At 38.4% G+C, this 71,209-nt stretch overlaps 2 protein-coding genes across 6 annotated transcripts; both read left to right on the top strand.

Moving 5' to 3' along the window:
* Positions 1 to 10,960: 10,960 nt before the first annotated feature.
* LOC127801036 (ubiquitin domain-containing protein DSK2a-like) lies at positions 10,961 to 50,417 on the top strand. 3 transcript variants are annotated; one of them, XM_052335830.1, is made up of 8 exons: positions 10,961 to 11,518; positions 38,743 to 39,513; positions 40,526 to 40,734; positions 40,832 to 40,945; positions 42,234 to 42,292; positions 49,510 to 49,538; positions 49,639 to 49,728; positions 49,813 to 50,417. In XM_052335830.1, exons 1-8 carry the CDS (start codon positions 11,284 to 11,286, stop codon positions 49,959 to 49,961), a joined length of 1,656 nt encoding a protein of 551 aa, XP_052191790.1. In that variant the 5' UTR covers positions 10,961 to 11,283; the 3' UTR covers positions 49,962 to 50,417. The 3 variants fall into 3 exon arrangements, with proteins under 3 accessions (XP_052191790.1, XP_052191789.1, XP_052191788.1); XM_052335829.1 differs by having other exon boundaries at positions 38,743 to 39,522; positions 40,529 to 40,734; XM_052335828.1 differs by having other exon boundaries at positions 10,963 to 11,518; positions 38,743 to 39,522.
* Positions 50,418 to 51,423: 1,006 nt separating this feature from the next.
* On the top strand, positions 51,424 to 70,039 carry LOC127802640 (uncharacterized). Of its 3 annotated transcripts, XR_008023319.1 has the most exons (5): positions 51,424 to 51,645; positions 57,729 to 58,443; positions 58,549 to 58,632; positions 68,694 to 68,792; positions 69,606 to 70,039. XR_008023319.1 is itself a non-coding variant. In XM_052338574.1 (4 exons), the coding sequence occupies exons 2-4, from the start codon at positions 57,729 to 57,731 to the stop codon at positions 69,707 to 69,709; spliced, it is 903 nt and encodes a 300-aa protein (XP_052194534.1). In that variant the 5' UTR covers positions 51,425 to 51,649; the 3' UTR covers positions 69,710 to 70,039. The 3 variants fall into 3 exon arrangements, 2 of the variants coding, with proteins under 2 accessions (XP_052194534.1, XP_052194533.1); XM_052338574.1 differs by lacking the exon at positions 68,694 to 68,792 and having other exon boundaries at positions 51,425 to 51,649; XM_052338573.1 differs by lacking the exon at positions 68,694 to 68,792 and having other exon boundaries at positions 51,427 to 51,645.
* The last annotated feature ends 1,170 nt before the right edge of the window (positions 70,040 to 71,209 follow it).

Genomic DNA, 71,209 nt, shown 5'->3' with positions numbered 1-71,209 from the left:
GCGATCTCAGGATATGCTGACCTGAAATGATGTAAAACAACATGAGTCGCGAGACTCAGCAAGCTCTAGAAAGAAAGGTTACGGGTTTAGGATAGGACTCTTCCCATGACACCCCATGCAATTCATGTCAATGAAATCACGCCATGTCATGAGCTATACGTACCTTACTTCTACATGCATAACATAAAATAAACTGCACATAAGGAACCAGGGGCCCACATAAGTCAAACATTGGCACCCGGGTCCCACATACAAACCTGTTGTAGCCTAACATAGGCTACCATATCATCATTCTCTTAGACCAGCCTTTTCCTGACATGGTCGGCTTTTCCTGACATTCAACTTTTGTCTTTTCCTGATACTTGTTACATACTTTTCCTGATTCCCATCATATTCTCATGTGTTCATCATGTCATACATCACATAATCATATACTTCCGCGATCTTGGTCTTCCCTCGGGCCAACCCCGAGCTAATATCTAAGCCGAGCCGAAGCTCACATGAGTCGGTACTCCCGATACCTGGCACGGTACTCCCGTCCAGAATAACAGTAACATTAGAACCATGCAATGCAACACATAAGAAATGCAAGGGCTTCCGCAGCATAAACGTGATGACAAGGCCCCCATAAACCAAGCATCAGGCCCCGCTACGCCCACACTTAAGAATTCACACATGCGACATGCTCTAAATGCATATGCTCATCTAGGGTACCCAAATTGGCTCTTGGACCAACCGGGTCATGCAAATGTTCACACATCCCGTCACACACAAAGCATGTCCCCACGTGAATGCAACTCAGCCCCTTGTAGCACACACATCATGAAATGCACAAACAAAGGCGGGAATCTGGAGTACCAGCTCTTCTGGCCGTCTGGCGCTTATCGTAACAATCGATTACTAGCGCCCATACATCCAGCCATCAACTGCCACGACCCACGGTCAACAGTCAGTGGCTTTGTACCCATACCCTTAGACACACTTATTGACCCTATTAACTTTAGATTCTCTAAACTTAACATTACACAACATTTCTCCATAACTTTTCGTGTACATAATCACATAGCATCATGATATCATTCTCATTCTTCCTCATTCATAGAAAACCATCTCCACATACATAATAGACTCTTTAACACATTTTCCTAATTCTGACCATAACCAATTTCTCTAAGAACCTAACCCCAACGGGTTCGGCATCATTCCCAAGGAAAGCGGAGCGATACGAAGCTCCGTAATGGTTGAAATAAAAGACGCCATGACATCCTTACTTAGCTTATCCCATTAACAATAAACTTATTAATAAAATAAAAGTCGTAAAATGGTTACTACGCGGATTATTATTATTTATGCGTAAAACCGAGTCAAGGTGAGGGAGGGTTTAGAGTACAAGAAACCTCAAAGACTTTCACGGGAAATAAATAGCGTGAGAAGAGGTTTAAGAGCTTGCCTGAAAATGGTTGCTTTCAGTCTCTCTTGTGCTCCCGATGCGAATTAAATCACTTCCTAACAAATAACACATCCGAAACGTAAATTAATTATTTCTAATCGCGCAAAATTTATAATTTACACATATCATGCTTCTACAAATTTTTACCCACGTACCTGATCACTTCCTATGCCAAAAAATTCCAAAATCCTTTTCTTTCCTCTCTTTTCTTTTCTTTCTTTCCTTCCTTTTCTTCTTCTTCCTTTCTTCTCCTCCTCCCCGCGCCCGCTGCTCCCTGCTCGCGCTGCTTCTTCCTCCTTCTTTCCTTCTCCTCCTCCCTTTCTTCTTTCCTTTCTTCTTCTTCCTCTTCCTCTTCTTCTTCTTCTTCTTCTTCTTCTTCTTTCTTCCCCGCGCACTGCTCTTCCCACTTTGCTGCCCAAGCTTATCTCATTACACTCAACTCAATGGCATTAAAACCATAAAAAGACATGGCCAAAACAAGGCCACGCCATGCATACACACATATAAATATATATATATATATTAAGTAATTAATTTAATTTAAGTTAATTTGATTTACTTTCTTATTATTACTATTATTATTATTGTTATTACTATATTTTATTTTATTATTTTCATAACTACTTTCAATTAATTTAATTAATCACCTTAATTTCCTATTTCTTTAAAATATCATAAATAAATATTTCTCAAAAATTCCTAAATATTCTAAGATATTCACAACATCCAAATTAATTATTTTTACTTGTCTCCAAATTTTTGAGATGCTACAGAAAGGGAAATCACAAGGGCCTATTTTTTAAATATTTTGAGTGTAAAAGATGAAATTTCTCACCTTAAAGGTTTCACACATTGTTCCACGCCAACGAGAGATTTTTTATTTTTTTCGAGGACAAGGAAAACAGCTATGGGGCTGTTTGGCCCCTTCAATTTGGGAAGGGACTGTTTGGTCCCTCTTTTCTCCTTCAAACGTCCTAGCACACTAGCTGGCCGCCTAGCCCGCCGCTCGCCGGCTGGGTTATATTATAATATTATATATTTTCCGTCAGTATATCCAACTTTTCATTCTTCCTCCCTCCTTCCCACTCATTATATGTAACTTAATTTCTTCTTCTCTGCCACCAATATTTATATCTTCACATCTAACCAATTATTTAGGGTAATTGTGCTACACTTCAACTTTATAAATTTTAAATTTGCATTAATTTTATAAATAAATATTTAATGCTTAAAGTTTTTATATCTCTCACTAAATTTTTTTTTTTTTATTATCAATTGAATTTATCTCAATTTTTTTCATAACCTTTCATCATAAAATAATTTTCAAAATGATTAGCCACAAAATCACTTTTTCCCATTTCAATTCCAATCTAAAAAATTTGGAGCTATTTTCTCTCGACCTAAATATTCTTTAAATTTATTTAATTACTTAAAAAAGAAAAAGATAAATGACAAGTAGAATATCTACGTTGTTAATTTCATTTATAATGTTAAGGACTAAAAAATGGTTACACGTTAGGCTTGACTGAGTTTTAATTTTATGAAAAAGTAAAAAAATACAAGTAGTTCAATTTTGAATTTAAATGGTTGATATTTTAATTTGATAAATCTAGTACTTTAAAAATTATATAAATAGTGGCACAAAATCATAATAACGATTAATAAATTATAAATAAGTTGTATCCCATTCACAATGCTACATTATTTTACCAAAAAATTAGATATGTCAAACATGTCAGGCTCCAACCTTGTCCCGTACAGAGTCGGCTTAAGGCATAGGCCCGTAGGCCCCTCTTCCAATAAATTTTTTTTTCTAAGTTTAATGGTAAAAATATTTAAATATTTTAATATCCAAAAGGGCCTCAATAAATTTCTAATGATAAATATTTTAATATTAAAAATGAGTCCTAATAAAATTTTTATATTTTTTATTACTTTTTAAAAGAATTTTAAATTTTAAATGGCCTAAGGCCTCCAACTCCCATGGACTAGTCGTAGTCCTATAATGAGCCAATCTTGCCTTGATATATTACTATAGTGAGTAGAGTCATCTCGACTCACCAGTTATATAAGGCTGGGTTGAGTCTAATATTTTCGAACCCATGTCACAACTTGGCCAGCTCAAATGAATTTTAATTTTATGAAAAATAAAATTACAAATAATTCAAGTTTTAATTTGAATTGATGATATGTTAGTGTAATAATTTTAATATTTAAAAAATTATATAAATGATATCGAAAATTCACAAGGACAATCAATAAGTTTCAAATAACTTATAATTTTTAAATTTTTATAAAATTTAATACTACTTTAAAAGTGAAATGGTAAACTATTACAAATTTCAAATTTTGAACTTTTTACTTGTGCATTCCAAATTTTTATTTTACAAGTATAATTTGTATTTTAAAAAATATTTTATATTTTAAATATTAATTAAATAAATATATTTTAAATTATTATGCTAAAGACGATCAGTTTGACAAGCTTTTGCTAAGATGCGGCCTCAGCTCAACTCAGGAGAACGCGGGGCTGACCCGGCTTGACTTGCTTTAGGTAGGCCCACGGGCTGAATTGACCCGGCGGGGGGAAGAATGTGACCTGCAGCCGGCCATCGTAATCGTAATTAGACGATATGAAATTGATTTTTCAAATTTTATGAGGTTCTCTTTGAGCATCCACATTTGTGCAATAATCCACTCCATCCCATATATTGTAATCCATTGAACTAACTACAGTACACACTATTTGACCTTATTCGTTTCACTTCACTTAAATAATATGAAATGATTAATTACAACCAAAATATAGAGAAATTATGACCAAATTACGACCAAAAATTATAAATGATTAACATCGCAATTTCATTCATTTATAATGTTAACACTTTCTGCTGCTACAGTTGGGTCATTTTCATCGATCAATTTTCTGTTGCATTTCATCGTTGCTATGTTTTCTCTAATTTAATTTTCTATGTACTTTTTCTCAAAATTCTGGCTTTTTTTTATATCTTCTTTCGTTTATGGTCAAAAAAATTTTGTTGAAAGTACCGACATTTTTCCTCTAATGTCATCTCTTGGCATCGTAAGATGGTGGTTTGATCTAACTCATAATTGTTTATTTGAAATACTGACTCAAAGTGGTTTACTTGAATTGTCCGTTGTGTCTTTGTTAAACTTTTTCAAAAAAAAAAAAAATTAGCTTGTTATTTTTTTATTTGGCTATTAGTAATGAAATCTAATTGTACCATAATATTCTTGGTTGTACCTATTTTGATACTTACCGATCAATTTGTTGAGATCCAAACTTGTTTGGATTCAAGTTTGTTCAAAGTAAGTTATCCAACCAACTTCTTATTAGAAAATATGATCAGATCATATGTAGGAGAAATAAAAATCTAATTTTGTAAGTACCGCGTTTTTCAAATTTTATGGTTTAAATCGAAAACATAAGCGAAATATACTTTTGAAATGAAATCTGATTTCGTTGTCGATAACTCGTCGTATATCTCTCACGTGTGAGATGCCAAGTCGGTCCATCCAAAATCGCAAAGACTCTAAGAAACTTTAGGAGAAAAGAACATAGAATTTTTTTCTAAAATTTTCGTCTAATTTGGATTCAACCAAAATTGAGATCTCTAAGGATTCAAGGTTTAATGGTCTATTTATCGGCAAAACCTAAAAATCCTAAGTGTTGTTGGACCGGGCTTTATGCGCTAGCAAAAATCTCAATCCAACTTGATAATTAAATAAATAATCATATTAATTATTTAATTATTATTATTTATCTAATAAATAATTACACTTATAATTAATAATTTCATAATTACTAATTTGTTTTTTCTCTCTTTAAAACAATTTCTCATTGGGTGAGACTTTATAGGTTCACAATTAAATTGACAATGAGAATTAATTAATTATTAATTTTCGTAAATCATGAGTGACATTTAGCAATATGCTATGATTATCCAATTTAATGGGAAGCGAGAATGTGAACCTTACACTACAGTGTCATACAATACAGTCCTTCTATCATTTTATATCCCGACGAGATATGAGATCATAGTCAGCAAGTCAAATAACCAAATTCAATAATCCTGCTTGACTAATATGAAACAACCTTTATGGAATACACATTCCATAATCATATTAGTTCGACCAGGGATTTATCGTCAAGTGATTATTAGATCGCGTATGATATCCTTTTTTAATATCTCGAGGTGATAGATTATATGTCTGATGCACACATACCTCATGTGTCACTGAACTAGGGACATATATACGTATGGTCATCCCTGATTAGAATAACCATATAATATCGCTAATATCCATGTCATCTTAGATATAAGGACTAGTTACAAATTCGTAGTTAACATTGAATTATTAATCGTGAGATAAAACCCATGTGATTCAATATTAATAGTCTCGTTCATTAAACTCATTCTTATAATGAGCACTCACTCATATTCCTTCTATATCTCATACAGAATGGCACGAGACCCATCAATCTTATCTTTCGGTATCTAATTTCGAACAAGGAGGAAGTCGATGTGCTGGCTTTTGTGAGTTGCTAATTATCTAGGTTAGGAACTCTATGGCCAGAAACATATTTATAGTATAACATACTATGGATTATACGTCTCGATTATTCTTAACAATTAAGAATCGTATTAACTCCTTATTATACTAAATGATATTTGTATGTTCAATTCAAACCAAACTTATCATTAAATATAATTTAAAGAATTACAAGATCAAACCTTATTGTGTCACTAGAACTGCTCTTATGAGCTTGTATCTCTTAAGAGCTTGTATATAACACTTGTCCGTATATTACAACCACTTTGGCCTTGAATAACCTTTGTTCTGTTTGTTGATTTCTGTTGAATAGATTCACAAGTTCATTGTAACCACGACTACAATGCCTACTATTGGGTTCAACCCTATTTCATTTTGTTTGTTCTAGTTTTGAGTTCAAAGTCAACTCTATTACTTAGAGAAATTGACTTATTATTTAGAATTTTTAACCAGTTTCACGTAAGCCTAATTCCTCATGAGTTCTCGCTTAGCTCTTCTAGGTTCCTCTCGAGTCTTGCTAATTTGTCAAATTATAGCTAAACCCCATTTCTAGATCTAATTTTAATTAATTTAAAAAATAATTATTAAATATTCAAATTTTTTAAATTTTTGGATATTGCATCTAAGATCCTTTAAAGAAATATCGCTATCTAAATTTTCTTAGACTTTACTTTTGGTGATTTTTTCAAAAATAATCTAGAGCATTAATAAATGGGCCAAGCCCACAATTCGGGCCCACAGGCTTGAGCCAAGCCAAGCACTTTGACGGGCCAGGCATAGTTGGGCCACAGGCCAAAAAATGTTGGGCTTGACAACCTTATATAATTGGTAATTGAATTAAGCTCAACTTGCTATAATAATGAGTTAGGCTTAGGGTTGGGTTAAATAGGTCCATGACTGCCCGATTTGTTTGACATCTTTAATTATACAAACAACACGAGACTAAAGTTTCAACTTTAACCTTCGACACATGGCTTCGCGCGAAATGACCCTATACTTACCTTAGTATTAAATTTGCCTTTCTATTTTAAAAGGACCTTCAAAATCCTTATTTTAAAATTTAAATTGAAGGCCACGCTATGCTTTTTGTTTATTTGGTATAAATGGCATTTAAACGCACTCCAACACCATTTAGGCATGTTAACTAAGGTAGAGTTAAACCATGAGTTGAGTGCTAGAAGGGCTCTTCTACTTTGGCCTAATGTCAAAATTTTGACCTTTCTACTTTTAAAAAGGTCATGCAATGTCTCCTACAAGGCGTCTAAACATTATATATGCTAAACAAACAAAAGGGATAATGTGGTTCTTAGTTTGAAAGTAGGAGGATTTCATCAGTCCTTTTAAAAGTATAAGGATAAATTTGTCCCCTAAGGTGAAGTGTATGGGCATTCTGACACTTTGCCCAAAAAGTTTATATTTGCTTACTTTGTAGTTAGGGTTTAAATTTTGTGTATATTTATTTATTTGCAAAATAATGTATATATATAAGTGATTTATGAACTATTATACCTAATTAATTTATTTATTTCATGTATGGTTGAAAATAGTGGCCCTAATTTTTGGTCAACAACCAAAGTAGTAAAACATCAAATTTAAATTTATCATTTGGATTATTTAATAATACTAAACATATATACTTAAATGTACAAAATATGGTAGGGTCACGTTTAGTTAAACGAATGATTTTGAAGGGAATGGGAATGGTTTCGATTTCATTCCATCGATATGCTTGGTATACTAGAATTTTAATGGAATGAAATAAAAAAAAAATAGTGAAATAATAAAAATGCTAATACAACATAAATTATTTTTAATACTTTTGATATTACTTAATTAAAATTTTCATGTAATTATTGAATATAGATTAGAAAAAAATTGTTTTTGTTCAGAAGAGTTATAAAAGCACATATAATTTTATATAATTGAATAAAAATTTGTTTAATGGCAAATTCATAAATAAAATTAATGTAACATTACAAATATAGTTAATGTTATTTAATTCATAATATTCATGTAGTGACAGAGGCAGATTGGTGTAGCAATTATGGTTTAGATTCACGATGGCAGAGCAACTAGAAAAGAAAAAGATCAAAAAAGGGAAAGAAGAAAATATATGGGTCGTGGGTTGTGATGACGGTTAGGGTTTTGATTAGCAGTGATAGAGTAATATAGAAAAAAATGATGAAATAGAAAGGGGAATAAGTAAAAAATGGGGGTGGCTTTTGGTAAAAAAGGTAGACCAAAGACAATATTTAGGGTTTTAAATTAGGGTTGTAATTGAGTGGACACAACCCGAGCTTCGCTAAGCTCGGCTCAGCTTGACAAACCTCAGCTCAGGCTCTAACTCAAGCTCGATTAACATGAATCGAGCCCAGGTTTAGCTCGTCAATTCTGTTGACGAGTCGAGTTCAGGCTCGCCACTACTAAAAGATGAGACTATGTAGCGACGACAACAAAGATAAGGATGTGTAGCAGTAATAAGAGGCAATGGAGATGGAGGATGCAATAGCACAAGACAGCGGCAAGAGGAAGGCATCAAAGGTAAGCGGAACAAACAAATGTAGATTGTTGGAAAAGAAACGGAATAGGCGGCGAAGGGAAGGGAAAAGAGATGAGAGAGAAGTACAAACAAAAAATAGGTTTTTTGGAGAGAGATATCGCCCCACTAAATCTAATAAATTATATAATGATGATATATATGTATATGTGCATATATTATCTAATCATAAAATAATATATTTATAAACGAGCCTATTTTCACAAGCTAATCGCGAACTTCTAATTGGACCTATTTGCGAACCTCTAATCGAGCCAAATTACGAGCTAACAAGCCAAGTTTTACTAAGTTTAAGTTTGACTTGTTTATAAATTGGGTTTTAAAATTAAGTTTAAATTCGGCTCGTTTACCTTAACAAACAAATTTGAATTAGTTTTTATCGAGTAGAACACCGAGCCACTCACGAACGACTTGATTCATTTGCGGCTTTAGTTTAAGTCAACAATAGCAAAGCAAAAGAAGAAGAAAGTAAAAAAAAAAAAAAAATGAAGATGAAGACTTACTTTATGGTTAACTCGTGACTTACAACCTTGGACAATGACAATGGAAAATGAGTTGCTATTGAATTGGGTAGATGAAAAGTTGGTAATGATTTTAGGTTAACCTATTTATATATCACAATATGTAACTTTAACCCTTATTATTTTCATCCAATTTGTGAAGGACTGGTCATTCCCTTTATGTTACATTTGGTTCAATGGGATGATTTTGAATGTATTGTTGTCTTCAATTTATTTTGTTGGGAGAATAGTTTTCGGGAGATTGCAAAACATAAAATAGTTAGGGGCGTGGAATGTCTTTTGCTTAAATCATTTGATACTTAAATTAGTCACAACTGAAAAATAAAGAAGTGTTTAGTTAATTTGTGTAAGATTTTTGTATGTATTTGGAGACGAGGGATAATCCCCTACTTATAAAGGTGATAGTTAACGGATGACAAAATTTTTATTTCTTTTGGGGTTGAAATTGTTCTCGTCAATTTCGACATTTAAGGCAAAGACTTTGAATGTTAGTTAATATGCCTTAGCAGAGACTTCATTCAGAAGGTTTTTGGAAGACTGATTAGTCTCTTCGAGAGTCCACCATTGGGCGTGCATGAGACTTATCAAAAGCTTTTCAAAAGACCTCGCCAATAGAGTCTCTTAAACCTTTATAATTTCATTTTTTTTTATTTTTGAGTTTCTCCTATTCTTTTTTTTAGACTTGTTGTTTATTGAACTTGGTATTTTGTAAGTGAGGCATGATATATGTTACATGAGAATGAAATGAAAATGGGTGAGACTTGAAATTGATCATTTCATTTCATTTTAATATTTGATTCAATTAATAATAAAAATGATTGCTCTATTCTATTATTACATTTGATATATAAAAATTTGATGAAATTAAATTAAAAAAGTAACCATACAAGGAAACTGCCCTTACACTATAAAAATAATAAAATCTTATTTTATTTTATTAGGTATTAATAAAATAAATTTTTAAATATTATTTAATTCAAAAAATTACATAATTATTAAATATAACTGACAAAATGAATTTTATTATTTTCGTTTTGAAGAACTAGAAAATAAATACGATAAATTGAATAAAAATTCATGAACGATGAAGAAGTGTAAGCGATAATATTATTTGTATAAATAATAATAAATAATCATACATTGTGTCTATAAATAAAAAAAAACTCATGTAAATCACGTAATACAATAAATAAACGCGTACTTAGATCCGTCAGGATTTTAAACCATAAGAGAATTTGTCAGTTGATGATAAAACACCCGAAATCTGATTTTTTCCCCTTTAACCTCAACCTTAATAATGGATATAAAATATAATTATAATTGTTATTCTGTATTAAGTAGGGAGATGATTAAATTCCTATTTATAATAATAAAAATAGTCTTTTATCAAGACTCTTTAGGGGTTATCTACATCTTCTAAATCAAATAAAATTTTAAAGTAATTAATTATCTTATTAAATATTTTAATTAACTCATAAGATTAATATTATTATATCTGATATTTAATTTAATTATTTTATCAAATAAGATTAACACTATTATATCTAATATTTAATTTAATTATTTTATCAAACAAATGTTATCATATTTAATAAAATAATTATTTTATAAAATATTAGCTAATTATTTCTGATTATTATATAAGCTACAAGATCATTCAGGAATATAGTTTTATAAGGGGAGGAGGAGGAGGATTAAAATTTCCATTGCCGAATTGACATATATGTCCCCACCATTTACACGTGGTAGAATGCCATTAGGGGGGTAGGAGAAATGGCTAGTCCCATTGGAATATGCGAGGCGATCCCCATTTTATTTTCTTTTGGTCGCTCGGACAAATCAATTCAAATCATGCGTTGGAGAGGAAATAGAAATACACGCGCAATTACGCAAATTCCATTCCGCCCTTGTTCTTCTCCTTTTTGACCTTTTTCTCGGAATTCTTTATAATATTCTTCCTCTCATTATTTGTTTAATTTGCTTCTCTCTCTCTCTCTCTCTCTCTCTCTCTCTCTCGCTTTACGTTTTCTCTGTATTGAATAATATATATATATATATATTTGTAGAATTTTGTTGTTCTTGTCGTACTGGGGAGGACCTCTGATCTTCTCTAGGTTTAGGGTTTTTGTGGCCCTTTTTGATCGATCTGTTCTTTTTCGTTTCCCGAGTTGATCTCTGGAATGGGTGCGGAAGGTGAGGCAGCCGAATCAAGCTTGGGCGTTGGCGGTGGCAAAGAAGTGGCTCTTAATATTCGATGCTCTAACGGATCGAAATTCTCAGTGCGGACCAGCCTTGATGCGACGATTGAGGGGTTTAAAGCTGTTATTGCGCAGAACTGTGACGTCCCGGCTGATCAGCAGAGGTTGATTTACAAGGGTCGGATCTTGAAGGACAACCAAACCCTAGCTAGCTACGGTGCGTTTTGACTATCTTCTTTATTTTGTTTTTGTTGGATTTTATTGCTTTTGCGATTGTTTGTAGAATGATATTTTCTTGCCGTTCACACGCGGTTGTGATTTTGACCTTAAGTTTTATCATCGGTTAAAATCCCGAGCTCAATAATCACTGGTAAATGGGGATTGACGTGGGGAGATTTGACCATTAAAACATTTTTCTTGTATTTATCGGATATTACGTGCTAGTGTTGTTCCAAACATACTGCATTGGATGGATGGAATCATGGAATCATATGTTCGTAAGAATGTTTGAGGATTTCTTTCTTTCTCTGTTTTTCTTGCTACGAAAATCTTTGAGGATTTCACGTAAATGTAATTCGTGCCATCGCTATCAAATAACTTGGAGACATGAAATTATGGAATTTTAAGCACCTGCTTTTTTGTCCCAACATAAATTCACTGGAAAGTCATATTTTATCCTAATCACAGAAATTTACACTGCATGTTGATTTGAAGGCCAGTATGTGAATATATATATGTTTATATAAATAGAATAAAGTTTGTTAGAATCTCGGGGAGGCTATCAAAGACATGGAATGAACATGTGCATGGGGACACAAATTATGAACTGAATGTGTTGTACCTGTGTTTTATCCAGTGATTACGTATCATTCAATTTTTACTTTCTGTTACTGATGTACTACATACAATGCAAATATGGAGGAGGTAAGAGGGAATGTATAGCTTAAATATCTTTCTTATGAATCTCCAATGAGTTCACAAGGAATTTTGGAACTGAGTTATGGTGTTACGTCATCATGTATATGGCCATGGAACTTGGAAGTTTTTCCTTTTGATTTTGTTTGAACTCTATTGCTTTCTTTGTGGAAGTGATGAATTGTGATGGTTGTGAATTATTAGTGCTACCTTGTGTGCATAGAATTTGTTGGAGGGCTTGATGCAAGGAAGTTTGTTGGATAATTTTGTTAGATCCCAGATCTGACAGAGAATTCTCAACTATTTAGAAGAGAATTTGGTGGGGAAAATGAGAGGGAGAAGGAAGAGAATTTGAGAATTGGGGAAGGAAGGATCGAGAGAGAGAGAGATCACATCACTTCAGTTGTATTGGATGATTTGAAAATAGGTTGGGTCAGATCTTATATATTGATCCATAGCAAGGAATGGGCGCCAAAAACGGTTACCCAATTCCAAGTACAACTTGTAATGCATACACAAGGTACAACTCCCTTATAGCTATAACTACCCTCAATGTAATAACCCACGGTCTAGGTACATGACAACTTCTTCCCCCCCCTAAAATATTTATTGTCTTTAAAAAATGCTAACTAAATTGGCAGAGCTGGGAAATTGTTTGAAAAGATCAAGTAAGTATTCCCAGGTATTGTTGTTAGGGTGTAAAGAGGACTACTTGACCAACACTTGGGTTATGGGAGCTCCGTGCTTGTAGATGATCTGTTTATCCAAAATGGCCGCTGGTGCTACTGCTTCTATTTCTTCATTGAAGTGAGGAGCAAGTGCCTGACTTGCCACATTGGCCTTGATAGACTTATTAAGTAGGGAGACATGGAATTGTCATGTACTACTACTGCCTAAAAATTGAATTTGTAATTTGGGGAAATAAGGGGGGAAAGGGTGTAACCAAATTGCACATGCTTCATGCAAGTTGGTGTGAGTTAGTTAGGCTGTTATGTTTTGGCCGGAACACTCCCATTTGATTGTGGGGAGATCAGTATAAATAAGGACTGATCTCACCCGATGAAAGGCATGAATGAGAATAGTTTCCTTCTGGAATTCTCTCCCTTTAACTCTCTCTCTCTCTCTTATCTTGTTATCATATTTTTTTTAATTCTCAGAATTCTTAAGGAATTATTGAGAATCCATTGTCAGATTTCTAAGCTTTGACAATTTGGTATCAAAGCCGATCCTAGCCAACTTCAATCGTGGTGAATTCAGGCAAATGGTGGAGGGGACGCGTATGAAGAACATGGAGATGCAGCTGCAACAATTTGGCTCTATAGTGGTGGATCTGCAGGCGAGGATGGATCAATTGGAGCTCGGATCCAATCGTAACCATGAGGCAATCATTTCCATCGATCGGAAGCTCGATGGAGTGATCACTCACATTCGAGAGGAGGTCACTTAGATCTGTGAAGAGGTGGGAATTCAGATCAGGGAGCAACTGCAAGGATTTATGGTCATGTTTGCACGACAACATTCGGTAAGGCTATCCCCTAATTTTCTTCCTAGAGAAAGGTTTGATTTGATTCTCCCTGGACAAGGGATGAGTCAGAAGAGGTCGGGAACCTCCGAAATTGGAGATGATCCGGTGGAAGTGGGAGAAAATGTAGTAGGAAGAAGGTAGGATGCATAACCACCCAGGGATTCCTATGCCAAAATTGGATATCCCCATGTTTGATGGAAACACCCCCAGATGGTAGATTAGAAGGTGTGAAAGAATGTTTGATTGGTATAGGGTTTCAGAGCAACATAGGGTGGTCCTGGTTGCGACCTACCATGCAGGAGATGATTGGTACTGGGGATGGTCCAAGGTGAAGGAGGGATGCTAGTGGGTTGAATTTGTAGAAGAATTGTGTGAGAGATTCAGGGACAGGGGAATGACTGATGTGGTGGAGGAATTCAGCAAGATCTGACAAGGGGGATTTGTGTTGGAATACCAATGTAGGTTTAAAGAGGTAAAAACACTGATGCTCAACCATAACTCGTATCTCACTGAGACTTATTTTGTCTCTAGTTTCATAAGTAGGTTGAATGAGGAGTTAAGGCCCATGGTGAAAGTACTGTAACCCAAAACTCTCAAGCATGTAACAAAGAATGCTAGGTTACATGAGTTGATAGTGGAAGCATTAATGAGGAAGCAAAGACTGATGAATAGGGGTGGAACACACAATGTGTTGACCCTTGTGGGGAATAACTAGGGAAGGGAAGCTATTAGAGGGGTGCAGGGAGTTAGGAGCTTACCTCTACTGACTCCTAAAACACAAGGGGATAGACTAATGGAGTAGAGGAGGTAGGTTGGACTATGCTGCAAGTGTGGGGATAGATATTTTCCCGGGCACCAGTGCAAGAAGCAATTGCTTCTATTGGAAGGGGAGGAGGAAAATGTTGAAGAGGAGGAGATGTTTGAGATTCTTGAAGAAGGGGAGGAAGATAATGGAGAAATCTTGTATCACACCCTTAGAGATGAGTTAGGGTATGAAAGGAAGATCGAGAATATTAAGAGAAGAACTTGGGGGAGAGATTAGTTGGGAGGGAGAGAACAACAAGAAGATGAGGGAGGAGATCACCGAGAGAGAGAGAGAGAGAGAGAGAGAGAGAGAGAGAGATAATATTCAATTCATGCTCATCTTGCCTTCTTCCTATAGCTGAGGCAATGTATATATAGCCTCACTTTAGCTACTAGACAAGGCTCTCTAACCACCTAAGCTACAAGACAAAAAGGGAAAAAATATCCCAACAAACTATTGCAATCCTATTTCAATGATGCTCTTCTATTGCTCCTAGAGTCATCACAATTCCCTCTGCCTTAAAACATTTCTTGTCCCCAAGAAATGTCAAACCTCCATAGCTTCCTATCTGCTTTTTTCCTTCTTTTTCACAGCTTGGATGGAGAAATTTTGAAAATTCTCTGTATGCGTAGCAAATTTGCAGTAGTTCTCATGTACACCTTGATTGGAACCCAACCAAAATCAATCACTCTTTGTTGGTCAAAGTGAACAACTGAAATTTTGCTGATTGTTGTCCTTAACGAATTTTTCCCACCACAGTTTCTTCAATGTGGGTTAGTGCATCATGTACAGAAGGTTGGCTAACTGTGACCCCAACTTCCTTTATATTGTTTGAATTTTCAGTCATAACCTCTTGATTCCATACAAATAATTCAGCAACTCTTTTTTCCTTGTATTTGTTGGAATATCCCTCTACATGAACTTCTTTTACATGAACTTCTTTTGCAAAAAGATCAAATGGTTTCTTTACATCTGCTACCCCAACAACCTCACTAGAGCTCATGTTCCTCCCACTATTGCCCCCACCGACTATGTTTCCCATTGAACCTATAATTTGAGATCCTGCATTTCCAAGAATTGGAGATACTCCCATTCTTGAAATAGCACCCCGGTTACCAATTGTAGCATAGGTTGGAAGACTCCCAGGAATAGAACCACCAACTCCATTTGTGCGACCAAGGCTTCCAACAACACTCATTCCACCTTTGTTTGTCACCTCTAAATGACCATGTGAGTTGCCGCGAGATATTTGAGAAAGGGTAATAGGGAGATTGTTTGAGGCAAAACGACCACTGGAGTCTTAGTCGCGAGCCAATCCCCTGCTTCTCCTTTAGATTCAAGCCAACACTCCATTCCTTGTGTGTCAGAATCAATTATGAGATTCAATGGCTGTGGATCATAGGCTCAGTTCAGCCTCTAAAGAAATGGTTCCAAATCTGCTGAATCTACTTCAGCGTTTGGAAGAGCTAGTCGTAATGGATTCTACGGCTGAAAATCTTTTGGTCCGATTCGACTGTAATTTCCGACCAACTTGAAGGAATCGATTCCTTACTCACTGCAATCTTAACGATTGGTCGAGGACCATCGATAGATGGTAGCTCCTTGAATTGGCCTGGGTTGCCGAAAATCGTGGCCTAGATTGTTGGAACTCAAATCACATAGGGATCGTCGATAGTTGTCGGACATTAGCATCCAAGGAACAGCTACCGCCCAATCACCGTCCAATAGCTTTGGAACCACCGGAATTAGCTTCTCTCTCCCTTAGGCCTGAATTCACCAACCCTGCTCGTTGAATAGTTAATAGGATTTGATGGAATTCTAGTGCTTTGCTTGGATCGTTTTTGGAAGTTGGCTTGTTCAATTGTTAGAACTCCTGATTTCGTTGAATTCACCAGGCCACTGGAATTGTCTGGGCTGAGTCGCCTTTTATGTAGTGACTTGGATCAAGCCTCTAGGGAACAACCGCCACAATTTGCCCTGATATGCTATGTGACTCTGTCTCGTTGGAATTAATAGAATCGCCTTTAGCCTCCTCGATCTAGGCCTTAATCACCGAAATTAATTTCATTGGTCTTCAACTCGAATCAAAACCACAACCAAGGATGGACTGCTTTGATACCAACTGCCACACCCTTAGAGATGAGCTAGGGTATGAAAGGAAGATTGAGAATATTAAGAGAAGAATTTGGGGGAGAGATCAGTTGGGAGCAGTGTTCTAAAACGCGCTAGGCGTTAGTCGGGCGCTAGGCTGAGGCCTAGCGCCTAGGTCGCCTAGGCAGGGCCTAGAAAAACTACTATTTTTTAAATTAAAATTCATATTATTCTAAATGTACATATAAATTAAAATTCATATTCTTCCAAATACACATATAAATTAAACAAAGATTATGAAATATTAATATAGATTATTAAATTTAGAGTTTAGACTTTGTGAAACACAATTTATAGGCATTAAAAATAATAGAATCAAATAAAGACATAATAACAAAATACAACAATAACAAAATATAACACTTGGTGGAGGAAGAACAACTCAACAAAATACAAGCAACAAATTACAACCAACAACAACAGCAAGCAGCTGCAACAAAAACACTCGGCGAAGGAAGAAGATCAAGAACCAGCAACGCAAGAGATGGTGGCGGCGTGCGAGCACGAGAGAGGCAACAGCAAGCAGCAACAACGCTGCTGCTGTTGCTGCTTACTACTTACCAGAGGAGGCGTAGGGTGAGTGAGGAAGATGCGCGAGCAAGCATGAGAGAGGCGACAGCATGCGAGCACGAGACGGCGGCGACAACAACTCTACAATTGCAAGAGATGGTGGCTGCGTGCGAGCACGAGAGAGGCGACGATGACGGTGACTCGCAACAGATTGTCGGTGGCGGTGCGCGCGAGAGAGAATGAGAAATCGACGAGAGAGAAGGGGTAACGGGTAAGGGGAAACAAAACCCTAAGGTGGCCGATTTGGCCATAATCGGCCAAGCGGTTACGCGGCTAGGCGTCCGCTTTAGCCGTCTAGGCGTTGCCTGGTACTGATTAGCCGGGCTGGCGCCTAAGGTGGCCGATTTGGCCATAATCGCGGCGGCCAACGGCCGCCTAGCGCCTTGGCTTCGCCTAGGCCGCGTTTTAGTTCACTAGTTGGGAGGGAGAGAACAACAAGAAGATGAGGGAGGAGATCACCGAGCGAGAGAGAGAGAGAGAGAGAGAGAGAGAGAGAGAGAGAGAGAATATTCAATTCATTCTCATCCTACCTTCTTCCTACAACTGAGGCAATATATATATATATAGCCTCACTTTAGCTACCAGACAAGGCTCTCTAACCACCTAAGCTACAAGACAAAAAAGGAAAAAAATATCCTAACAAACTATTGCAACCCTATTACAATGATGCCCTTCTATTGCTCCTAGGGTCATAACATCTCCTTTCCTGCTTTGAGGGGGTTGGCCAATAATAAAATCATTAAGGTGTCATGGACCACTCCTAAATTCCCTAACTACCCTTAATTTCCTGTTGTATAAGCTAGTTTAGGATAGTAACTAACCGCACATGTAGCAGTAGTTATAGGGCAGGAGTAATAAAGAGTGGGAAGCTCATTTCATATTCAAATTGTAAGTGATCAGTATAAAAGGTTGATCGCTCACGGCAAACCCATGAATAGATTGATTCCAAATTCAAACACTCTCGTTCTCTCTAAAGTTCTCTTTCCCTCCCTCAAAATTCTCTCTCTCCCCCTCTTCGTCAATTCTCTCCCGCGTGAATTCTCTAAGAACTGAGAAGTTCACCGCTACCAGGCTGCTCCTGACAATTTGGTATCAGAGCGATCCAGGCCAATTTAGCTGCGGACTGATTTGGATATGGCAGACGGCACAAGGATGAAGAACATGGAGGCGCAATTACACCAATTCGGATCCACGGTCTCGGACTTGCAGGCACGAGTAGATCAACTCGAATTAGGATCAAATCGTAACCACGAGGCGATCGTTTCCATTGACTGCAAACTGGATGGGGCGGTCAATCAGATCAGGGAAGAGGTAGGAACATAAATCCGTGAGCAGCTTCAAGGATTCATGGTAATGTTTGCACGACAACAATCGGTAAGTCTCTCTCTAGATTTTCCTTCTCGGGATAGGGTGGATTCGATTCTTCCTATCTACGGAATGAGCCAGAGGAGGCCGGTAGCCTTGAAGGTTGGGGAGGAGCCAGGGGATATAGGAGATTACGCGATCGGCCGGAGGGTAGTAGGAACTGGTACCCTTGGGCATTCGGGAATACCAATGCCAAAATTGAATATCCCCATGTTTGATGGGAATACACCGCGTTGGTGGATTAGGCGATGTGAGAGAGCCTTCGAGTGGTTTGGGATTCCGAAGGACCAGAAGGTAACCATGGCTGCGGCCTACCTAAACGATGCCGGGGATGATTGGTACCAAGGATGGGCGAAGACAAAGGAAGAGTGTCACTGGGCAGAGTTTGCAACAGAACTCTGCGAGCGGTTTGGAGAAAGGGGAATGACTGACGTGGTTCGAATTTAACAAGATTAGGCAAAGTGGATCGGTGGTCGAGTACCAAAGGAGGTTTGAAGAGTTGAAGGCATTGATGCTTAACCATAATCCTTACCTCATGGAGGCTTATTTTGTCTCTAGTTTTATCAGCGGTCTAAATGAAGAATTGAAGCCTATGGTTAAGGTGCAACAGCCCCAGACTCTTAAGCATGCTATTGATAGTGCCCAATTGCATGAGTTTGCAGTGGAGGCGCTTATGAAGAAGCAACGGTTGGCGAGTAGGGGAGGAACACACAATGTGTTAACTCCCATTGGAAGTGCTCCGATCAGAGACAATTGGAAGGGAATACAAGGAATGCGAAATTCACTTCCACCCAGCCCCCATAGCTCAAGGGGAGAAACTGATAGAGCAGAGGAGACAAGCCAACCTCTGCTATAAGTGCGGGGATAGGTACTTTCCAGGCCATCAATGTCGGAAACAACTGCTGTTGTTGGAAGGAGAGGAGGAGTGCTTGGAAGAAGAAGAAGAAGTACTGGAGGCTCAGGAAGAAGGAGAGGAAGACAGTGGTGAGATTTCGCTGCATGCCCTGAGGGGTTTAGCTAATAACAAGATTATTAAAGTGGAAGGAAGAGTGGGGGATTGCAAGCTTATGATTCTCATAGACAGTGGAAGCACCCACAACTTTATAAATGAAGGAACAACTAAGAGACTAAAGTGTTCATTAATTAACACTCAGCCGTTTGCAGTAACTGCAGCTAATGGAAGTAAAGTGGTTAGCCAATCAGCTTGTGCAGGTTTTTGCTGGACTATACAAGGGAAAGCTTTGAGACAGATCTTAGGCTGCTCAAATTGGGAGGCTGTGATATAGTCTTGAGAGTGAACTGGATGAAGCATGTGAGTCCTATATGTTTCGATTTTAATAAGATGGAAGTCACTTTTGAGAAGGATGGGAGAAGATTGACGCTAGTGGGAAGCAAGGAGGTGGGCATGTGTAAAATGATCATAGACAAATTATTCAAATGCAGAATGGGCAGGGTGACTCAGCTTTTTTCTATCCAAGTGGTAGAAGGAGGAGAAGAGGAGCCCAAAGAGCAAGGTGATCTGATGGTGGTGGTAAGCAGCCCGCATCCAACTACTTAGGAGGTAAGGCAACTTGACTCATTAGATTTACTGTTGGTTGAATATGAGAATCTGTTTAAGGAGCCCACCACCCTACCTCCATCCCGAAACCATGACCACACCATTAACCTTAAACCCTAATCCGAACCTTGCAATTCTCGAGCCTATCGTTGCCCCCCAGCCCAGAAAACAAAAATAGAGAAAATGATCAAAGAAATGCTACAAAATTCTCTAGTCCAGCCTAGCCATAGCCCCTTCACGTCCTTGGTGGTGTTGGTTAAAAAAAAAGATGGTTCGTGGTGTTTTTGTGTGGATTATTGACAACTAAACGCCATGATTGTCAAAGACAAATTTCCCATTCCACTTATTGAGGATCTTTTGGATGAATTGAAGGGGGCCACTATTTTTTCTAAACTAGACCTTCGAGCTGGCTATCATCAGATTAGAATGAAGCCCAAACGATACCCATAAAACTGCCTTTCGTACCCATCAAGGCCATTACAAATTTTTGGTAATGTCCTCTGGCCTCACCAATGCACCAGCTACATTCCAATCCTTAATGAACCAAATCTTAGAACCGCACCTTCGCACCTTTATGCTTGTGTTTTTTGATGATATATTGGTATATAGCCGAGACTTTAACCAACACATTACACACCTAAGGGCTACTTTTGAGATCCTTAGAGTCAACCAATTGTATATTAAAAAGTCGAAGTGTTCATTTGCACAAAAACAAGTAGAATATCTGGGGTATGTTATTTCTGGAGATGGGGTCGACACTGATCCCAACAAAGTGGCAGCTATGCAAGAGTGGCTAAGACTTGCAAATCTTAAGTCCTTAAGGGGCTTCCTCGAGTTAACAGGTTACTACTGACGATTTGTGAAAGGGTACAGTATAATAAGTCGACCACTAACTCAATTGTTAAAGAAAGATGCATTCAAGTGGGGGCTGAAAGCTGAGGCAGTGTTTGAGTAGCTGAAGAAGGCCATGAGTGAGGCACCCGTGTTGGAATTGTCGGATTTCAACAAAGCGTTTGTGGTTGAAACGGATGCTTGTGATAATGGGGTAGGGGCGGTACTGATGCAAGAGGGAAGGCCCATAGCATTCCTCAGCCAAGCTTTATCCCCACAACATGAAGGGCTAAGTATTTACGAAAAGGAGTTTGTGGCAATCTTATTAGCAGTGGAAAAATGGAGACACTACTTGGAAGGAGGTCAGTTTGTGATCAAAATTGACCATCAAAGCCTCAAATACTTGTTGCAGCAAAGACTTCACACACAATTACAGAAAAAGGGTATGGCTAAATTGATGGGGCTTGATTATACCATACAATATAAAAAATGGAAAGACAATATAGTGGCAGACGCTCTATCACGCTGTATGGAGGAGGGTGAGACCACTGCCATGTTAGCAGCCATACCAGAATGGTATCAAGAAGTGGCAAGTAGCTATGAGCTTGATGAATTGATGAAAATGATATTGGAGCACCTACATCAAGGTCAAGCAACTTTTCTTCTGGCTGAAGTTGAAGGAAACAGTGGTTCAGTTCGTTATGGGGTGTGATGCTTGCAAACGGTGCAAATACGAAACAGTGGCCACACCAGGACTCCTACAACCTTTAGAAATTCCAGGTCAAGCATGGGAGAGCCTATCCATGGACTTTGTGGAAGGGCTCCCCAAGTCTGAAGGAAAGAACTACATAATGGTAGTGGTTGATCGGTTCACAAAATTTGCCCATTTCATAGTGCTATCCCACCCTTACACTACCCAAGAGGTCGCTAGAGTATTCTTGGACTAGGTTATTAAGTTGCACGGGGTTCCAAAGACCATTATTTCTGATCGTGACAAGGTATTTACTAGCTTGTTCTGGTAGGCTCTCTAGAAGAATATGGGGACCAAACTTAGCATGTCATCAGCCTACCATCCTCAAACGGATGGACAGACGGAAATGGTTAACCAATGTTTGGAAAATTACGTGAGGTGCCTCAATTTTGAACTGCCGAAGTAGTGGTACAAGTGGCTGGCTTTAGTCTAGTGGTGGTATAATTCTAGCTACCACATCTCCATACGAAGATCACCATTTGAAGCTCTTTTTGGATATAAACCCCCCTTTCTACTAGTGCCCCCTGAGTCTGTTAAAGTAGCAGCGGTAGATGACTACCTTCAGCAGTGACAAGAAATTCTTCAACAGTTAAAAAAAGACTTAGCTATGGCAAGAAACCGAATGAAGCAACAAGCTGACAAAGGGCAAAGCGAGAGGGAGTTTTCGGTAGGAGAGCCAGTGTACATAAAGTTGAGACCGATGTAGGTGCGGGCGGTGACTGGAGAGCCCACTACTAAATTGAGCCCAAGGTACTATGGTCCATTCGCTATAACAACAAAGTTGGGAAAGGTTGCTTACTAGTTCCAACTACCGGAGGGATCTCTCATTCATCCGGTCTTTCACGTATCATTGCTCAAGAGAGGTGTGGACAACCAGCCTACTAGTTCCTACCTACCTACCAGGAGTCCAGGTCCAGAATTACCAAAGGAACCAGAAGCTATCTTGGACAAAAGAGTAATCCACAAACACGGGATTGCCCTAATGCAAGTGTTAGTTAAATGGAGCCAGCTGCCTAATGAGACAACACTTGGGAATACCTTCCAGAACTTCTCAAACAGTTTCCGAGCGCTGCAAGTCTACTCTATATTTCTTGAGAACAAGAAATTTTTCAAGGGGAGGGTAATTTGTCACGGACCACTCCTAAATTCCCTAACTACCCTTAATTTCATGTTGTAAAAGCTAGTTTAGGAGAGTAACTAACTGCACATGTAGCGATAGTTATAGGGCGGGAGTAATAAAGAGGGGGAAGCTCCTTTCATATTCAAATTGTAAGTGATCAGTATAAAAGGCTGATCGCTCACGACAAACGCATGAATAGATTGATTCCAAATTCACACACTCTCATTCTCTCTAAAGTTCTCTTTCCCTCCCTCAAAATTCTTTCTCTCTCTCCCTCTCCGTCAATTCTCTACCGCATGAATTCTCTAAGAACTGAGAAGTTCACCCCTACCAGGCTGCACTTGACATAAGGTTGAAGGAAAGGTGGAGGAGAGTAGACTGATGATTCTCATTGATAGTGGGAACACCCACAATTTCTTAGACGAAGGAATTGCCAAGAGGTTGAAGTGCTCCCTAATCAACACTCAACCCCTCACGGTAATCGTGGCAAATGGGAACAAGGTAGTGAGCATATCAACTTGTGTAAGCTTCTGTTGGGAGATGCAGGGGGAGGCCTTTCAGATAGATCTCAGGCTGCTCAAATTGGGGGTTTGCGATGTGGTTTTGGGGGTGGATTGGATGAAACATGTGAGTCCTATATGCTTCGATTTTAATAGGATGGAGGTGACATTTGAGAAGGAGGGAGAGAATGACCCTTGTGGACAACAAAGAAGTGAGAATGTGTGAGATGATTACAGGGAAATGCCTATAAAAGATCATCAAGCAGAAGAAGATGACTCAGGTGGCCCAACTCTTCTCTATCCAAGCATTGGAAGAAGAGGAGGATTAGAAGGCAAGGAGTGAGTTGGTGTTGGTTGTCAGTAGCCAACCTCAGAAGCATTGGGTAGTAAACCAACTTGACCTATTCAATATACTTTTAGTTCAATATGAGGATCTTTTCAGGAAACCTACAGCCTTACCCCCTCGCAAATAGGGGTGAGCAAAAGTTCGGGTAAACTGAACTAACCGAATTGAACTGACAAATTCGATCGGTTCGGTTCGATTTTGCAGAAGGAGCGGTTCGGTTCGGTTCGGTTTAGTTATCCCTTTTCCTAAAAATCGGTTATTCAGTTCGGTTCAGTTATTTTGGTAAAAATAACCAAAAAATCGAACCGAATCGTGTAGCAATAACCCCCCACCCGAACTGGACTGTGCACCCCCCCATGCGGGCGCGACACCCCATGTGTTTGTCTACTGTCTTCTCTTCGCCCCTCTCTCTCTCTCTCTCTCTATTTCATCCTTTCTTCTCTTTGAGTCTTTATAGATCAGGCACTGGTCAGCTGCACTACCTCATCTCTTCGTCCCTTTTCTGTCCCTCCACCATCCCTCGCCGTCGTCGATGGTGAAGACGAAGATGAAGGCTCTTCAAGGCTTCGTAGATCAGGCACTGGTCGGCAACATTGCCTCATCTCTTCGTCCCTTCTCTCTTCCTCCACCATCCCTTGCCGTTGCCGATGGCGAAGATGAAGACGAACATGAAGATGACGTCGATGGTTTTTCGGTAAGTTTTTCGGGTACTTCTCTTTTACATTCAAAGTTTGAAACCTAGATCTATTAAAATCCAACCATTAGATGCTTTTGATTTTTGGGTATGTGGGTCACCGGGGTTGGGGGAATCCAATGATCAGTTCCAATCATCGGAATCACCGGCCGACGGCAACAGCCAAGGCTGAACTAATGTTGGGTCTCTTGGTTATGTTATGATTAGGAGCTCTTTTGACAACTCAATCAATGTTTCCTGATGCCAATTCTCTCAACTCCTCACTCGAAATCAATCCAACCAACATAAACAATAAACAGAAAACAAGAACAGAATTTAAATGAATGAAAACCAGAAAACAATCAAACCTCAAACCAAATAGTAGGCGCAAGATATATCCTGGTTTAGATTGCTTAAAGCGACCCTACATCTAGCCTTCAAACACCCCAAGTGCAGTCTTGATTTATTTAGAAACCGATCAGAACAATAGTGCTTCCTTGGTCGAGTACACCCACATTATTCTCTTCAAGATTACAAAGCTATATTCTAATCACACAACCTTTCTCTCAGAGAATACACAAACACTCGACAAAAACAGAAAATGAGAACACTCTGCATCAATTGCTACCCCTTTCCCTCTATTTATAATAGTGGGCGGATATCCCAATGAAGACTTTAAAATATTTATTGTTTAACCCCTCCAACTATCACTAATTACAATTTGGGTTACAACTTCTATCTAAAATCTTCAATGACCCTCAAAACACACTGCTATAACTGATCTTATTAACCTATACTCTAGACAACATTTTAACAAATCTCCACCATTGTGTTGAGTATACTTTAACCTTCATCCATCAAAGCCTTGGCCTTCCAATAGATGAACTTGTCCTGCTCTTGTTTAAATTATGTTCTTTATTATTTGTTTGTGTTGTGGTGTGTTGATCGGTGAGTTGAGAGTGATTGAGAGTGTGTTGGGTGGTATTTGATTGGTTTCTTGAGAGGATTAAAGGTTGCCAGTGCTCTCAATTTATAACAGGTTATTTTGTGTTCTAGTTTAGTTTTCGGTTTGGTTTGGTTATCACGGTTTAGGTTTCGATTAGTTCAGTTTATTGGGGTTAGTCGGTCAGTTCGGTTTGGTTCATGATTTTCGGTTGGGTCGGTTCGGTTATAACCGATTGCACACCCCTACTCCCAGAACCCACGATCACTCCATTAGCCTAAAACCCAATTTTGAGCCTTTCAATGGCAGAGCCTATCGATACCCCCCAGTCCATAAAATAGAAATAGAGATGATGGTCAAAGAAATGCTACAACACTCTCTATTTCAACCCAGCCACAGTCCCTTTGCATCCCCAGTGTTATTAGTGAAAAAGAAAGACAGAACATGATGTTTCTGTGTGGATTATTGCTAGTTAAACGCCATGACAATCAAAGATAAATTCCTAATTCCTCTCATTGAGGACCTCTTAGATGAATATAGGAATGCCACCATTTTTTCCAAACTTGACCTAAGAGCAAGCTATCACCAGATTAGAATGATGTTAAAGGTTTGCCTCGAGTAAGTCTTGGATTCGGGTGAACAGTCAAAGTGTCAAGCGGCTAAATTAGATAGGCGGTTTTATTCCAATTGTAATTTCATATTAGTTTTTCGGGGGGGGGGGGGGGGGGAACCCATTAATATCTAAAACCGGTTATATTGTATAGATATATCCGCCCATTTAGTCTAAAAATAAGGGGTAGAGGGTGGTCGTTTGGCACATAATATACAGTGAGTGCAATTTTGTACGTTTGAGAGAAAAGGCTAGAGAGTTTGATAGTCCTTTGTAATCTCATGTGAGAGTTCAAGATTGTACTCGGGTAGAATTCTGTTGTATGGATCATTTTCTAATAAGAGAAAGGCTGCTGTTTAGGGTGTTTGAAGGTTGGATGTAGGATCATTCTAAGGAATGATCTGAACTAGGATAAAGATTGGTGTCTTCTTGTGGTTTGATTTACATTGCTGCCTATTTTCATATCTGTCTTGTTATTGTTGAATTCTGTTCTATCTATTCAATTCGCGAGTGTGTGTGATTGAGTGTTTTCTAAATCTGTCTAAGAAAGAATTCCAGTGCTCCCCGGTTTAACAAATGAGCCCACAAGACATACCAAAAACTGCATTTCGAACCCACCAAGGCCATTACGAGTTCCTAGTTATGCCTTTTGGCCTTACCATCGCTCTAGCTACTTTTTAGTTCCTAATGAACCAAAATTTTGAGCCACATCTAAGAAATTTTATCCTTGTATTCTTTGATGATATACTGGTGTATAGCCACACTTTTGACCAACACCTAACACACCTAAATGTTACCTTTGAGATCCTCAAAGTCAACCAATTGTATATTAAGAGGTCAAAGTGCTTATTTGCTCAAAGACAGGTGGAGTACCTAGGGTACATCTTTTCTGGCCAAGGGGTTAGTACATACCCTAAGAAGGTGGCAGCTATGTAGTTGACAGTCGTGGCCAAGGCCTACCACCCTCAAAGCCTTAAGGGGATTCTTAGGCTTAACAGGGTACTATAGGAGATTCGTGAGGAATTATGGAGTCATAAGTAGGCCACTAACACAATTGCTGAAGAAGGAAGGGTTCAAACGAGGGCCACAAGTTGAGGCAGCCTTTGAACAGTTGAAGTAGGCCATGAGTGAAGCCTCGATATTGGGATTTCTGGACTTCAACAAGACTTTTGTGATAGAAACTAATGTGTGTGACATTGGAGTTGGGGTTGTTTTAATGCAGGAAGGTAGACCTATAGCCTCCTAAGTCAGGCATTGGCTCCTAGGCATGCAGGGTTGAGCATATATGTGAAAGAATTTGTAGATGTGCTAATGACAGTAGAAAAGTGGAGACACTAATGTTAAAGTGTTTTGCTAAGATTAGTCTTATGGCTTAGCAGTCAAAAAGAATATGAGGAAGGAAGCAATTAAAGGTCAGTTTCTAGAAGAGATTAGGTGTTATGTAACGGTAACTGCCATATAAGGTAACTACCGGTTAGTTAGTTTTCTATATCTGTTTCCTTGTATTTCTTGCCCCTATGTTCTATAAATAGAGGGCCGGGGTGTTCTTTTCTTTCCACAAATTTCATTGTATCTTGAAGTGAGCGTTGTGTGAGAGAAAAGACTAGTGGTTAGCCTTTGTAATCTCGGTGAGAATAGCTCGGTTTATAGAGCTGTGAGTGCAATGCAATTGTAACCCTTTTACATTCAAGATAGTGGAAGCCTGAAGCCTTGACAGTCTGGATGTAGGATCTACCTATTCAAGGTGATTTGAAACATGATAAAACCCGGTGTTCTTTGTGTGTTTGTGTTGTTTCTCTGTTCTATCCTATTTTTGTTTGTTATGTGAGGATTCTTATGTCATTTCTTGAGGGTTGAGTGCTAGTGTGTGAAGCGGGAAGTGGATCAACAACTACCTTGAAGGGGGCCAATTTGTGATCAAGATCGACTACCAAAGTTTGAAGTTTCTATTACAACATAAACTTCACACTCAACTACAGAAGGGAGGGATGGCTAAATTGATGGGCCTTGATTATACCATACATTATAAGAAAGGGAGGGAAAATGTGGTGGCGGATGCCTTATCTAGATGTCAAGAAAAGGGGGAGACAACAACCATTACTGCATTGATACCGGGTTGGTACCAAGAGGTGGTTAGCAACTATGACTCAGATAAGAGTAGATTAAGGGACTTTTGGAGTAGTTGGTTTTGGATCCTACCAACAAAAAGGGGTATACATTGAAGAATGGAGTGCTCAGGTATAAGGGTAGGATAGTAATTGGAGACTGCCAAGCTGTTAAGGAGAAGATACTCTAGACCCTAGACAAATCCCTATTAGGAGGACATTCAGGGATTCAAAACACATACCACAAGGTGAGACAACTTTTCTTTTGGCCCAAATTGAAAGAAGCAGTGGTTTGATTTGTGATGCCTTGTGACACTTGCAAGAGGTGCAAGTATGAAACAATGGCCACCCTTGGGTTGTTGCAACCCCTAGACATTTTCAGACAAGCTTGGGAGAGTGTGTCCATGGATTTTATTGAAGGCTGCCCAGGTCAGAAGGTAAGGATTGTATACTTGTGGTGGTTGATAGGTTTACGAAGTTTGCTCACTTCCTAAGCCTATCTCATCCTTACACCATCCAGGAAGTTGCTAGGGTGTTCCTTGACCAGGTCATCAAGTTGCATGGGTTTCTTAGAACTATTATTTCTGATCGGGATGAGGTGTTCACCAGCCTCTTCTGGCAAACACTACTGAAGTCTATCGGGTCAAAGCTTAGCATGTCATCCACTTACCATCCTCAAATTGATGGGCAGGTGGAGAGAGTCAATTAGTGCTTGGGAAACTATCTAAGATGTCTAAGTTTCTAGTAGCCTAAGGTTTGGCATAAGTGGTTGGTTTAGCCAGTGGTGGCACAACTCCAGCCACCACAGCTCCATCAAGATGTCACCTTTTGAAGCATTGTTTGGGTACAAGCCCCTTCTACTACTAGTGACCCAAGAGTTCACCAATGTGGTGGTAGTAGATGCCCACCTCTTCCTCCAGCAAAGACAGGAGGTTCTCTAGCAGCTCAAACGAGATTTGGCTACAACCCAAAACAAAATGAAGCAATAGGTAGACAAGGGTAGGAGTGAGAGAATTTGTAGTGGGAGAAGAAGTTTACTTGAAGATAAGACCCTCACAGGTCATGGCACTGACAACAAAGCAAGTTACCATGCTAAGTTTGAGGTACTATGGGCCTTTTCCCATCATAGCTGAATTGGGTAAGGTGGCCTATAAGCTTCAATTGTCGGAGAATTTTCAAATTCATCTCAAATTCATCTGGTATTTCATGTGTGTCTATTGAAGAAGTATGTGGGAGGTCAGGCAGTAAGTCCTAGCTTACCTATAGGTAATTGGAGCAGTGAACCTGAGGTAGAATCAGCAGCTATCTTAGATAAAAGGGTCATCTACCAACAGGGAGCTCCCATAATCCAGGTGCTGGTGAAATGGACCCATCTTCACATAGACGATAATACCTGGGAGTACCTTTTGGATTTGCTCAGCTGGCAGCTAGCATACTTTGTATTTTTTGAGGACAAGAAATTCCTCAAGGGGAGGGCAATTATCATGTACCGCCTAAAAATTGAATTTGTAATTTGGGAAATAAGGGGGGAAAGGGTGTAACCAAAGTGCACATGGTTGGTGCAAGTTGGCATGAGTTAGTTAGGTTGTTATGTTTTAGCGAGAACACTCCTATTTGATTGTGGGGAGATCAGTATAAATAAGGATTGATCTCACCTGATAAAAGGCATGAATGAGAATAGTTTCCTTCTGGAAATCTCTCCCTCCAACTCTCTGTTCTCTCTCTCTTTTCTCTCTTATCTCCCTATCATATCTTCCCTAATTCTCAGAATTCTTAAGGAATTCTTGAGAATCCATTGGTAGATCTCTAAGCTCTGACTGGAACACTGGGTGAATTTGAGTTCCCTTAGGTAGTTGTAGCTTGTAGGCCACCCTATCTTTGCAAGGACGGGGTAAGGCCCATAGAATTTTGGGCTCAGCTTAGAGATTGGTTGACAAGAGAGGGCTTTCAGGTGGGGGTGGCTTAGTTTGAAGTATACTTCATATCCCACTTCAAACTCCCTCTCACTCTGCTTCTTGTTTGTAATTTGTTTCGTCCGATTTTGAGCATTGGTCAACTTCTTCTTCAATGTTTGCCATATATGTTGCCTGGGCTGTAAGTAGGCATCAACTGTTGCTATTGTAGTAGGTCCCCCAATAGCTGGTAATAGGGATGTCTTGTAGCCATATAGAGCTTCGAATGGTGTTATTTTGATTGAATTGTGGTGGCTGGAATTGTACCACCATTGGGTTAGTGACAACCATTTATGCCATCTTAGGTGGCAAGAAATAGAAGCACTGTAGGTGTGTTTCGAGACACTGATTAACCTGTTTGAATTGGCCATTTGTCTCCAGATGATAGGCAGTGGATGTGTGTAGTTTAGTGCCCAAAGACCATAGTAATTCTTTCCAAAATAAGCTGGTGAACACCTTATCTCGATTTGATACTAGTGATTGAGGTACCCCGTGCAACTTGACTATGTTGTCCAAAAAAAGCTTGGTCGCTTCTTGTGATATAAAGGGATGGGATAGCCTTAGGAAGTGGCTAAACTTGGTAAATCGATCCGCTACCACTAGAGTACAGTCTCTCCCTTTTGACTTGGGCAGTCCTTCTATAAAGCCCTTGGCTTGCTGAAATTCGGTAATCCCAACATCGGAACGTCACTCGTCGCCTTCTTATGTTGTTCAAATGCCTCCTCAGCCCTTGCATCCCATCTTTTTTCAAAAATTCAGCCAGGGGTTTGCTGATCACCCTATAGTTCTTCACGGACCTTCTATAATAACCAGTTAGCCCAAAAAATCCCCTTAAGGTTTTGATATTGGTAGGTTTGGGCCATGCAGTCATGGCAACTATCTTCTTAGGATCTGTGCTAACTCTAGCACTTGAAATAACGTGCCCCAAATATTCTACTTGCTTTTGTGCAAAAACAAGTTTGGAGCTTTTGATATATAGCCAGTTGAATTTAAGGACCTTGAATGTAGTCCTAAAGTGGTTTAAGTGTTGGGAAAATGAAGGGCTATAAATTAGGATGTCATCAAAGAATACCGGCACAAACTTTCTGAGGTAGGGTTCAAAGATGTGGTTCATTGGGGCTTGAAATGTGGCTGGTGCCCAAATGGCATTATTATAAACTCATGATGACCATGATGGGTCTTAAAGGCTGTCTTTGGTATGTCATCCGGGTTCATTTGGATTTGATGACATTTGGATCTTAGGTCTAATTTGGAAAATACTAAGGCTTGTTTGAGTTCATCGAATAGGTCTTTGATGATTGGAATGGGAAATTTATCTTTGACAGTGATGGTGTTGTTTTGACGATAGTCGACGTGAAAACACCATGTACCATCTTTCTTTTTAACCAACAAAATGGGTGAGGCAAATGAGCTTTGGTTGGGCTTGATTATAGAGTGGTTCAACACATCCTTCATTAGTTTTTCAATCTTTGATTTGAGTTTGGGAGGATATCTATAGGATCGGATGTTTATCGGTTCAACATTTGGTTGGAGGGGTATGGAGTGTGACTAAAAGGCCTTTTAGGTGGTAGTGACTTAGGTTCTGCAAATAAGTCTTGAAAACCAGTAGTGTATCTAATAAGGTCAATTGGTGTACCTGCCATAGGGGCTGAGGTTGATTATTGGTTGTCATCATACACTCCCTTTCTCGTTCCTCCTGAGCTTCTGTTTCCTCCCTCGCCTCAATTGAAAATAGCTGTTTCACCTGGGAGAGTTTGTTCTTGAATAGTTTCTGTAATCTCTTACCCCTCATCATTTTGCAAGTTCCCGCTTCCATATTCTCTTGTACGATCACCCTTCGGCCTTCCTTCTCTAGGGTTACTTCCATCTTGTTAAAGTCGAAATTGATTGGGCTCTCCCATTTCATCCAATCTACCCCAAGTACTATGTGACACCCTCCAAGTTTTAATAGTCTTAGGTGACCTCAAAGGTCTCCCATTGCATTTCCAACAAAACCCTATGCAAGCCAACTTACTCATCACCTTATTGCCATTAGTAACAGTCACTGATAGCGGCTGAGTGCTAGATAGCTCACACTTCATCTTCTTGGTTGTTCCTTCGTTAATGAAGCTATGGGTGCTCTCACTATCTATTAGAACCATGAGTGTATTGTCCCGCACCCTCCCTTCTACTTTGATGATTTTACTACTGGCCATCCCCTTGATTGTATGTAGTGATATGGCTCCATTTTCTTCTTCTTCCAATTCAGTCATAGCTGCCACCCCTTCTTCCCTTGTATCTTCTTCTACTTCTCCCCCTTTTAATAGGAGCAATAGCTTCTTGCACTGATGTTTTGGAGAATTCTTATCTCCACATTTGAAGAACAACCTAACTTGCCCTCTTTGTTCCATGAGCCTTCCCCCTTGTTGCATCGGTGGTGTAGATGGTGGGATCGTCTAATACCTGAATCCTTCACCTACTTTAGTCAACTCCTTTCCCTACGCCTTTCCCCCTACCTACATCACACCATAGTTTCCCCCCCTTACCATGCACCTTCTGTTTTCTCATTAGCTCCTCTATTGTTAATTCTTGTAGGGAAGCATTTTTAGTTGCTTCCTGCACTGTCTTAGGCTTCAACATCTTCACTATGGGCTTGAGATCGCTGCTCAGGCCACTAATAAAGCTTGATACGAAATACTCCTCGGTCAGGTAGAGGTTTCGGCTTAGCATGAGCGACTTCAACTCCTCAAATTTGAGTTGATAGTCCTGTATCATCCCATCCTGTTCCAGCTTGTTGAACTCTTCTACTATATTCATCATACCTCGTTCTCCAAACCTTTCACACATTCCCTTAACGAATTCTTCCCAATTGTAATCATCCCTCACTCTAAACCATCCTTGGAACCACACATCTCCAATATCATTTAGATAGGCAGTGCTAGGGTAACCCTCTGGCTATCAGCCACTTGGTGGATGTTAAACAACTTCTCACACCGCCTTACCCACCGTCGGGGTTTTTGCCCCTCAAACAGGGGTAATTTCAGTTTTGGCATCGGGAAACTAGATTGGTGGGGGGTCACCTGTATCTCTTGCCTTCTTTCTACCACATTTTCTCCCACAGTGGTTGGTTCGCCCCTCCAACTCTGAGGATCCGACCACTTTGTGATTGGTTCCAATTCCCAGGAGGATTGGTTCTAGCTTATCTCTAGGGGGAAAATCAGGGGAGATCCTTACCTAATTTTGGCTGGAGGACATGAGCATTGACTGCTACATTTGATCTCATAGCATATTGCTTTGTTCTCGTATTTCCACTCGGATCTGATTGCGCATGTCTTCCTATAATTGATTCGAGGCATCCTCCAACTTCTTATCCACCACTGTTCCGATCGTATCCTCCATGCATGGATCCCATATGTGCATGCTTCTCCTTCACTGTTGCCGTCACCTATTGCAGTTGCGACTCCATCTGCTTCATGCGAGTGTCATTAGCCATTGGAATTTGATCACCTGAGGATTCATCGGCTAGGAACTTGCCCTGATACCAGAATGTTAGTTCCCAAATCTGACAGAGAATTCTCAACTATTTAGAAGAAAATTTGGCGGGGAAAATGAGAGGGAGATGAAAGAGAATTTTTGAATTGGGGAAGGAAGGATCAAGAGAGAGAGAGAGAGAGTTGGAGGAGGGAGATCAGATCCTTCAATTGTATTGGATGATTTGAAAATAGGCTGGGTCAGATCTTATATACTAATCCACAGCATGGAATTGGTGCCGAAAACGTTTACCCAATTCCGAGTACAACTTGTAATGCATACACAAGGTACAACTCCCTTATAGCCATAACTACCACGGTCTAGGTACATGACAAATTTGTTCCAAAACAAATAATAAATATAACATATCAAAATTTAAGCCTCTGTATTTCATGAAGAAATATGTTTTCTGTAAAATGATGCATTCCTAAACATGTGTACATAGGATTCATGCTTTCCATATGTTGTGTTCATTTTAATGTGAAAGCCTATGTAGAAAGCCAACAAGAGGGAAGGAAACTCAAAAGGATCTTGGCAAACTGAAAAGAAAAAAAAGAAAGAAATAATACTTGGTGAAAATCACAGATATAGGAGTACTTAAGGGATGACTCAATGGGGGAAGGTGAATTTGGAAGACAGTGATTGATGAAACGGGGACCACATGCAACATATATGTTAATGTTTGCACTAAGTCAAGACATCCAGCATTACACAGAAGCACAGAAGCACAGAAGCTTAAAGCAACAAGAAGTTCGGTTATTCATGTTAGTTGAATATATAACGGTAACTACTTTTTAAACGGTACTCACCGGTTTCCATTTATTTTTTGTTCCTTGTAAAAGTCGCCCCTATCCTTTATAAATAGAGGGCTGGCTTGAGTTTTTTCATTATGACATATTGTGTACAAAGTGAGAGAAAAGCCTAGAGGATTAGACTTTGTAATCTCCAAGGGATAGCTCGTGTAAAGAGCTGTGAGAGAGTGTGTACTGATTGTATTCTTGATAGTGGAATTCTGTTGCCCACCTTCAGTCTGGACTTAGGATCATCCAGCAATTGATGATCTGAACCAGGATAACTCTTGGCCTGTTGTATCTTGTTTTCTTGTCTTTTATTCTGTTTGTGTCGTGAGTGTGAGATTGAGATTTCTGAGGGACGATCACGGCCAGAGACTACACAAGTGGGGATTATCAGTTTGGTCATCTAGGACATTGAGAAAAACCATTATTAGTATGTGAGGTAACCTTGTTGGCTTCCTGACATTTGGATTGTATGGCAAACAGCTGCCCAAGCAATTGAAGAGCACATTACTTGAACTTGAAACCTCAAGTTTCAGTAACCATGGAGCTACCACCTGCACCTTTGGTGGCCGTGCAACATATTGATGTTATGCAATTTTGTCTATTCATTTGTGGTATAGGCAAGGGACTTTATTGCCTCTTAGTAGAATCTTATTAATCCATTATTGTGCAAGGTTGGTGAATCTTTGAACTACTTAGGATTTGTTTGACGTGCTATCAGATTTCATGTGTTTGTTTTTAGGTTTATTTTATTTGTTTTGAGTTCATTTTCATTTTCTGTTAAAAAAAAGAAATTAAACGTTGTGTTTGAACGTTTATTAAAGTTTTGGAAATAAAAACTAAAAATAATATTTGATAAAAATGTTATATATTCTGTAAGATAATTAAATATGTAAAAAATTATTTTATACCATAAATACTTGTACCGTAAAATCATTAGAGGTTGGGTTGATGAAGATGGTACATAGTTGATCAAATAGAAAGCCAATTATGAACACGAGAACTCCATTTTGGTATTTGTGTTTTTTTTTTTTCGTAAAAAAAAGAAAGAAAACTGTCTTCGTATTTTGGAGATGAAAATAATGCACCAAATGCCATTTTTTTTTTGTATTTATTTCTCAAAAAGTGAAAATGAAAACAACATAGCAAGTCTTCATCCCACAATGCAGATCGACTACATGGATTCTAGCCTTCAATTTTTTCTATCTATGGACATATGTTCTATAAGGCCCATATAGTTAACATCAAATCTATGGTCCTGTTCAGTTATAGAAAATATTTTCTAATTTTTCTTCTGTAATTTTATTATTAACACACCCTAACATGTTATGTTTCAAAAAGCAATAGCATTCATTTATAGAAAATTTAGAGAAAAAATCTTTTTGATGTTTTCCAATTCATGGTATAAAGTTGAAAGATTAGAAAATTGAGTTTTTTGTTTTCTAATTAGAGATTCAACCATTTAATAGAAAATTGGAATTGGAAAATTAGAAAATGTTTTCTAGAGCTGAACAGGTTGTAGGTGTCTTTGACTAAGTTTTTCTTAGTCTTCCTTTGCCCTAAGTTTTTCTTAGTCTTCCTTTGCCTCTCTTGATAAATACTTGTTCCATTATATCCACTTTGCTCATAGCCGCCTTCTCACATGAGAAAACCATATTAATCGTGTTCAAATGGGCTCTTAATTTTTGATTGTCCAATGCCTAGCTATTTAAGGACTCTTTCTTGGCCTACTCGTTGTTTAGAGGTGATGTTGCAATCACCATGGATTTGGATTTGCCCTTTTGTAGAGAGGGCGCTTGGATGGTCATCTCTTTTTGTCTAAATGAGGTTTGTTGTGGGAAGGGATGGTAGAGCTTTTAAGGGCACTAATCAATCTCTCCATTGACTATTCTTGTTGGCTTACTTTTGTGGCCAAGGGAGAATATTTTGTTTTTATTTCTCTTTTACTATAGATGGACAATTTTTTTTGTTTGTTGTCCTTGAGACAATATACTTTTGTACTTTTTTCACTTCTAAAAGAATATGAAGAAAAAAATAATTGATGTCATGCCACAAATGATTATTAGATGATGTTGCAATGACGTGTGCTTAGAGATGTCCTTAAAAGGTAATGAGCTTCTAGTAGATGAGATGTCCTTAAAAGGTAATATGAAGAAACAAATTGTTTCTTGGAGCTAGTATATATATCATCTTGTGTGCTTGTAATTGTTGGATCGTTTTCAACAGTGTGACATCTAAGTTTTTTTCTATGAACTTACAATACCTACGAAATAATCCGACAAGTTTAGGCGTGTATGATGATATGATAGCTCCAGTAAGCATTGTGCTTATCTTGTGCTAAACTTGCCCTTGTACTAAATGCCCATTAGCTTCAGTTGTAAGGGATGGATGGGAATCAGGGTCTATTGTAAGGGACCAAATTTGTGTAACCAACATTGAAGGTTGGTTTATATCAAGGTTACACCTCTCTAATGTCTTTAATGGTTTGAATGACATCCGGCAATGTTATAAAAATGTAAAGCCATGACAGGACATGCATAGTCTTAACAGCTGACAATTTTAGGTTTGTGTTGATTGATTACCTACTCAAAATTAGAGGACTTTAGGTTAATATATAAGTTCTTTTTTCTTTTAATACGTAAAATGCTTTTTGAAATAAAGAATTGCCATGAAGGGGGCAGCTTTTGTACAGCAGATATTGATTGACGAATTAAAACAGATATAACGTAATTTGCACAAAGAGAAGATTGGTTAAAGATCATAAAGAAACTGCAAAAAGACTCTAAAGTTAATGGGAATCCTCTCTTAACTACCAAAAAAGGAACAATAATGATTTCCTTTATCAATGCATTCAACCATATACCATAAAAAACTCTTATATTTCTCTCATGCCAAATGAACCAGAAAACATGAAGGAGAGTGATCCTCCAAGTGTCTCAAACTTGAAAAAGAGCAAACATATTCTTTATGAACGTACATAACAAACTGATCCAAACAACCATAGTAACTTATTCATGGAGGCAAAAATGTCCCATCTAGTCTATTCATCCCACAGATGACCATAAAAACATATTCTTCTCATGAGCAAAGTTTTGACCTTGTTTCCCTATTAGAGCTTTGTCGGAAATCCTTAACCTTCTGATGCCAAGACCATGCTGCCCAAGAATAAATAGACTTTGTAGCTTGCATCACAGTACTTAAACTCATCCCATAACTATTGTCTAACAAGAGCCTTTATTTCTTCAGCCTATTAACTACTGAACTGGGAATGGTTACAATGGACATGGAGTGAGTAGGGAGGTTGGATTACAAGCCCTCGGGTAATGCATTTTCCATGAAGCTGACTTCTTTTCAAATCTATCAATCATCCATCCTAAGCAGGTTCACCCTTAAAAGGGGAACCTGTGGGGAGCCCTAATTAACTAGCTTGTAACAGACCAATCCTGCAGCCAAATTAGCCCTTAAGACTTGCAAAACTTGTAGGGTACTTTGCAAAGCACAATGGTTTCATTCACACAACAAAAAATAACACCCTAATGGTCACACCCTCCTTAATGCTAACCCAAGAACCACCAATCCTGCTGAATCCCTCTTTCCTTTTCAGATGTGCACCTTTTGAGATGTTTCAAATTGCAACTGTCTTCTTAATGGCCATGAGTTTTTCTTCTTCTTCTTTTTTTTTTTTTTGTTTTGTTTTCAAATCATTTTCACCTTATGCATCTTTATACTCTACACAACAACAAAATAATCACAAATCTTAGGTCCTAGTAGGTGGGGTCTACTACGTGAATTCTATATCTCCAGTCATCTCTATCAGTCTATACTCTATGGATTCACACACACACACACACACACACACACACACACATATATATCAGCTTTAAAATGGTGTAGTTTTCTCTTCTGTTTTGAACTGCCAATCATGCTAAGGCTGATGGTTAGTTATTATTAATCTGCTCGTGGTTGTTATGGTTTTATTTTCCGTTGGATTATTTACCAATTATTTTAATGTTCTTCTGCCTACTTTTACGTTGACTTCGACTCTTAAATGTTTTCCATACTCAATTGCCTATTCCGTTCACATGAAGTGGTTAATTTGTCCAATAGGTTAGGAATTTTCTTTTAGTATTGGTCAAAAATAGCCTGCATTCACAAATATACAGATTGGTATAGGCAGTTGTTTTTAAGTTGCAATGTTGCTTGATTTTTTTGCTTCTGAAATGACCCATGTTCTGTTATTATTCATTGTTACAGTCCCTAATCATACAGGTTTTATCTTTGATCTCCTTGTTAAATCATTAGCTTTTATCTTTTGGATTCCAACATACCCAAATCAATTGTTCTTTTTCCATTTTATATCTGTTCACTTTTTCCTTTCTTGAGATTGATTTTTTTTTCTTTTATGCCACTGCAGGTTTACAGGCAGAACATACTGTTCATATGGTGCGTGGTTTTGCTCCATCTGCATCAACTCCTGCTCCAGCTGCTGCTACCAATGCTGGCAATCCTAATGCCACTATAGGTAGTGCACAGGGTCTTGGTTCAAATGAAGGTGGAAATTTTGGAGGCAATGGTCCTGTGCCATCTTTGTTTCCTGGGCTTGGTATAAATCCTCTAGGAGGCTCTGGAGCATCTGGTTTATTTGGTGCTGGACTTCCAGATTTTGAACAAGTGCAGCAACAGCTAACTCAGAATCCCAATATGATGAGAGAAATAATGAACATGCCTGCCATTCAGAGCCTGATGAATAACCCTGACCTGATGCGCAGCTTGATCATGAGTAACCCTCAAATGCGTGAGATTATTGATCGTAATCCTGAACTTGCTCATGTGCTTAATGATCCTGGCATCCTTCGTCAAACATTAGAAGCAGCCCGAAACCCTGAGCTCATGCGGGAGATGATGCGAAACACGGATAGGGCAATGAGTAATATTGAATCTTCTCCTGAAGGATTCAACATGCTGAGAAGAATGTATGAGAACGTTCAGGAACCATTTCTCAATGCTACTATGGCGGGAAGCAATAGAAATGATATGGGGTCAAACCCATTTGCAGCTCTTTTGGGAAATCAAGGTGGTGGAGCTCAAACTAGAGATGGATCCAACAATCCTTCAACCACTGGGTTTCAAACAACCACTGGTTCTATTGCTCCAAATGCCAATCCTCTTCCTAACCCCTGGAGTGGTACTGGTGGTATGCTCTACTGTTTTGAAATTGTTCTGTGCATTCTGATACTAACGAGATCCTTCTTTTTTTTTTCTTTTGGTTATGGGCGGGGGGGTTTACATTGGAGTTGCTAAAATCCCAGGGAAGAGTGGTTACTAATTGGTATTGAAGATGTAAAACATGACTGGGGCTCCATTTGCTAGTGGACCAAATTCCTCCTAAGAATAACCCAATTTTTTTCTATTAATTTTTGCCTTTTGGTGTTTATTATGTTGTTGTTTAGAATTTTTTAAAAGACAAGGAGAATCCCAAGTTAGAAACAAAGCTAAGAAAAAAATATTCTGACAGCAACCCATTTATGTTAGCTAGAAGATGCTGTAACTGTTGTATGTTATTTGGATTGACCCTATAAGATATATCAATTCCATATTGTGTTTTAAGTTTGGGAGATGCCGGGGCTGATAAGAATTTTGTGATAAGATGCAGTGTGTGTTGGGACTATTAGAACCCCAACCTCCTGAGCCCCTCAATAATAATAATAATAATAAAATAAAAAATAAAAAATCCCATCTAATTCAGATATTTGACTCTTCATTAAAAGCCTGCAGACACGCATATTGCAACTAATGATGATCTCCCCAACCCCCTACGGTCCCACCAACCCTCTCTCCCATGGGGGGATCACATAGAAGGGGGGAAAAAGTCTATATGAAATATCAAAGTTTTAGGAAGTTACTTTTCTTTTTATGCCTTTTTCTGTAATATTTTATGTGCTTTGAGACTCCCTTTTGATTGATACCTACTTAACAGTTATGATCAATAACTAATTGGAAAAAGGTCTCTGAATTACATTTCTGCTTGGAAATTCTCAAGTGAATCTTTAGTTCAGTCTTGTCTCTTAATTATTTGCTCACTTGACCTCAGAAGAAGAAATTATGTGTTTTTCTTGAATATGTTGTTCTCTATTGATTTTGCTAGAATCCTGCCTAAAAACTTTAATGGCGGTGTTATTTTATTTATGAATTCTAAGGAGGTCCCCAAGCGAACCCTACTTCGAGGTCGAATCCTGCTGGGAATGCCAGGACACCAGGAATTACTGGGTTAGGAGGTCTTGGTCTCCCAGAGTTGGAGCATACATTTGGCATGCCTGACCCCTCTGCGTTGAATCAGCTCATGCAGAATCCAGCCATATCTCAGATGATGCAAAGCATATTATCGAATCCCCAGTACATGAATCAGGTATGAACAAATGTTATTGTAAATCAAGTGATAATCTGATGTTTAGGAGACTTGTATAACTTGCATTCTTATTTTTTTTCCATTTCTTGAACTATAGTTTCTTGGCATGAACCCACAACTCCGAAGTATACTTGACTCGAACCCTCAGTTCAGAGAAATGTTGCAGAGCCCAGAAATTCTTCGGCAGTTAACTTCTCCTGAGATGATGCAGGTAATGTTGTGTTTACACTGCCTGATTCATGTTTGTTTGTTCTATGTATGTGAGCCTTTGCAGATTCACGTATTTGCACTTGCTCAAATGAAAGGGTAACTTTCATAGCATTGCTTAGGTATGGAAGTGTCTTGTTCCTGTTGAGCTTGAAAGGCCATTCATGGTCTACTAAGATAGGGAATTCAAATAAAGGCTCCTGATGTGTTAAACACCACACTGGATGCTTTTAATACACGGTGGAATAACACTCACACAAACTTGTTCTATTATTTCTCAACTTCTCTACAGGCATACACTTCTCAAATGCTTAAGGAAATGTTTGTCACAATAGGAAGATGCATGCCTATAACTTAAAAGACGTTAATATCATATTAAAAGTGGTAAAAATTAAATTAGAAATCAGTTAAAAAATGGTACTGTGGATTTATATCTGTTAGTTTTCCTTCTAATTTTTCTAATTGAAGTTTTATGAAGAGAGCTTGTTAAATTAATTTATAAAACTACTTTTTTACAATTCTTTCCTAATGTGTAGAAAGTAAAAAAGTAATCCTTTACTATTTTCAATATAGCAAAACATTAGAGTCCCAGTAGTGCATGAGGGTCATTTTTGTATGCAACCTTTCTCTTGCTTTGCAAAGGGTCTATTTTCACAACTCAAACTTGTGATTTTCTAGTCACGAGGGAGCAACTTTACCGTAGCTACCAAGGTTCACGCTCATAAATGTTCTAGTACTGTGAAAAAATACATAATAATTTCTAAAGTAAATTAGACTTGGCGCCTTAAAGGTTTTCTAAATTAAAGCACGTATCCCTTTTGTTATGGTAATTACACTGGCCTCCCACGTATTGAACAGTTAAGGAATGTATATAAAATGTCCGGGATACCTAGTGTAACGAAAATCTAGCAACAGGAATGCAATTTGATGGAACTTTCAAACAATAAGGTAGTTGGTGTAATTTCTGAATTGTTACAGGTACTTCCTATATTATGCCAAACCTCAAGGATACATCGTAAATTTTACCCTAATTTCTATTGTCATGCACAATGTATATTTATTTGTTGATTTGCTCTTGTGTTCTGGTAAGTCTGTATATGCATGGTTTGTTGTATCCATATCCAATGTCTATAGACTACTTCAAATTTTGCAAATCTTTTCTGGCCTCCTGCATTTTCTGGTTAGATTTATTGATAAGCAAAAGTTCAGTCTTTTTTGGGTGAGATCTCAGTAGATTGATGATCTAGGATAGACTGTACTACCTTTGCTTGACCTTCAACATATTTTTGCAGCAAATGTTAGCTGTACAGCAGGCTTTTCTATCTCAGCTTAACAGGCAGCAGTCAACTCAGTAAGTGATGCTGTACCACTTAATTAGCTTGTGGCTTAAAATTTGAACTATAATTATTATTTCTTTTTCTTTTCAGAGATTTTGATAGGTATTAAATCGGCTCTGCCTCAGTTTGCTAGATCAATTTTTTTGAAATTTCGAACCATAGTTTGGGTGAATAATGAGGTTTTTAGATGTTCCATGACATCAGTACCAGGCTGTTGTGCATGACATTTTCTGTTCATATTACTCCCTCATATAGCATTTGAAATTAAAGTGCTTCATGGTTTTTCTCTACATGGTTTGTGTGGGGCTATTTTCTCTGTACTTGGGTACTTCTCTTTGTTAAAGTTGTGTTTGCCTGACTGTGAAACTAATGTTTTCTTGTTGAGTATATACTTTTATATTGATATGTAAAAATGTATTAATATATCAGATAGGCATCCAGGTTAGGCCCTGTATTCAAAAATAGCCACACAAAAATGGTGTCACCTAAAACTTATGCCACATGCTTCCAGTCTATCTATCCTCCAATCTATGAAATCCAATAAGTGGCTCACATTTGGGTTTAACTGACAGAAAACAGACAGAAGAAATGCTTATGTTGAGGAAGGTTCTCCTCTCCTTCTTCCCTCGAATGCAAAATTAGATAAAGCTAACACAAGAGGGATCCTAATTACTGCACTTCTTTTCTTCTTTCTACCACTTTTGCTACCTATCAAGAATGAAGCCATCACAACATTGATGACATTCTGAAAATACTAAGAACCAATTTCCATAGTCCCTAACCACTGAACAATGAATCAGAATGTAAGGGACAGATTCTTCAAGCTGCTTACTCACTTTGTGAATTATTGTCAAGATCCTAGGTTTTTACTCTAGGATTTTGGGTGACAAACAGGAAGCAGAAGAAAGGGAGAGAGAAAGGAGAGGACTTTAGAGAGAAAGCCTAAAGAAATAAGGGAGGGAAGCCGAGAGTTGTAGGGAGAAAATGAGAGAAAAACTTCCACAATTTACTCGATAATTTTGGTAATCTGGCATAGCTTAATATATAAAAGCTATCCAGGTTCTTCTTACAGCAGTTTACCACTAATCCACTACTTCCCCACTACCCCATAACTGTAAATAATTTAACAACTGTAAAAATAACAACTCCTAATTCTCTATTTCCCGACATTCCCCTTCCATTAAAAATTTTCTTGTACTCAAGAAAATCAAAGGAACTGAGCAACTCGAGAGAATTGAGCTAGGATATCTGGCAGAAATTTTGTTATCTGGGGTGCATCTTCAAGGAAATTTTTAGCCACCACTTCAATCTCTTTAGTAATTCGGCCTCAGCTTCATTTCTGCCTTCCATTTGTAACAATTGCCCCTTACACTGATGCCCGGGGGAAAACTTTTCTCCACATTTATAACATAATCCAGACTGTCTCCTCTGTTTTACATTTCCGGAATAGGTTGAAGTCTGGTTACTGCTAGGCCCAATTCCCATAAATGGAGTCCTATGTTTTGTGAATATGGCTTCTACTGTCAGCTCCTGCAATTTTGCCTTCCCTGTTGCCTGCTTAACTGTTGCAGGTTGCAGCATTTTCATGGTTGGCCTAAGTTCTTCACTAAGGGCACTTATAAAACTTGAAACAAAATAGGCCCCAGGGAGAGAAGGGTTAGTAATGATCATCAGTGCTTTAAGTTCTTCAAACCTGGACTGAGATTCTGAAACTGTTCTAACTTCCAACCTGTTTCAACTTGTTGAATTCCTCTATTATGCCTGTCATATTCTCATCCCCAAAATCTCTCACAAAATTCTTCCACAAATTCCTGTCAAACACACTCTCCTCTAAGCCTAGCCGAACCTTGATACCATGCATCCGCTGCATCGTTCAAGTATGCTGAAGCTAGATTAACCTTCTCCTTCTGAGAATCCCCTATGTTGTAAAACTGGAAAACTTCTGGCATCTCCTTACCCGTCTAGGATTTTTTCCATCAAACATAGGAATCTCCAATTTTGGCATTGGCACCACGCTATGAGTATAGGAATTAGTGGCTGAGTTATTTTCTGCCTTTTTCTCATTCATCCTTTCAACCATAATTTCCCTGCCAGTCATGTTTTCTACTACTACTACTACTGCAGAAATTCCAGTTTGGTTAAGACTTGAGCCATTACCTTCTAAGATAGGATCTCCATGCTCCTTCGGTGGGAAGTCCTCCGGCAGGCTTAGTTGAGGGATCTTAGAAAACATTTGCAGGAAATTGCCCATCCTCCTAGTCAAACACTCCATCGACGCATTGAGCTTATTTTCCAGTGCCTGCATTCCTTCCTGGCCTTTGCTTGCCCCAGCCTCCAGTGCCTCCATTCGAGTCAGCAAACTTGTCACCAAGGAGTTAATCTGGCTGACTTGAGCCTCTGGTTGCTTCATTTGGGTACCAACCGCCATTTCCTCAGCTTAAATTCTTTTGACTTAGCTCTGAACAGCAACCAATGACCGCCTGAATCTGCCTTCAAAGATTGATTGGATTCAACTGCTAGGGACCTAGATCACAGCCAAGAACTGTTGCCCTGATACCAAATTGTCAAGATCTTAGGTTTTTAGTCCAGGATTTTGGGTGACAAACAGGAAGAAGAAGAAAGGGAGAGAGAAAGGAGAGGACTTTAGAGAGAAAGCTGAGAGAATAAGTGAGGGAATCACAGACTTGTAGGGAGAAAATGAGAGAAGAACTTACACAATTTACTTTATAATTTCAGTAATCTGGCATAGCTTAATATATAAAAGCTATCCAGGTTCTTTTTACAGCAGTTGCCCCTAATCTACTACTTCCCCACTACCCCATAACTGTAAATTAACTGTAAATAATTAATCAATTGTAAAAATAACTCCTAATTCTCTGTTTCCCAACAGTGAATAATGCAGTTTAGCAGGCACATGCACACCACACAACCACATGCACACAAGGACTTAGCACTGAAATTTTCACCTTGAACAGAAATCCACCTAATACTACCACCCTATTCTTCCCCAGTTGCCCCATCTAGATAAACCAAAATAGCAACAGATCTGTAAATTTTTGAACCTCCCAATAGCAATGCCCTATGAAATTGGAGAGTTGACATTATGGTGATATATCTGCAAAGGACACCTCCTAGTTGATGGCCAAAGCAACAAGAAGGAAAGAATTCCACAAACCCATGGTTATTGAACTGAATCCCACATCAAACTGGTGAAGGTGTTAGCTAATGTTTAACTTAAACTATATAGGATTGAATAATATCTATATTTTTTTTATATATATTATATGTTCTAAAGAGTGATAATCAATGACAAGTCAGTTGTTGGTAGCATGGTTTCCAAGTGAATTGTGAGGACTCAAGATTTTGTGAGGTTTAGTTTTGTCTATTTTTCTTGATTTTGATGGCAAAATTAACACTACCTATGTGTACGGCATGTGAAATATGAAAGGCTACAATGACTTGTTAAACCCAAGAGCACTGGAATAGCAGTTAGATCGATTTGAAACACACTTGCGCACACACAGATGACACGGATCAATCAAGAACAACAAAAACAGTAATGGAAATACAGAAAATAAATCAAACCACACAGAGACAATAAGACTTTATCCTGGTTCAGATCATTCTTTAGAATGACCCTACATCCAGCCTTCAAACCCCTCGAGAGCATCCTTCCTTTGAATATGAAATGATTCAGTACTCAACCTATCACACGAGCACAATTCTTGATCTTGCCGAGAATACAAAGAGTTATTGATTTCTAGTCTTTCCTCTCACACACTCGTCTAAATCATGCATGCCAAACGACTACCCTCTGCCCCTTATTTATAGACTAAGAGGGCGGATAAAACTATACAATATAACCGGTTTAGATATTACCAGTTTTACTCCCAACTAAATGAATTACTGTTGGAATCATACCACCTAACTAAACCAGCTGCTTGATACATTGACTGCTTCACTGAATCCTAGGCTTACTCGAGGCAAACATTCTAACAACTGTTTATAGCTAAACTTGGCTAGCCTATCAGTTAGATTGAATTGAACCCAAGTGCTCTGATTCCATCTTGAACTAGCCTTTTCCGTCTAGTTCTGATAACAATGATCTAACCTTCCTCCATGCACCATTTTGTGCCACTGTAACTTCTTAGAATCATCAATCATGATTAAACTAATGCAACATCGTGTGATCTTTATGAGATGGAAAAACTGCTAGGGCTGCAAATGAGTTGAGTCTAGCACTACTAGGCTTAGGCTTGTTAAGAATTTTGCTAGGCTTGTGCTTGGGCTCGGTCTCGGGCTTGAGATTGTTTTGAGCTCAAATTTGAGGTTGGAGCTTGTTTGTTAAGAATTTTGCTAGCTTGGGCTTGGGGTTGACAAGCTTAGCTCAAGCTTGGCTCGTTTATACTGAACGAGCTTCAAATGAGCTTTTCCATGAGTTCTAAATTAAAGCTTGTTTGAAGCTCGATTTTAGGCTCATTTAAACCTTATGAGCATGCAAATTTAACTTATAAAATTAGTATATTTTAATATATATTAAAATTTTGAATTATATAATTAGTGTGACAAAAAAAATATGTTGTAGAAAACACACATTATTTTGGAATGAGCCACAAACGAGCTTGTTCTCCAAATGAATTCAAGCATCTTAAAGCTCAAGCTCATCTCGTTTAATAAATGAGCTTAAAAATCAATCTTACGCCTGTTGATTCAACTAAATGAATGAGCTTTTGAACAAGCCTAATCAAGCCGAGCTTTGAGTCATTTGCGAATGGCTCTATTCATTTGTAGCCCTAGAAAATGCTAAAGAACCCAACCAATGAGTTCAAGCATCTTAAAGCTCAAGCTCATCTCGTTTAATAAATGAGTTTAAAAATCAATCTTAAGCCTGTTTATTTAACTAAATGAATGAGCTTTTGAACGAGCCTAATCAAGCCGAGCTTTGAGTCATTTGCAAATGGCTCTATTCATTTGTAGCCCTAGAAAATGCTAAAGAACCCAACCTCCCAAGACAATCCATACTTATCCAATATCTATCTTGCTCAGGCATCATGTTGCCACAACCATTTCCAATTGACACCCTTAAAGGTGTCCAAACTTTACCCTCTAACAGGGGTTCATGCAATGTTCCAAGTTCCAACGACTAGCTGTTATGCAAAGTTCTTGCCAATGCCACATGAAGGGAAAGCCAACTTAAATGGTCCAGCATAAGAGCCAGGGGTGATGGAAACTCAAATATGGATTTAATGGGTAGGGAGGGTGGGGGCTCTTGTCAACATGAGTTGAGCCCCTCCAGGGTACTTGTCTTCCAACTAATTGATCTCACCTCCAAGGTAAGATTTTCTTTAAAATGGTAGTAATGAAATATCATTTCTTTTATATCAAAATATCAATATGTCTCCATTTCTTAGGAAATCAACACAAAAAATAAGAAAGTATGTTTATCAGACAATATGGGTTGTCTGAACTGTCATTGAAAATATTTAACTAACAACAATTGCTCTTTGTTAGATGCTGAATGCCAAGCTCCTGAAATCTACCATTCAATCTACTCAACATTTCCATAGTTAGAAAAAAAAAATCAAGTGTTACAGTTGTTTTTCCCTATATAGCAGCACCTTAGAAATATAGAAGAAACTAGCTCGAGTTCCTGTGAACAAACTTGATATTATGAAGATGGAGGGAGATAGACTGCTGAATCCATCTTCTGTGTTTTGCTCCAAAACTATTGTCTCTAACATGTATGACAGGAAGTCTCAATTAATGCCATCATAGGTTTCTCTATATTCAACTACCAAATAACTGCTAGAGAACCTGACTCTATTTAATTGACTTCCTAGAAATTTTGGTAAGAGTTAGAAGCACTACCAGTAAAGTTGATTTGTCCAAAGTGTTTAATGTTTTCACCATGCTTTTTTCCTGGAATCAGAGCTGAAAGAAGCAATCATGGTCTTTTCACACTAACCAAAATGATGAAAGTCAACCATCATATATCCACTACCTCTCGCTTAACTTGCTCCAACACGAGAGATCTTCCCATCAAATCCAGGCACCTTATGCGCTTTCAATGATTTCAAATCTCTTTGCTAATATATATTTATATATATGTGTTGGTGTTCTGTTTGGTAGTGCTGGTTATATATTGAATGAAGCCAATGAGCTCCAGTTGTATGTGTGTGTCCGCATGGATGTGTATCTTTCCTTTGTTAACTTGTATAAATTTAAACATGATCAATAATAGAGAAGAGGGGAAACTACACAAGCCTCTCCTGAGGTAAGGCCTAATTTAAGGGACCACCTCTCATTAATAGATTTTTAGCATACCATCATGAAAATGTGGTGCTGCACCTACAGATATAAGAAGGCTGGTTTTATTGGTAAATTCTTCAAGATGAATGAGTTTGAGGTGTGAGAATTTGATTATTGGGACAAAATAAGGTAAGTTTACCCCCATTTCTTGGAGTCTCAATGGACATTAGCTTATTTAAGTGGGTGATGGTGTCTCCAGAAGGAGTGACTTTGGCTAGTTAGGTATGACTCTTCAACGGGGTAGCCAGGCAGCACCATCTAAAGGAAAAGGGAAAATGTTAAAAAGGTGGTATGGCAAGAACAATTGCTTTTAAGTTTGTAGTACTCCCTCCCCGTTTCTCTGTTTCCTTTTCCCTCTTCTTTTCTATGTTTATTTTTTATTGTCTTTACAGTTTCTATTTGCACAAACATATCATGTGTTAAATGGCTTCTTAATTAGACTGTTTAGTGCTGCAGTTCCACTTGTAGGCAGGCTGAAGAAACCGACTTGATTCTTGTGTAGTTTATTTTAAATCACATACCCATGTACTTCCCTTTTTTCTTTTCATGCATGTAAATGTTTCCTAGAGCAATTAATTTATAGTTTCTTAAAGCTGAATTGAGATTGCCTTTTCTATGCAGTTTGGGCATATAGACTACTAAGTGGCCTAGTTTGTTTGTTTTTTTTGTTTTTCCAATACCTATTCATGGTTTGCACTTTTGCGTGCTCTAGTGTGCAAATGGTTTTATCTTTTCATCTCTATAAGTGCAACTGGAATCGCTATGTTAGAAACTGGATTGATTGGTTTGGTTCAAACACATGGGGGATTGACTATCTGGTTCTCATTAGCATTCAGTCATAAAAAGGTATTACTGCAATGTGTCCGGTTGTCAGCATTGGTTCCTATTATCAATATTGCTTATCTGTGTTGAGTTCTTGCAGGGAAACAGCTCAGACTGGTGGGAATCAAGGTATCTGAGCAGCACATTGAAAAATATTATTTTTAATATCCTGTCCGTATTTTCTCTAAAGTGCAACCTTTCCATCAAATCTGCTACAAAAAAATTGCAGGAACACAAAACAACATGGGGCTGGAGTTGTTGATGAACATGTTCGGTGGACTTGGAGCTGGTGGATTGTCTGTTCCAAACGCACCTGATGGTAATCATCTTTTATTGCATTTTCTGTTAAATTTCTATGTTAACTTAAGCTTGTCTGAAAACAAGAAGTCTTTGATCTTTGTAGTTCCTCCAGAAGAGCTTTATGCCACTCAACTGTCGCAACTTCAAGAAATGGGTTTCTTTGATACCCAAGAGAATATCAGGGCTCTACGTGCTACGTCAGGAAATGTTCATGCTGCCGTGGAACGACTACTGGGGAACCCTGGGCAGTAGTAGTTAGTGTAACTGTCCTGTCCTGATGGCCAATCAAAAGAAAGATTCAGTTGGACAATGTAAAATTAATCAATTTGAGGTGAGTGTCTTGTGAAGAAGACAAGATGATGATGATGATGTATTGGCACTTGGTAGTTCCATTTTGGGCCGTGCCAATAAGAAAGCACAGGCTTCAGTGACGAGATATGTTAACTTGGCGGAGAAAGGCTTTCTTTTTTTTTTGTTTTTTTTGGGCTTTTACCAGACAGACAGACAGACTGTTGCGTCCCCCCCCCCTCTTTTTTTTAATCTCTGTGCCAGTTCAGTTGCCGATGTACATACACATTCTGAGTATTCTTCTGGGAAGTATTTTCCATATGTTCATATGGGCATTTTAAGTTAAGTGTTAGGCTGTGATTGGGGTTTGTTTTTTATTTACCTTCTTGATGGAATGAATAGGCATTGTTTCCGGGTGTATTTCTCATTTGTCATATGTTGTCTCGGACTGAAAGGTCAGGTCTGGTCAGCAGCAGCAGATTGAATTTGGAACAGCCACCGTTTCTCACGATCTCTTCCATCTCTTGATCTAGTTGAGCGCTAATATATATATATAATAACAATAACAATAACAATAATAGCTGCTTCTTTATCTGTACTTATTTTATTTGGCATTGGCAATGTTGCATCTGAGAGCGTGGTCAGTTTAATGAAAATCATTAACTAATGGATTATTGAAGTCTTTTTTCATTTCTTGAACAATTGGCGGTTGGATTGGAATTAAGATTTGTGACTCTTAATTTCCCATGGCTGGCTGGCTGGCTGGTTGGTGGAGTTCCTGCAAGTGCTTTTGGAGGTATTTTATTTGAGCTGCTAGTGCTAGTGCCAAAGCTAGGCGATGGCGATGGCGATGGCCTGATGCCCGAACCAGAACCATTATTGCACTAACAAATCATTAAATAAAGACTTAACAGTTCAGGGCTTTCCATATCGTCCACTCCAGCGTGTAGATGTGGGTTCGTGGCAAAACTGATGTAGCCACTGGCAGTCTTCGCTTGGCTTGGAGCTTGGAAAAAGTTGCCTCTCCCACATCACCAAAACCCAACCCACAACCCCAAGAGGATCTGAATGTCACAAGGCAAAAATAATTTACACCATGCACACCCCTCCCTTGGGATAAGCAGCCTCTGCCATATTTGTTTAGCTACACTACACGCAACTGATTAATGAGCAAAATCTAAATGCAAAGGAGATGCCAAATCCAAGCCCCAAACAGGGCCCTCTTTGTCGCATAATAATTAAGTGTGTCTGTAAGCATCTTGTAGTTTTTTTTTATCATTCCATTTCAATTAATTGAAAGCCAATAACAAACGCAAAACTTAGTTAACAAGTTGAGTTTCTTTTTTTTTTTTTTCCCCTTCAAAAGAAAAAAAAAAAAAACACAAATATAATTGGGAAAAACGCGGCGGGGCAATTGCGAAATGTCAAAGATACCCAAACCACATAAGACCTGAAGAAGGGAATTGGGTGATGGATGCGTAACACCGAATCCGCAGCCGGAAAGGCAAGCGACGGCAAACAGGAGGAGGACCTCCCGACCTCCCTCTGAGACCAACATTTGAACTCCTTTTCGTTCTCTCTCTCTCTCTCTCTCTCTATCTCCCTCCCTCTTCTGTGCGGTCGTGGTCTCTGTTCTCAATGCTCCCAGGTAGGTAATTATAATTTCTCCTCCCATGCCTATTGCCAAGGACAAGGGCTTTCCCTTTTCCTGCAATTGCTTTATTTTTTTTATATTGCGCTGGTTGATTATACCTCCTTGTATGTATATAATATATGATCATACCTGCAATTGCTTGTATTTTGCGTCATTTTTGTATGTTTATGTTGGTGCTTATATGTATATATCGGCAAAAAACCTGTACCATCTATCTTCCCTGAGCTCAATGACTCTTGTATTAACGTATCGAACCTTCAGAAAATTCCGCTGGTACTCCCTCCACGACTCCAGGTTATATTGCATCAAAATTTTATCCGTTCTAGATGAGATTTGTCCATTATTATAGAATGGGCGCAATTGTGCTAGGGTGTATTTTTCAATAAACAAAAATTGAAAAGCCTTGTCTTGATAAATTTGCTCTTAGTTAAAGTGCCACGAATTCAGTTTGGCCTACTTGGTCTTTGTGATGCTAGGTTAAGGTCAATACTTAAAAGAGTTACTTTCCAGACATACTGCTTAATTTTTCAGATATATAGGTGTATCAGTTGCCAAATTTAATGGTGTGTTGTACATATTTAATCTGGACAACTTCTCGTGCACATTATTAATAAAATTCTCTAATTTAGTAACATAACAATATAGGTGTTTTGCAGACTGCTAAGTGACAAGTAGTATGTTCCAGGGGTAAAGAAAAAAAAGAACTTCCAAAGAGATTAAACTTTTAAGGAATGATTCTAAATGTTCTAGAATGTCTGAACAGCCAGCAATGAGGTTCTAAGCAATTATTTCTTTCATGCACAAAGAGGAAAACAAACATTTCCATGTATTAAAGAGTTTTTTGCATTTTGTATTTCAGTATTTAGTGGATTTGAAATAATAAGCGACTTGAATGTCAATTAGGGTAAAGGTGCACTATGATGAAGAGAACATGAAGGTAACATAGAGGTGGAATTTAGACTTTATGTAACAAGATCTATGTAGTTTTGTCATGTTTTAGAGCAAGAGTTAAGTTTTCCTGTAGTGAATTCTCTCCCTATTGTATAGCTGTAAATTAGAAAACAACATTATATCAAGCCTTAATCCCAGTAAGTGGGCTCGGCTACATGAATTCTTTGCTCACTAATCATTTCTATCTATGGCCACATTTGTAATAAGATCCTTCAGTGTTGTAAAAATTGCACTTAATCAAGCTGAAGCGCAAAGTGCAGTTCTATTGCTTGTTCTTGTCAAAGTGAAGCGCAAATGATAAACTGCAGCTTAAGCACTAAAAGCACACGCTTTTTTGTTAAGGGAAGTTGTGCCTATTTATTTTTTTGATCTTTTAATTGTTTTATAGTAAAAAAAGTAATTATTGTGTACCCTAATACACCAAAAGACACTCATCTATTATATAAATTTCTTGGAGTGTTGTAGAAGAGAATGTGATGGAGGATGTTGGAAGCTACCTGTAAATAATTTTAAAATTGGTTCCAAGGCCTAGCATTGATTTGGAGTTTTTTTTTTTGTGAAGAATACCCTCCTAGAAGAGTTGTTAGGCTTAATTTTAACAAGTTTCCTATCTTATTTTGTTAGGGTTTTATTTTGGTAATTAGACTTACCAAGCTAATTACCAAGCTTCATTTTGACAAGTTTCATAATTACCAAGCTAATTTTGACTAGTTCCATAATTATACTTACCAAGCTTAATTTTGGTAAGTCTAATTATGAATAGTTTTAGATTTTATTTAGTTTCCTATTAGGAAAAGGAAGGATTTCCATCTTGTTTAGTTTCATATAGGAAAATGATTTCCTAATTGTAGTAAGAATAGAGTTACTAGAACTCTATAAATACTATTGTAATCTTCCTTTCTCATTTGAAATGAATGAATCTTGAGTTTCTCTAAGCGTGATGCTTTCTTGAATTTTGTGATGCAATTTTAACTCTAGGTGTGATGCCTATAGAACTCTAGGTGCAATCTCTAGAAAATATTTCTTTCCTAATCTTTCAATTTCATCTTCTTCTTTTCATAACTCTACTTCCATCCTTACTCTCAGCCCTCAAAACTCATATTTTGTGCCTACTTCTGCCCCCCAATCGATTGCATATCAAAACACTAGCCTTTTCTACAATTTTCCCTAGCATTCTACAATTTAATCCTTATTTTTTCTAATATTAACTCTTTGTTTTGATTAAGCGTGTGCTTGCACTTCATGCTTAAACTCTAGAAGACATTTGTGCTCGATTGCATATAGAGCCTTTAAAAACATTGAGACCCTTATAACTTGTATTACACATAAGAGTTTCCCACCAATTCTTTCTTGGTTTTGCTTTTTGCTACTTGTTCCATTTCATCCGCCATCATAGGGGCCTTTGTTGGTCTTCTTCTCATATAACTACACCATTTAATTGTGTCTCACAGATTTTATCTTTAATAGGAGCCACTCCGACATTACATTGAATAAGCTCATTTCTAATTTTATCTTTTCTTGTATAATCACACATCCGTTATAACATTTTCATTTCTGTTACCTTCATATTTTATACATGTTGGTGCTTTATTCTATCCAACATTATGTCAAACAAGAAAGTTAGCTTTATATATGTCGTTTTTTAGTTTAATAGAATCTTACTATCACATAAAATGACAGATGGACTTTTATTGTTAATTTCTCTATCTGTTTGGATGATTAATCCAAGATATCTTAATTGACTTTTCTTGGGATGACTTGGTCTTCAAATATTTCACCATAACATCGTCCATACCTCTAGATTCTAAATTGTTTCTTCATATCTTAAGCTTTGCCTCCATGCCTTCTTTTGTCCCATCCACCAAGGCAATGTCATTTGCTAATAGCATACACAAAGGCACCTTTGCTAGGATATTTGTAGCGAGTTCACCCATTACTAGGGCAATGAGATAAGGGTTTAATTTAGATCTTTCATGTATTTAATTGTTGTAGATTATAAAAAGCAAAAAAATGCCTTCACTTTAGTTCCTTTAAAAAGCTATTTCATGGGTTAACAACCTGATCTGTGTGTGTGTGTGTTTGGGGGGGGGGGGGGGGGGGGGGGAGGGAGGGAGGCGGGGTATTATTATTGCTTGTTGGGGTGAGGCTGCCAAACTATCATGCTGTTAGACCTTTCTGTAAGAAGCTCATGTTGAAATGCCACTACCCTTGAGACTTTGGAACTTCTAACCAATTAAAATGCATGTTAAGAAAGAGAGGAAAATTTTAAGTTAGCATTAATAGCAACTTCTAGAGATTTTGGTTAATGGCATTGATCATTATGCAACTCCTAGGGATTTTGGTAAATTAGTTGCACTAAGGGGCCAAGTGGATACGAGCTTCTGCTATGCATAATGCAGTGGTTTCTCTCTAACTTCAAGGATGATAAATTGATTTTCCTGTCCTTGTAATGGATATGAAAATGAATTCAATAGAGCCTGTTAGGCATTGGCTTATCATTTAAAATTTGTTTTTCTTTTCTGTCCTCTTGTTTCATTTCAAATTTGAAACACTATCAAATACCTACCTTTCTGTACGTAGAATTTGTGAATTCGATGTTGATTTTAAAGATGTTTGTTAACAAAAGGGTGCTTCCAGCGGGAAAAAAAAAAAAGAAGACACTTTATTTCTATATTGGATTTTAAATTTATTTGAGGGCATAGAACAATTTACAAAAATAAACCAATTAAATTCAGTGACTATCAAGTTTGAGTAGTGATATGACTGCCAATTTTGTTTAACATAGGGGCCTTTTGGGACTCTGGTTATGGGTTAGGGGTTTGTGCTAAGGTTTGGACAATTCAATTCCTCTTTGATTTATACGGAAATATATAAGGTCAATGGTATGATGCATTGGCCAAAATAACATCTATTGGAAGCAACTTTTGATGACAGTAAACGTGTTCCAGGTTGTGCTAATTATAACTGAAAAACTACTAGGTGGACAACTTGAGATGACATATATATATGCATATTCTCTTAACCTCTTAAAGATTTCTAACCTATTTGAAGTAAGTGGTGCATATATCTGTCTGAAAGGAATGGATACAAATTTTGCTGCTAAATTGATATTTCCTTGTATTTGTCTATTCCTAGTGAAAATTACAAATCTTAGGAGGTCATGTTCAGACCTTGGATGGAGAGTGAGTATGGTTAGCCTTGACCTAAAAATATAGAGATGGTTTGATTTGTATAGCCTTGATCAGAACATATGTTTATTGAACATGAGTCCATATAATATCCCGTAGTTATGTTGTGGGTGGTTTTATGATGGGCTTATTTTGTACACATATATGCATGAAGTGAGGAATCAGGTAAATTGTATGATACTCTTGAAACTAAAGTAGAAACATGGTGTAACAAGTGCTACTCTAGCATTTTTTTTTGGGTGGGGAGGAAGGGAGGAGGTTGGGCTGTTATTTCCTAAGTTCATTTAGTAAGTGGAAGGGGAGATCGGTGTCAAGTCCCTAGAGTTGGGCTTGGACAATTATGGAATTTTGGACATAGAATAGAATAGGAAGAGAGAGAGACAAGAGAGAGAGAGAGAGAGAATAAGAGAGAGAGCGAGAGAAAAAGAAAGAGAGAGGGGCAAAAGATTATTTTTGTTATTCCCCCCTTCTCCTATCACCTTAGGTTACATATATAGCCTCTCCTTAAGTGTCTAACTGTTACAATAACTGACTATTACAACAACTACCATCTAACTAACAGTTACATATATAACTGACTAATAAATATAGTTATTACAATTGTAATTTATTAATATTCTCTTCCTACCCCTAAGATCGTGACAATCGGGTTTTTTGGTCATTTGAAGGGGCTAGTTCTTTTTCGATGCACTTTTTTAATGAGAGACTTTGTTCATTGATGTTTGGATCCAATGTTCCCCCAATTAATTCTGTGGCAGCTCGTGTTTGGGGCAGTTTGGCTCGTCCAAAGGTGGAGCTGTTTATGTGGTTGGTCATTTGGGGGAAAATTAATACAAAGGACAATTTGGGTAGGAAAGGGATTCTACAGGGGAGATGATCTGCTTTGTGTGTTTTGCAGCTCTGTTCTGGAGTCTGTGAACCACCTCTTCATTCACTGTGACTGTGAGACAGTCTTGTGCTTGTGGTGGCATTTTTTTGGTGGGGTTATGAGTGGGTCTGTTCGAGCTTGGTGGGGGGTCTGTTTGATCAGTGGGATTATTTTGCTTGGGGTAAAGTGCAAAGGAAGATATGGAAGTGTCTTTTATATGCGACGTTATGGACAGTGTGGCTGGAGCCTAACAGGTTAGTCTTCAAGGATCGAGGGTCTGGTGTGGTTGATATCTTTAACTTGGTGCTAGGCAGGTTAGTGGCTTGGGTTAGGGCTGTAGAGCCATCTTTTCCTTGCTCTGTGGACCAGGGCATCATGTGTGCTTCAGCTCTTGGCCGATAAATTCTTATCTCTCTACTAGGCTGGTTGGTTATGAAGGCAGTTTGGGTTGTCCAGGTCTCCCTAATGGCGGGTGTTTTTTTTTGGGGCGGGTGGGGGGTGGGGGGTGTTTTTTTAAGGATTGTTGTATTTCTTTTTGGGTTTTATTAATATTGTATCTATGATCACTTATTTTAAAAAAAAAAAAAAGGGAGGAGGTTGGGCTGGGCTGATGTTTGGAGGAATTGATAGGTGGTTTATAAGTGTTGTCTGGTTGATCAGTGATGCATGCATTCCTACTCAGGGACCAGAATACCAACCTACCATGTGAAATGAGGAAAGAGCTGTTAAAATATATCATAAGTTGGGCTGGAGAAAGTAGATGTCAGTTAAAAAGAACATTTTGTTCTTCCTGGCCATCATGTCGTGGGATGTTGATCTAATGGTTGGTTATCACTTCTTACTGGATGTCTAAGGATGCAAAGAGATTTACAAAATGATATTTTTGTTTGTTTATTTTCCTAGCATAGTGCATTATGTTTGTGAAAATAATGTACGTTGGAACTAAAAGGAAGGATTGATGTATAATTATATTTTGTGGAAGTCTGTTGGCATGATGTATAATTACTATTATTGTTTTTACAATGTATGTTTAAATTTAGATTTTAATGCTAGAGAGTGAATTACTTCAGATGGTTCAACAAACGATTGATTCCAAGTTTAGCGACTATGGGCTCCCAAAAACAGAAACTGGCTTGCCCAATCATGATAAGCAACATCCTCTGTCGGTGACTACAAAGAAGACAGCACTAAGAGATTTGCAGTATGAGAATAGAGTTGCAGTACCCAAGTCTGTGGGAAGCTCTTTGTTCCCTAAGGAGAGTGTATCCAAGCTTGAGGCTGTAAAAATTTCTGGCATGAAAAGGCCTATACCTGAGTCCCTGGTGAACCCACCTCACCATCAATCTCTGACCAGTACTGCCACAAATGGGCATCTTGTTTATGTTCGTAGAAGGCCTGAAGTAGAACTAGCTAAAAGCAGCAGCCTAGACAACATGAGCAATAATGCATATCTTCCACAGGCAAGGAAACTAGCTCAGCAAGACGAGACAACTGAACAGAAATCACAGATAAAGGAACCTAAGCTTTGTGCTCCAGAAGTTGCACCTATCCCAAGGACTTCTTCGGTGTGCTTCTCATCTGTAAAACCTTCTCTTCCTTCCTCTCTTGGGAAGTCCAGCAATATTTTACTTCCTGCAGATACAAATTATCTTTCTGTTTCTTCTACTGCCCCTCCATTGGATTATCCAAAGAGAACACATAAACTGCACTGGGAGGAAAGGTATTGTGAACTTCAGGACTTACTGAAAATGTTTGATCAATCAAACCAAGAAGATTATGTCCAGTGTATGTCCTTTGATTCAGCAGAATTGCTTTTGAAGTTCTTTTTCTTAATTATTGTTATTGTCGCACTTTCTGTAATACTAATCTGTCTTGTGTTTTATTTATCAGTGCTTCGTTCCCTCTCCTCAGTTGACCTTAGCAAACATGCATTTGAACTAGAAAAGAGATCAATCCATCTTTCTTTGGAGGAAGGTAATATGAAGCTTTAACTTGTGAGCTTTTGACCTTATGAAACTATGAAGAAGGCTTTTAGCATGTTCACTTCTCTATAATTATGTTGAACCACCATGAATAAGGATATATAATATGCATTGACTCTGCCCTTCCCTGGAAAGCTTGCATTTTACTTGAGTTTTTTCAGTGGTTGAACACTCCCATTATACTGAACTTGTTTGGAATGATTTATTTTAATAACTCCAGGTGAACTTATTTGAATTTTCCCCACACTTAGTTCACGCAAATATAGACTTCATCACAATCTTAATATGTTTTTAGCTTTATATCTGTGCTAGACTCTTATCATTGCTCTTACCAGGAACTTTTGGATTTTATTGTTGGAATTTACATTCTATGGTACTAGTGTACATGCCACATGGTAATAGTGTGTAGGGTAGCCTCCAATTGACAACTTTTACTTGTTATGTTTGTAGACAAAATGAAAGAAATTTGTAGCAAAAGAGATAAGAGGCAGACAAAATATAACCTTCACAGGAAACCCTTAGGCATGACATGGGATAAAACTGTTATGACCAGAGAAAAAAAGGCCTGTGACTGGTGTGTGTCTCGAGAAGGGCTGGGAGTCCCACTCAAGACCCGCAAGCTTTACTATACAAAACCATACATAAGGAGGCATATTCACAATAGAAATGTAAATAGGCATAGTTATCATTATCGTATCCTTTGGGGCTGTACATACTGTACCGATCACAAAATGGTACTAAATTTGTTTTGGTATCGTTTCAGTCCAAATACCGTTCGTATCAGCCAGTACTGGCCGAACCTTGAGATATCGAGGGTACTGCCTGGTACTGGTTTCCAAGTATTTTTTTTTTTTTTCCCTAGAAAATCTGACTTTTTTTATTTTACTTTTCATAGTTTACCTCTCCTCTCTTAGAAAAGCAAAAACTCAAAGCCGTAAACCCACAAAACTGTGCAGAAAGGTGCAAATCTTATGTATATTTATGTTGATTACTTAATTTGAAATATTATAATTTTGTCAAGTTATGTTCAATTAGTGTTATTTAGGCAAAATTGATTATTTTAAATAAGACTTATATGTTGTTTTGGCAAAATTGTTATTTGGTTTAGGTCACCTATGTTTATTGTAGGTTATGGTATTTTTATTGAAAATTTTATTATGTTTATATATTTTTATAATTTATATTACTGATTCGTTGTAAAATGGTACCTTATTACCGCCCGGTACTAGTATTGTACTGTACCAATAACAAATCTGGTACCTTGTTCGGTACGGTTTTGACAAATGACAACTATGATCTACAAACCAAAAGATAAGTCAACGAGACCAACCAAAGTGAAAATCTGGAAAATGTTAAATAGCGGGGATGAGTCATATAGACACAGTGAATATAGGAAAACATGTAATGATTAAGAGTATAACATTTTTAAGAATCCTGCATTATATAACTAAACCAACATAACATATAAGAAGTCCATGACTGGGAGCAGCCTCTAAAACAATAAACCCAAAACATTTGAGTCTCCACTGAGGGCTTGATAGCGACTGCGATCAGTGTCTTTCAATTGGCTCAATATCATCCAAAAGGGTCAATAGCACACCAAAAGCTGACATCACTTGCTGTTTGCTCATAGTCATTTACTAGGTACTCTCAATGCAACAAATTTGTATAAAAGGGTTTTATATGTGGGAAAAACATCCATATTAATATCTTTGTCTTATCATATCTATAACAATCACAAAGTATATCCAAAAACCAAATCCAATCATGCATTCTAAATGGACCCCACCTGACGGTAATAATTTCCTTGTTTCCCCATTATTATGAAACATGTCAAGATTGGAAGGGAACAGTAGTGACATGGAAAAATCCAATCAAGTATGTGATTAACAGAAAAGATTGCATGGATAAAAAGCATGTTAAAAATTGTTGGTTTCCCATTACTTGTACTACAAGGTTTAGCAAGGCTAATATTCTGTACTGTTTATTGGCCCTTTATGCACTATGAAAAAGGGTGGCCTGTACTTTCCATCTGGACTGTGTATTGGATGTTTATGTTGGTGACAGGCTGCAGATATACATCATAAGCAACTGAGTGATGATATATTGGTGTAATCTCTTCCACAATCAAGTTTTGTTATCTTTACTTTGTGGAGGAAGAGGGTTCAGCTTCTAAGTTGTTGCATTAGGCAGTTTCTCCTTTCTTTCTGCCATCTATCTGTGTATGACTATAATGGGTTTTTTTAACATGATACGGTACTTTCTAAGCACCCCTCTCCTCTGCACCCCCGCCTCCCAAAAAAGAAAAAAGAAAAATAAATCTAGCAAAAAAAAAAAAAAAAAAAACCACCACTTTGGTACTGCTATGCATTGCCAAGGACTTCGGTTAAATAAACTATTGAGGGTTCTCTTTAACAGTTATGATTTAGCTGCCTGTTATGTGATTCCTAGCTTGAATTATTTGTTACTACTGTTATCTTCTTCTTCTTCTGATTGGTCTCCCCAGGAGGGGGTTGGTTCTGGAAGTAGGAAATTAGGTCTTTTTAAAAGAAGGTCCTCAGCAAGTGGTTGTGGAGGTTGAGTAGGACTTATGGTGGAGAGAAGTAATGGTTAGCTAGTATGGTAGTGTGTTGGGGGCATGGCTTAGGATTTCTTTCCTTTTCCCTTTTAGGGTTGGTTTGTGGAGGGTTATCATGAATTCTGGGGATGATATATTTATGTTTATTTAGTTTAATCTAGGGGGTGGCTGTGAGGTTATATTTTGGTTAGATGGCTGGTGTGGTCATGGGCCTTATTATATTTTTTCTAAACCTTCCTTTCTGGAAGAAAGTCTGGAGTTGGGACATTAAGTCTTTCTAATACAGCTGTGGAGATTTGCTAATGAGCTGGATGTGTGGTGGAGGGAATATTTAGCAAGTATGTAGTGGATGGAAGGAATGGACTGCATGTAGGATTTCTTTCCCCGATAGAGTTGATTTGTGTAGGGGTGTCATGAATTGGTGGGATGATTTAAGTTTACTCAATCTAATTTAGCTACTATAAATCATATGATTTACGTATGGTGCTTACAAATTTAGAAAAAGTTTATGATAACATTCCTAGAGAAGTCTTATGGAAGGTCTAAGAGAAGAAAGAAGTACAAATTGCTTATATACAGGTTATTTAAGACATATTTTATGGAGCAAAAACATGTGTTAGAACATGTGGATATTGAGGCTTTTTTAATTAGAGTTAGATTATATTAAGGATTTGCATTAAGCTCTTCTCTTTGCTTTAGTAATGGGTGAACTCACTAAACACATCCAGATAGAGGTTCCATAGTGTATGTTATTTGTAGATGACATTTTCTTGGTGGATTAAACAAAAGAATATGTAAGTTCTACCCTCAAGATGATGTCAGATCCTAAGATCTGACAGTGGTAATTTTGGTAAAATTCAAGAGAGATTAGAAGTAGAGAGAGAGAGTTGAGAAGAGAATTGAGAGAGAGAATAGGAAAAGAGGGAAAAGATTCAATCTTCCATTGCCTCCATTTCCATCTTCTTACAACTACCCTTTTTATGGTTGTCTTCAACCGTTCTTCAGTTATAGTAACTGAAAGCACCAACAAAATATAACAATCAATGCTTCTAACTACTTCACAACAGTAGAGACAACCGCCCAACAGCTTCTAACCATTCTACAACAGTAACAGCCCCCCAATTATACAATTACCCCTCTTTTATCCTAGGGTCGTGACAATTTTTTCCCTCTTTTGAAAATTTCTTGTCCCCAAGAAATTATAGCAACTAAGCTACCTGAGGAAATTCTTTGAGTAAGTCGGGAAAGTACTTCGACGTGGTATGGTCAGGATGTAAATGAGACCATTGCACAAGGACTTGGGTTAGGGGCACTGAATCATGGTAGACAACCCTCTTGTCGAGACCTGCCAATGGTTCCACATTTTCTTCTAAGTCTTCAGCTAGAAGGGGAAGGTCCAAACTAGTAGCATCTGTGGGCCCAATAGATCGCTTAAGCAAGGACACATGAAAAACCGGGTGAATCTGTACGTCAGGGGGAAACTTAAGGCGATAAGCTACTTTTCCCACTTTAGCCTCAACTAGGAAGGGCCCTTAATATTTTGGATTTAACTTGGACGCTATCGTAGGTGAGAAGGTGTGCTGTTGGAACCGCTTGACTTTCAAATACACCTTGTCTCCTACCTCAAACTCCCTCTCACTCCTCCGCTTGTCCGCCATTTGTTTCATTCAGTTTTGGGCCAGTGCTAACTCTTTTTTGATCACTTGCAACACCTCTTCTTGTTGTTGCAAATAATAATCTACTGCCCTTTCAGTATTTGATGATCGAATTACAGCAGATAATAATAGGGGTTTGTATCCAAACAATTCTTCAAAAAGGGCCCGCTTGATGGAACTATTCGAATTGTACCACCATTGAGAGAGTGGCAGCCACTTGTTCCAGTTCTTAGGTCTAGAGAAACAAATTCATTTGAGATAATTCTCCAAACACTGATTGACCCTCTCCGTTTGCTCGTCAGTTTTGGGGTGATAGGCCGAAGACATGTGTAGCTTGACGCCTAAATTCCAGAACATCTGCTGCCAAAAGTTGTTGGTAAAAATCTTATCCCTGTTCGATACGATGGATACTAGCAGGCCATGAAATTTAACCAAGGAATCCAGCAACGTGCGTGCCGCTTCTTTAGCTGTAAAAGGATGGGACAAGCTTATAAAATGTGCAAACTTAATCAACTTGTCAACCACTACCAATATGACATTCCTTCCCTCGGACTTAGGCAACCCCTCCACGAAATCCATAGAAATTTGCTCCCAAGCCTGGGTAAGCAACCTGCTCGTGCTTACAGCGTTGGCATACCTCGCAGGCCAACAAAAAGGCAGTTACATCCTTTTTAAGCCCCTGCCAATAAAACAATTGCTTCACCCTATGATAAGTGACCCTTATTCCCAAATGTCCTCCTGTCAGAATCTATTTCTGACAAGGGAATTCTCCGCAATTCAATGAAGAATTACGCTTGATCAGAGAAGGTGATGGGAAAGAGAGAGAAGAGTTAAGATAACAGAGAGAGAGAGAGAGAGAGAGAGGCGAAAATTGAATAAAAATGTATTCATCAATGCCTCAATTGCCCCCGGGGAGGGGCTTATATACCGATCCTTAGAGGATTGGCGCCAAAATTCAAATTACACATCTTCTACATACTTCCACAGTACTGCCTTTTTTCCCTTATTACAATAGTACCCCTGATACAATTCATATTACTCTTCCCGCCTAAGGGATTTCCTCCCGGTTACATGACACCTCCCAACGGAGAGTTATGCTCCTTTAATTGAGCATCACCCCCAACTACCAATCTGCCCTTGAACCTCAATAGTCCTGCCGATAGTGTATAACCTGGTTTACTAGCAGGCTGTATGGCCAACTGCGATACAAGAACCTGGGCCCAATCTGATTTCTCATAGCTAGCAGTGATCTCTTTCCCCCAATCAGGAACTATGGCTGAGATAGCCTGGCAGCTGCCTGTTTCATCCCTCCTCGATAATGCATCAGCAACTATGTCTCCTTCCCCCTTTGGTATTGAATCACATAGTCCAGCCCCAACAATTTGGTAACCCCCTTCTTTTGCAATTGTGTATGTAGGCGCTGCTGTAACAGAAATGAGGCTCTCATGGTCTGTCTGTATTACAAATTGATTGCCCTCCAAGTAGTGCCACCATTTCTCCACTGCAAATAACACAACAAGCAACTCCTTGTTGTAAATGCTCAATCCCACATGTCGTGGGGCTAAGGCCTGGCTGATGTAAGCCAAAGGCCTCCCTTCTTGTACCAACACAACCCCTATTCCCATGTCACACACATCAGTTTCAGGATAAACGGCTTTGAGAAGTCGGGTAAAGCCAATATGGGTGCCTTAGTCTTAGCTCCATTCAGTTCTTGAAATGCGTCCCCTGCATTTGGGTTCCATTGGAGCCATCCTTTTTCAATAATTCAGTTAGGGGCCTACTTATGATGCCATAGTTTTGAATAAACTTCTTGTAGTAGCCCGTTAGACCCAATAAGCCCCGTAGCTCCTTAACTACTCTTGGCTGTAGCCAATCAACCATAGTGTCAATTTTTATGGGATCTGTTTGTACCCCTCCTTCTGATATAATATGGCCAAGATACTCTTACCTGTCTAGTGGCAAAAGTGCACTTGGACAGCTTCACATACATTTGGTTGAATCGAAGGATTTCGAATGCCCTCCTCAAATGATCTGAGTGCTGTTCGTAGGTGGGGCTGTAGATGAGAATATCATCAAAAAAGACAAGGATGAATTCTCTCAAGTAGGGTTTGAATATGTGGTTCATCAAGGATTGGAAGGTTGCAGGTGTGTTAGTTAATCCAAAGGGCATGATGGTGAACTCATATAGCCCCTGGTGGGTTTGGAAGGCAGTTTTTGAAATGTTAGTGGGGTTCATCCAAATTTGATGATATCCGGCTCGCAAGTCCAGCTTAGAGAAAACAGTGGCTGAGGCTAATTCATCGAGTAGATCTTCAATGATTGGAATTGGGAACTTGTTTTTTTATAGTGATGGCGTTAAGTTGGCGATAATCCACACAAAAGCGCCAAGTTCCATCCTTTTTCTTAATGAGTAAGACAGGTGAAGCAAAGGGGTTTTGATTGGGTTGTATGACTGATTTGGACAGCATTTCTCTAACCAATATTTCTATTTCATTTTTGTGGACGGGGGTACTTGTAAGATCTAATGTTCACAGGTTCAGAGTTAGGCTTAAGGTGTATAGAATGGTTGAAGAATCGTCTAGGGGGTAAGGTGGAGGGTTTGGCGAAGATATCCTCAAACTCAACCAATAGTAATTGCAAAGAGTCTCGAGAGTGTACCTCTAAAAGAGTGAGTAATTGCAGATACAGTTGCAGGTACGGTGTGCTCCCCAAACACTTCTTCCTCCTTGCTGTCTTTCCCCAACTCTACGGCATATAGGGAGTATAACTGAGCCTCTGAATTTCCTTCCTGCTGCAACATTTTTTGCATCCTTTTTCCCATAATTAGTTTGCACTCCCCAGCCAATGTCACTTTTCCCCCCCCTATCTCGAATGTCACCTCCAATTATTAAAATCAAACACTAGGGGTCTGATTGTTCTCATCCAATCCCCCGAGAACTATGTCACACCCTCCTAATTTCAGAAGTCTAAGATCCGCAGTGAACTCCTGCCCTTGCATCACCCATGTAAAATCTTGGCACTTCAGTTTACTAAACATGTTGCCACTATCAATTACAAAGCATGTGGCCGATGTCGGGCTCCTCAATTCCATGATAGTAGCTTTGTCTAAAAAATTGTGGGTGCTCCCACTATCAATTAAGACCATCAACATCCTCTTCTTGATGTCCCTTAACCTTGATTATTTGCCCGACAAACAGCCTTGAAGGGCATGTAAGGAAATTTCACAATCTTCCTCCCCTGTTTCTCTTATCTCCGCTTCCTCTTCTTCTCCTGCAACTTCTATCCCTTCCATCTGCAATAATTGTCGCTGGCATTGGTGTCCATGGCCATATTTTTCACTGCATTGGAAGCACAACACAAGCTGTCTCTTCTGCTCCATTGAAAGAGACTTTGTCAGGGGTCACATTAGGTGGTCCTTTAGCCATCAAGTTTCCTTTCTGTGCTGCCTGACTGACGGATTTATAACTCCCACTGCCACTGATCTGAGAGCCACTTCCCCCAAAATTCTTAGACAACATTTGATGCTTCTTAAAAATTGCCTCAAGTACTAACTCTTGAAGTCTGGCTTTTTCCACAGCCTGCTTGATGGAGGCTGGTTGCATCGTCTTCACTGTCATTCGCAGTTCATCATTTAAACTGCTGATGAAACTGGACACAAAGGGAGGCTCCTCTAGGGTCAGGTGAGAGAATGAGGAGTGATCTCAATTCCTCAAATCTGATGAGATAATATTCTACAACACCTTCTTGTTTCAATTTGTTGAACTCCTCCACTACATCTGCCATTGCTCTTTAATCGAAGTGGGCACAAAATTATTTTGCCAATTCTTGCCAACTCAATTTTGGCCTTTCATTGCTCCACCTATGAAACCACGCATCTGCGACGTCATTGCCAAATTTGCCTTGTGACTTTCGACCAACTGGTAGTAGTGAAAGAACCTTTCATAATGCTAGATCCACCAGCGCGGCATGCCCCCATTAAATGCTGGTATTTCCAACCTCAACATTTGAGTATTGGCCTGGCTCGTACAACCCCCTCTGGTGGAAGTCCTTGTTGCGAATTCTGGTGGGTCCTCAGTTTCTAGGGGATCTGGAGTACGGTTGCGAATCCCTGCTCCTACCACTGCTCTTGGGGGAAAACTGTCGACAGACTTACATTGGGCAACCTCGAAAACAAACTCTGAACTGTACTCAACTGTTGCCCAAACCCAAAAAACTCCTCCCTGAGATGAGAAACATTTGCATAAACACCAATAATCTCGACCTTCACATTCTTCTCCACTGACATCATCATATCTTTGGTGGTTGCATTCTGAGCCCTGCCACGACTCACCTCTTTCTACGTCTAGCGGAGTCCGAGTTCCAACATCTCAAATCGACCTTCCAGTTGCTCTTGAGTTTGGCGAAGGCCAATTTCCATCGTATCCAATCAGGCTTCCAATTGCTTCATTCTTGTTCCTTTTGCCATGTCTTTGCTGACCACTACCACCTGTTGACACGAACTGCCCCTTTGTTTGGCCTAATTAACTGCCCCAATGGACCTAATCGTCGCCTTCGGATCCCACCAATCGTCGGAACTCTTGCACTTGTTGTGACCCTTGGGCCCGTCTGCGTCACCTTTCGACTTCAGATTGTGACTGCCTTCTTGCTCTAGTCACAACCCTTGGTCTGTCTGCGTTGCCTCCAACTCTAGACCGTGACCACTATCTAACCCGCTTCCGTTCGGCTGTCAAGATCGTTGGCTCTGATACCAATTGTCAAATCCTAAGATCTAACAGTGGTAATTTCGGTAAAATTCCAAAGAAATTGGAAGTAGAGAGAGAGAGTTGAGAAGAGAATCAAGAGAGAGAATAGGAAAAGAGGGAAAATATTCAATCTTCCATTGCCTCCGTTCCCATCTTCTTACAAGTTACAACAACACTTTTATGGTTGTCTTCAACTATTCTTCAATTACAGTAACTGAAAGCCCCAACAAAATATAACAACCAATACTTCTAACTACTTCACAACAGTAGAGACAACCGCCCAACAGCTTCTAACCATTCTACAACATTAACAGCCCCCTAATTACACAATTACCCTTCCTTTATCCTAGGGTTGTGATAGATGTGAAGGAACACTTTAGAAATCTAGAGGTTTTAAGCGGATTAGATTTTAAAACCAAATATATGAAATGCAGATTTAGTATGTCTTGAATTAATGCTATGGTGATAGTTAAGATCAAGTCATCGCAAGAAAAGATCAGTTAAAATGTCTTTAATTAGTCATCTAAAAAGATGGAGCAGTTAATGAAGATGTTATCGATAGAATTAAGGTAGGATGGTTAAAATGAAAAAGAGTGTCATGTTAAGATTTTGTTAAAGCTAGAAGGAAAATTTTATGAGATGGTTATAAGGCTAACTTTGTTGTATAGAATAGAATGGTAGGCAGTAAAGCATTGACATGTACAAAATGTGAACGTAATAGATATGAAGATGTTACAGTGGATGTGTGACCATACAAGAAAGGATAGAATTAGAAATGAGGTTATTTGTAGTAAGGTTAGAAGCTTGGAGTGGCCCTTATTGAAGATGATATGAATGTGATATGTTTAAGATGGTTTGTTCATGTGAGAAGAAAACCAAAAGAGGCTCCTGTGGGAATAGTGAATAGAATGAAATACACCTTTAGGAAAAGAGGGACAGGAAGATAAAGGAGACTTAGTGGGAAATTCTTAGATATGATATGATGCTCTTTGTTTGTTCTTTTATGGAGCCCATTGTGACACAGGGATGTCTAGATTTACTTGAAAATTGGTTTGAAAATCTTGTTCTCTGCCTGCAGGTTCTGTTTGAGTAGTCAGCTCTTCCCGTGCCATTCTTCATAACTAAAAAAGGTGTGAGCAGAGTCTTGGACTGGTGCTATGTGCTCCAGAGGCTAGTGGTGAGGCAATGATCATCTTATTCTTCACTGTTGGTGACTCATGTTTGGAACTTAGTATTCTCGACCATGAGTGTTCATTGGGTGATTCCTCCTTGTGTTTCTTTTTTATGTTACATAAAGTGGGATCGCCTGCCTAGTTGTGGGGCATCAAGTTTGGTTGACAACATCATTCTGTGTTTATGTTATTTCTGCTGAGAAATAAATAGGAGAGCCTTTTGAGTGTTTAGAGAGGTCTTTTTTTTTGGGGGGGGGGGGGGGGGGGGGGGGGCGCTTAATGGTTACATTTATCTCTACCAGTCTTTTCTTTTTTCTTTGAGAGGAGACAACCTTTTAGATTGAACTCCCCTGAAGCACTGTTTGTGAGTTTCTAGCTATTACGTGTGGGATAAGAGTATGGGTGTCAAAGGGCTTATTGTTTCCAAACTTATTCCATTTTTTTGGCAGATTTGGAAGATGATCTTTTATTTGTAATTTGTTAGCAAAAATTTTTGGTTCCCTGATAGCCATACATATTATATATATATGTACTTGTATGCATATTGGAAAGGTGTATACACACACACACAGATGCTTGAATGGAAAATACACAGTAATAGATGCTTCTCGTAATAGTATCAATAATTGTAAGCAAGGAATGCTGCTCCTGTTCTGTTATTTGCCTTACATTACATGTCTTGAGAAGCATCAGGGTCAGGCTTATTGATTGGATTAACTAACTTGTATCTGTACCTGAATGACTCTGTTGCGGCTTCTTAATATTTTAGGCAAGAAGAAGCTAATGTGTTCTGCTTTGTATATTTCTGCGTTGAACAGCGAAAGAGATGCAACGGGTTCAAGTTTTGGATGTGTTGGGAAAATACCCGAAGAATTCGAGAGCACCCTCCTCGGCGGCTCACCGGGCTCAGCCAGACAAGTGAAGTGAGAGAGAAGGGGGGGGGGGGATGAAATTAAGGTTCGCTGTGTTAAAAATGAAACCGTAGATTGTGATTTCTATCGGTTTTCTTTCTCTGATTAGATTTTGTGCATTGGTTTGGTTGGTGGCGTGTATTTTCTGGGGAAGTAAAGGGTGTTGTGTCGCTGTGGCTGTGGCTGGTGATGCTTTTCTTTGTATATGCCTGATTTTTCATTTATGTGCTGATGAAATGTTTAACAGAGCATCCCCTTCCCCTTCCCCTTGGGCTTGATGAATGTTGATGAGATAGATACACTCTTTTAGAAATGATGTATTGTGACCACTCACTCACTCACTCACTCTTCTTAGAATTTCTAATCTACTACTACTACTACTACTACTACTAGTACTAGTGTACCCTACTCTTTTCCGCAACCCAACCCCAAGTACCTGTTTTCTGTTGCCTTTTGGATGGTTTCAGCGAGGGTGTGGGGAGAAATGGAAATTCAGTTTGTGGTTGTTGTTACTTACTTTTGGTTATCCATCGTTTAAAGCCTCTTTGTTTGTTTGTTTTTTTGCATTGCAGCTGGAAGGATTTAGGATTTGATGATGAAACAAATGCCGCGGGGGGGGGGGGGGGCGAGGTGAATGACTGAAATGAATACTTTTACTTAGTTTGCCCCTTTTTCGCCCACTCCTTCCTCCTCTGTTTCTTTTTGAACTTTGGGCCCATTGAATCAAATAACAATAATGTTTCAAGTCCCTCGGAATTTTGGATCGATCGAATAAGATGAAAATTCATGAAACTAAAGCCTTGTGCCACGTCACCCCCTCCAACTCACTAAAACATTTGACTTAGTGCCACGTCAGCAATTGACGTCGAGAGTTCAGATTAACAAGTCTCTTTTGTGGTTTTGGGGGATCTAATTTATTTTGTTATAAATAGCATTATTATTATTTATTTAAAAAAATGCACATTTGGAGAGATGAATTTCAGGCTTAATAAGCAAAAAAATTTTTTTTTTTTTTTAAATTTAACATGTTAAATCTCTTTGGCGTTTTTTTTATGTATAAACTCTTGGGAGGTCTATTAATTTTTTGAATTTATTTTTATAAATTTGAATTTTTAAAATATAGGTAGTATTTTTCTAATCTTTTATGAAGAATATTTTGGAAGATAACATTATAGTCAAATTATTACTCATAATTAATATATCATCTACATATAAGACAATGAACGTATTGATGCTCCTAGTAGTCTTCTTATTTACATGATTTATTTGGCTTTCTCATTTAATCAAACTCTTTGATCTCATGATTAAAATAGATGTTTCAATTACTTGAAACTTGTTTGAGATCATAAGTAGATTTTTTAAGCTGTCACGCCTGACCTAGTATCAGCAAATTCAAAATCACGTGGTAGCTCTATATAGATTTATTCTTTAAGATACTCATTTAGGAACGCAGTTTTAACATCCAAATATTATAATCATAGTGTATGACTATATCTAATATCATTCTAATG

This window comes from Diospyros lotus, chromosome 5, assembly GCF_014633365.1.
Source record: "Diospyros lotus cultivar Yz01 chromosome 5, ASM1463336v1, whole genome shotgun sequence".
In the NCBI taxonomy this organism is placed as follows: Eukaryota; Viridiplantae; Streptophyta; class Magnoliopsida; order Ericales; family Ebenaceae; genus Diospyros; species Diospyros lotus.
Note: the sequence above shows the minus strand (reverse complement) of the source record. Positions and strands in the feature narration are given on the sequence as shown.

What these genes read in the sequence shown, in the direction of transcription:
- LOC127801036 (XM_052335828.1), top strand. Translation starts at nt 11,284, where the DNA reads ATGGGTGCGGAAGGTGAGGCAGCCGAATCAAGCTTGGGCGTTGGCGGT. An exon ending in CTTCTCCTGAGATGATGCAG is followed by an intron (nt 40,946 to 42,233) that starts GTAATGTTGTGT and finishes ATATTTTTGCAG; the next exon opens with CAAATGTTAGCTGTACAGCA. An exon ending in AACAGGCAGCAGTCAACTCA is followed by an intron (nt 42,293 to 49,509) that starts GTAAGTGATGCT and finishes GAGTTCTTGCAG; the next exon opens with GGAAACAGCTCAGACTGGTG.
- LOC127802640 (XM_052338574.1), top strand. Translation starts at nt 57,729, where the DNA reads ATGGTTCAACAAACGATTGATTCCAAGTTTAGCGACTATGGGCTCCCA. An exon ending in CCAAGAAGATTATGTCCAGT is followed by an intron (nt 58,444 to 58,548) that starts GTATGTCCTTTG and finishes TTTATTTATCAG; the next exon opens with TGCTTCGTTCCCTCTCCTCA. An exon ending in CCATCTTTCTTTGGAGGAAG is followed by an intron (nt 58,633 to 69,605) that starts GTAATATGAAGC and finishes TGCGTTGAACAG; the next exon opens with CGAAAGAGATGCAACGGGTT.